This window comes from Hordeum vulgare, chromosome 4H, assembly GCF_904849725.1.
Source record: "Hordeum vulgare subsp. vulgare chromosome 4H, MorexV3_pseudomolecules_assembly, whole genome shotgun sequence".
In the NCBI taxonomy this organism is placed as follows: Eukaryota; Viridiplantae; Streptophyta; class Magnoliopsida; order Poales; family Poaceae; genus Hordeum; species Hordeum vulgare.
The window spans coordinates 534,517,147-534,589,235 of NC_058521.1; the positions used below are offsets into that span (position 1 = coordinate 534,517,147).

The 72,089-nt window shown below is 43.1% G+C and overlaps 2 protein-coding genes and 1 long non-coding RNA gene across 5 annotated transcripts; 1 reads left to right on the forward strand and 2 right to left on the reverse strand.

Annotated features, from left to right (window-relative positions):
* Positions 1-13,064: 13,064 nt before the first annotated feature.
* LOC123449317 (ninja-family protein MODD-like) lies at positions 13,065-23,188 on the forward strand. Of its 2 annotated transcripts, none has more exons than XM_045126498.1 (4): positions 13,065-13,276; positions 13,401-14,135; positions 21,249-21,452; positions 22,567-23,188. In XM_045126498.1, exons 2-4 carry the CDS (start codon positions 13,520-13,522, stop codon positions 22,941-22,943), a joined length of 1,197 nt encoding a protein of 398 aa, XP_044982433.1. In that variant the 5' UTR covers positions 13,065-13,276; positions 13,401-13,519; the 3' UTR covers positions 22,944-23,188. The 2 variants fall into 2 exon arrangements, with proteins under 2 accessions (XP_044982433.1, XP_044982434.1); XM_045126499.1 differs by having other exon boundaries at positions 13,066-13,276; positions 21,249-21,404.
* Positions 23,189-29,342: 6,154 nt separating this feature from the next.
* On the reverse strand, positions 29,343-30,159 carry LOC123450699 (serine/threonine-protein phosphatase 7 long form homolog). The gene is made up of 3 exons (XM_045127824.1): positions 29,814-30,159; positions 29,633-29,737; positions 29,343-29,547 (listed from the first exon to the last, which is right to left on the reverse strand). The coding sequence occupies exons 1-3, from the start codon at positions 30,140-30,142 to the stop codon at positions 29,343-29,345; spliced, it is 639 nt and encodes a 212-aa protein (XP_044983759.1). The 5' UTR covers positions 30,143-30,159.
* A 716-nt stretch (positions 30,160-30,875) lies between these two features.
* Positions 30,876-34,522, reverse strand: LOC123446810. 2 transcript variants are annotated; one of them, XR_006631441.1, is made up of 3 exons: positions 34,409-34,522; positions 34,000-34,066; positions 30,876-31,000 (listed from the first exon to the last, which is right to left on the reverse strand). It is a non-coding gene; the product is annotated as an uncharacterized LOC123446810 (long non-coding RNA). The 2 variants fall into 2 exon arrangements; XR_006631442.1 differs by lacking the exon at positions 30,876-31,000 and adding an exon at positions 33,746-33,788.
* Between the last annotated feature and the right edge of the window lie 37,567 nt (positions 34,523-72,089).

Here is a 72,089-nt window from a genome sequence, read left to right on the forward strand (position 1 = left end):
TATGTGCAACAATAAGAACATCATCGATCCTCCCGATGGGTTTCTTGACAGTAGAATCCGCAAGATGCAAATTAAGAGAACACTCTTCAATCTCATGAAAACCAAGAATATCACATAAAGACTTTGGAATTGCGGAACACTAGCACCCAAATCACACAAAGCATTGCACTCATAGTTTTTTATCCTGATTTTGATAGTAGGTTCCCACTCATCATGAAGTTTTCTAGGTATAGAGACTTCTAGTTCGAGCTTCTCTTCAAGAGATTTCATCATAGCATCTACGATATGCGCGGTAAAGGCTTTGCTTTGGCTATAAGCGTGTCGAGAGTTTGCAATGGATATCATCAAAGAAATGCATTCAAACAAGGAGCAATTATCATAATTGAATTCCTTGAAAGCCAACGTGGGAGTTTCATTACCACCCAAATTTTTGACTTCTTCTACTCCACTCTCCACACCTTTATCATCAAGATAGGTGGACTCCGAATCATTGGGGCGTTTTTCAACCAAAGTGGATTCATATCCAGACCCTCCATAAGTAGGTTTGACACGCGAAAACAAAGATTCAAGAGGAGACACACCAAGCACTTTAAGATCTTCGTGATTTGCATCACTAGAACGCACCCTTTGAAACCATTCATGTCTAGCGCGAATTTGGACGGTTCTTTCTTTGCTCTCATTCATGGAGATACGCATAGCTTTCAAAGTTTCATCCAATTTGACCTTGGGAGGAGCGCATCTAACTTTCAAAGCATCAATATCACAAGACATCCTATCGACGCACTTAGCCAAATCGTCTATTTTGAGTAGTTTTTCCTCTATGGACGCATTGAAAATCTTTTGAGAGTTGATGAACTCTTTGATATTACTATCTAAATCAGAGGGTAATTTGTTGTGATTTCCATAAGTGTTGCCGTAGGAATTGCCATAATTGTTAGAGGAGTTACTAGGAAAAGGCCTAGGAACATAGTTTCCTCTAAAAGCATTGTTGTTGCCAAAATTGTTCCTACCAACAAAATTCACGTCCAAACTAGCGTTGCTACTCTCAATCAAAGAAGATAGTGGCATGTCATTAGGATCTACGGTAGCGTTTCTACTAGCAACCAAATTCATCAACTCGGCCATCTTAGCACTAAGCGAGTTAATCTCTTCTATAGCGTGCACCTTTTTGCTAATAGGCGACCTTTCAGTGTGCCACTGAGAGTAGTTGGTCATGATATTGTCTAGGAGTTTTGTAGCGTCTCCTAACGTGATTTCCATGAACGTTCCACCTGAGGCGGAGTCCAAGATATTGCGAGAAGCGAAATTCAAGCCAGCGTAAAAGATTTGTATAATCATCCACAAACTCAAGCCATGAGCGAGACAATTTCTAATCATAAGCTTCATCCTCTCCCAAGATTGTGCAACGTGTTCATGATCAAGTTGCTTGAAATTCATGATATCGTTACGTAAGGAGATGATCTTAGCCGGCGGAAAATACTTGGATATGTAAGAATCTTTGCACTTGTCCCAAGAATCGATACTATTTTTAGGCAAAGAAGAAAACCAAGTTTTTGCACGATCTCGCAACGAGAAAGGAAAAAGTTTCAACTTAATCACGTCATTATCCACATCTCTTTTCTTTTGCATATCACAAATCTCAATGAAGGTATTGAGATGGGATGCGACATCTTCACTAGGAAGGCCAGAGAATTGCTCTTTCATAACAAGATTCAGCAAAGCTGCGTTGATTTCATACGATTCCGCACTAGTGGCGGGAGCAATCGGAGTACTAATAAAATCATTATTATTAGTGCTCGAGAAGTCGCAAAGTTTGGTGTTTTCAGACATGATGTCTTCAACAAACAAACAAGCACACAAGCAAGCAAGAAAACCGGCAAAGGCAAAAGAAAACGGCAAAGGAGAAAGGCAAATGAAAACGGCAAATGTGAAGTGGGGGAGAGGAAAACGAGAGGCAACTGGCAACAAAAGTAAATGCAAGAGAGGAGTTTGTGAGACCTACTTGGATAGATCTTGATTTCTCCTCCCCGACAACGGCGCCAGAAATAGGTGTGTTGACGGGAGATTACTCTTGTCTTGATCTCCTCGGCAAGCGATCCTCCTCCCCGGCAACGGCGCTAGAAATACATCTGCTACTCCAACAAAAGACCTTCCAACGGCGCCAGAAATAGGCACGTCGACGGGATAATACTTGGCTTGATCTTTCTGCTGCGGCTACGCCTTAAGGGACCTCCTAGGCAAGTATGCAAAGGATTTCCCCCGTGGCCTTGGAGCCTTGCGTTGGTGTTCCCTCGAAGCAGAAAGGGTGATGTAGCGTAGCGGTGGTAAGTACTTCCCTCAATTTGAGAACCAAGGTATCAATCCAGTGGAGGAGTATCTCAACATCCTGCAGAAACACAAAAGCTTGCTTCCAACGCTATGAAGGGGTTGTCAATCCCTTATAGATTGTTTGCCAAGTGAGAACTGAAAGCAACAAAGTAACAAAGCAAAGTAAAAGCGGAGGTGTAAACGATGGATGTGAATAGACCTGGGGGCCGTAGTGTTTACTAGTGGCTTCTCTCATGAAAGCAAGTAGACGGTGGGTGAACAAATTAGTGTCGAGCAATTGATAGAACCGCGCAAAGTCGTGGCGATATCTATGCAATGATTATATCTATAGGCATCACGTCCAAAACAAGTAGACTGATACTTTCTCCATCTACTACTATTACTCCACACGTCGACCGCTATCCAGCATGCATCTAGTGTATTAAGTCCATAAGAACAGAGTAATGCCTTAAGCAAGATGACATGATGTAGAGGGATAATCTCAAACCAATGATAAAAATCCCATCTTTTTCCCCTTGATGGCAACTACTTGATGTGTGCCTTGCTGCCCCTACTGTCACTGGGAAAGGTCACCACATGGTAGAACCCAAAACCAAGCACTTCTCCCATTGCAAGAATCATAGATCTAGTTGGCCAAACAAAACCCAAGACTCGGAGAGACTTATAAGAATATCAAATCATGCATATAAGAAATCAGCAAAGACTCAAATATATATCATAGATAATCTGATCACAAATCCACAATTGATTGGATCTCGTCAAACACACCGCCAAAGAAGATTACATCGGATAGATCTCCATGAAGATCATGGAGAACTTTGTATTGAAGATCCAAGAGAGAAAAGAAGCCATCTAGCTACTAACTACGGACCCGTAGGTCTGGAGTGAACTACTCACGAGTCATTGGAGGGGCGATGATGATGATGAAGAAGCCCTCCAACTCCAAAGTCCCCTCCGACAGGGCGCCGGGAAGGGTCTCCAGATGAGATCTCGTGGAAACGGAAGCTTGCGGTGGCGGAAAAGTATTTTCAAGGCTCCCCTGGGTTTTTCGGAATATTTGGGAATTTATAGGCCAAAGACCTAGGTCAGGGTGCGGCCAGGGAGGCCACAAGCCTGCCCACCGCCGCCTCCCCCTGGTTGCGGAGTGGGGGCTTGTGGGTTCCCTGGAGCCCACCTGGCCTGGCCCAAAAGCCCCCTGGTCTTCTTCCGTTCGGGAAAAAATCATTTCGGGATTTTTCTTCCGTTTGGACTCCGTTTCAAAATCAGATCTGAAAAGAGTCAAAATCACGGAAAAAAACAAGAACTGGCACTTGGCACTGAATTAATAAGTTAGTCCCGAAAAAGATATAAAAGGTACATAAAACAACCAAAGAAGACAAGATAACAGCGTGAAACCATCAAAAATTATAGATACGTTTGAGACGTATCAACCGCCTCGGTCAAAACCAATTCAACTAAAGTTGAAGAAACAGGCACCAACCAGTCATCTTTATGCAACGAGGTTGCATGTCAATGGATGAAACCAGTCTCTCGTAAGCGTATGAGTTATGTCGGTCCGGGCCGCTTCAATCCAACAATACCATTGAATCGAGAAAAGACTAAGGAGGGCAGCAAATCGAACATCACCGACCGCAAAACCTTTTGTGTTCTACTCGAGATAACATCTACGCATGAACCTAGCTCATGATGCCACTGTTGGGGAACGTTGCATGGGAAACAAAAAAATTCCTACACACACGAAAACCTATCATGGTGTTGTCCATCTACGAGAGGAGATTTGGATCTAGGTCCCTTGTAGATCGCACAACAGGAAGCGTTAAGAAACGCGGTTGATGTAGTGGAACGTCTTCACGTCCCTCGAACCGTCCCGCGATCCGTCCCATGATCCGTTCCGATCTAGCACCGAACGGACGACACCTCCATGTTCAACACACATATAGCTCAACGATGATCTCGGCCTTCTTGATCCAGCAAGCAAGACAGAGAAGTAGATGAGTTCTCCCGCAGCGTGACGGCGCTCCGGTGGTGGTGATGATCTACTCCTGCAAAGCTCCGCACGAGCTCCGCAGAAATACGATCTAGAGGTAAAACTATGTGGTATAGGTTTAAGTTGCACGTGGCAAAGTTGTGTCCCAAATCAGCCCTAAACCACCAATATATATAGGAGGGAGGGGGAGGGCTAGCCTTGAGGCCCAAGGCCTCATGGGTGCACCGGCCAAGGGAGGAGGAGGACTCCTCCAATTCGGTTTGGGAAGGAGGAGTCCTCCCCTTCCTTCCCACCTCCCTCTTTCCCTTTTTCTTTTATTTTCCTTTGGTATTTTCTTATGTGGCGCCATGGGCCCCTTGGGCTGACTCCACCAGCCCACCAAGGACTTGTGGCGCCACCCTAGTGCCTTGGACTCACTCCCGGATGGGTGGGCCCCTCCCAGTGAACTCCCGGAACCCATTCGTCACTCCTGGTACACTGCCAGAATTGCCCGAAACTTTCTGGTGACCAAATGAAACCATCCTATATATCAATCTTCATTTCCGGACCATTTCGGAAACCCTCGTGACGTCCGTGATCTCATCCGGGACTCCGAACAACATTCGGTAACCACACATATAACTCAACTATACTAAAACATCACCGAACCTTAAGTGTGCAGACCCTGCGGGTTCGAGAACTATGTAGACATGCCCTGAGGTACTCCTCGGTCAATATCCAATAGCGGGACCTGGATGCCCATATTGGATCCTACATATTCTCCGAAGATCTTATCGGTTGAACCTCAGTGTCAAGGATTCATATAATCCGTATGTCATTCCCTTTGTCCTTCGGTATGTTACTTGCCCGAGATTCGATCGTCGGTATCCGCATACCTATTTCAATCTCGTTACCGGCAAGTCTCTTTACTCATTCTGTAATACAAGATCCCGTGACTTACACTTAGTCACATTGCTTGCAAGGTTTGTGTGTGATGTTGTATTACCGAGTGGGCCTCGAGATACCTCTCCGTCGCACGGAGTGACAAATCCCAGTCTTGATCCATACTAACTCAATGGACACCTTTGGAGATACTTGTAGAGCACCTCTATAGTCACCGAGTTACGTTGCGACGTTTGATGCACACAAGGTATTCCTGCGGTCTCTGTGAGTTATATGATCTCATGGTCATAGGAATCAATACTTCACACGCAGAAGACAATAGCAATAAAATGACACGATCAATATGCTACGTTCATAGTTTGGGTCTAGTCCACCACATGATTCTCCTAATGATGTGATCCAGTTATCAATCAACAACATTGCACATAGTCAGAAAACCTTGACTATCCTTGATCAACTTGCTAGCTAACTAGAGGCTTGCTAGGGACATTGTTTTGTCTATGTATCCACACATGTATCTATGTTTTCATTCAATACAATTATAGCATGGATAATAAATGATTATATTTAAACAGGAAATATAATAATAACTATTTATCATTGTCTATAGGGCATATTTCCAACAACGATTAGCTTGAGTGAAGAATTTGTGGTTGAGGAAATTCAAAGAAAGTCTTCAGACAAATTCTTCAAACAACACAGATGAAAGTCTTCAACGTACAATTTTGAGGAAATGAAAGAGTTGAAGAAATAGAACCCATATCACGATGAAGGCAGTTGTTGATGACCCAGATCCAACTACTGTGAGAGTAGTACGTCTGGTTTGGAGCGGCTTGGTATTGAAACCAAAGGACACACAGTCCCGGGACACACGGTCCCTACCGTATTCTCCTGAGCTAAGGACACATAGTCCTCGCCCAACACTCATGGTAAGTCTTCAGGGTAGACTTCCAAACCCTCACAAACTCGGTCACCCGGCAATCCACAATTGACTGTTGGATGCTCTAGACCATGACGCCTAACCGTCTGGAGGATGCACAGTCCTCAAAGGTAAAAGGCTTCAGTTCCACACAGGAACAAATTCTTCAGTGATGCGCAATCATTTGGTTTTTGGTTTGAGGTTTGGTGTTTGGGGTATTTCCTCACTTGATGATTTACTCTCGAAGACTTCGAGGAATTTGGGTTCCTCTAAATGACAAGTGTCAATTTCTCTCGGAGCAGCCAACCAGCTACTGGTTGTGGGGGTGTCTATTTATAGCCTCGGAGTATCCCAACATGATTTGGCATAAATGCCATTAAATAATGTGACCGTTGGGTGGATAAGATCAGTGAGGTGGCGCGTGTCGCGGCAACGGTCGGAATTTTCAACTGTGAAAGTCCTCATGTCTCTCATATTCCTCACTTTGAGGCTTATGTAGGTTTCGGCTTGGGTTGAGCATCATGAGGAAATTCATTCCGTAGTATTACTTCGACCCCCTTTAACAGTACGGTGTTCCTATGACTCAAGAGTAAAGAAAATGAAATAGAAAGAGTAAATCTTCACGCTTCAAAGTCTTCATACAGTTTTTCTTCAGGAACCACCGAATTCCTCATCTTCAATATCTTCATGAGGAATATCAATTTCATCGCAATTTCTTCGCGATCAAATTCTTCAAGGTAAGACCAAAGTCTTGAGCCGAAGACATACATTTTTAGGGGTCGATATTCATCATATAACTCAAACTCCTCACTAACTTATAGAGCGTGTGTACACTTACAAACACATTAGTCTCTTAACCTATAAGTCTTCAAATCACCAAAATCACTAAGGGCACTAGATGCACTTACAATATCTCTTATTGTAGTGGAGCCCATTGACCTTGAAGTTCATCAGAGGAGCATGACCTTCAACAAGCTTGGCAAAGACATTCGAGCACTGTAGTACGTTGATGTCATTGTGAGTTCCTAACATACCAAAGAAGGAGTGCCAAATCCAAAGGTCTTGTGTGGCCACTGCCTCAAGTACCACACTGCAAGCTCCTTTGGCACCTTTGTACATCCCCTAGCAAGCAAATGGGCAGTTTTTTCCATGCCCAATGCGTGCAGTCGATGCTTCCAAGCATCCCAGGAAATCCTCTTGCTAGATTCTGTGCTAGGATCCGAGCAGTGTCTTCAGCATTGGGTGATCGCAAGTATTATGGTCCAAACGCTGCCACCACTGCCCTGCAAAACTTGTGCAGACACTCAATGGTGGTGGACTCGACCATGCGTCTATAGTCTTCCTGTATATCATCAGGAGCTCTGATGACCCACAAGTATAGGTGATCAATCGTAGTCCTTTCAATAAGTAAGAGTGTCGAACCCAACGAGGAGCAGAAGGCTGTGATAAACGGATTTCAGCAAGGTAATAACTGCAAGCACTGAAAGTAGCGGTAACAAGTGATTGTGTAGCGAGGTGAAACGTAGCAAGCAAAGAGTAACAAGTAACAAGTAGTAGCAACAGTGCAGCAAGTGGCCCAATCCCTTTTGTAGCAAGGGACAAGCCTGAACAAAGTCTTATAGGAGGAAAAACGCTCCCGAGGACCCACAGGAATTTCTGTCACGCTAGTTTCATCATGTTCATATGATTCGCGTTCGTTACTTTGATAGTTTGATATGTGGGTGGACCGGCGCATGGGTACTGCCCTTACTTGGACAAGCATCCCACTTATGATTAACCTCTCTGGCAAGCATCCGCAACTACAAAAGAAGAATTAAGTCAAAGTCTAACCATAGCATTAAACTAGTGGATCCAAATCAGCCCCTCACGAAGCAACGCATAGACTAGGGTTTAAGCTTCTGTCACTCCAGCAACCCATCACCTACTTACTACTTCCCAATGCCTTCCTCTAGGCCCAAATAGGGTGAAGTGCTATGTAGTCGACATTCACATAACACCACTAGTGGAAAAACAACATACATCATATCAAAATACCGAACGAATATCAAATTCACATGACTATTATTAACATGACTTATCCCATGTCCTCAGGAACAAAAGTAACTACTCACAAGACATTATCATAATCATGACCAGAGTTGTAATGAATAGCATCAAGGATCTGAACATAAACTCTTCCACCAAGTAATCTAACTAGCATCAACTACAAAGAGTAATCAACACTACTAGCAACCTTACAAGTACCAATCGGAGTTGCGAGACAAAGATTGGTTACAAGAGATGAACTAGGGATTGGAGAGGAGATGGTGCTGATGAAGATGTTGATGAAGATGCCTCCCCTCCGACGAGAGGAGTGTTGGTGATGACGATGGCGACGATTTCCCCGTCCCGGAGGGAAGTTTCCCCGACAGGATTGTCCTGCCGGAGCTCTAGATTGGATCTGCTCAAGTTCCGCCTCGTGGCGGCGGCGAAACCACGAAAAAGCTCCCGATTGATTTTTTTTCCAGACCAAAACCCTTCATATAGCAAAAGGGGGGAGTTAGTGGGCCGCCAGGCAGCCCACAAGCTTGCCCTCCGCCACCAGGGGGTGGTGGCGGAGTGGGGGCTTGTGGAGCCCTGGTGGCCCCCCTCCGGTAGTTCTTTCGCCCAATATTTTTTATATATTCCGTAAAAATTCACGTAACTTTTCAGGGCATTTGGGGATATGCAGAATAGTGGACTAGGATTTGCTCCTTTTCCAGTCCAGAATTCCAGCTGCCTGAATTCTCCCTCTTCAAATAAACCTTGCAAAATAAGAGAGAAAAGGCATAAATATGGTACCACAAGTAATATAACAGCCCAAAAAGCAATAAATATCAACATGAAAGCATGATGCAAAATGGACGTATCAACTCCCCCAAGCTTAGATCTCGCTTGTCCTCAAGCGAAAACCAAGTTTCATAAACATGTCCACATGTTGAGGGACGAAGGTGTCGATAAAACATAATACGGACATGAGGGCATCATGATCACACATAGAACAACAATATATCATAAAGATTCTTATGGGAAAGTAACAATTCCTTCACAAAGTAAAGCATGAAGCAAAAAACCTTACCGAGAAGTAACCAACAATAATCCATAGTCATTGAAGCAATTGCAATTTATCACAACATCAGAAAGAGTCAAATAAGAGCTTGTAAGGCAAACCCACATACTCAATCATCTCTTTTGTTTTCCACAATTGTTACAACTCATGTGGTACTCATGGTGTCAAAGTTTCAGCTGGACACAGAGGAAGATAGTGGCTTATAGTTTTGCCTCCCAACCATTTACCTCAAGGGTAAAGTCAACAACAATAAAGCATAAGTACTCAACTCCAAGTTGATATATGAATATAGATCTTTCCCAAGCATGTGACGGTAGCCAAGACAAAGGCAAAAAGGAATTGGTGAAGATCACCATGACTCTTACAAGGGCAAAAAGTAAAGGTACAAGAAAGGCCCTTCGCAGAGGGAAGCAGAGGTTGTCATGCGCTTTTGAGGTTTGAATGCGTGTCCTCTTAGTGCGGAGGAATGTCACTTTATATTGCCTCCTGTGACAAAGAACTTTATTATGCAGTCTGTCGCTTTTATGTCTTCCTCATCATAGGTTCGTACAAAGCTTATTTTCCACACACTAATAGATCATACATATTAGAGAGAAATTTTTATTTATTGCACCGATGACAACTTACTTGAAGGATCGTATTCTATCCATAGGTAGGTATGGTGGACTCTCATGGCAAAACTGGGTTGAAGGTTTATGGATGCACAAGTAGTATCTCTACTTGGTGCAGGAGTTTTGGCTAATATGAGGTGGAAGCAATCGTCACATGCTAAGGGATCTCTAATCATATAACATTGTTTGGAACCAAGCAAACACAATTCATTATGTTGTCTTCCTTGTCCAACATCTACTCCTAGGCATGTAATAGTTTGGTGAGTGCTCACAATTGTAAAAAGTGTCTAAGATGATATATTTATATGTGAACCTCTCTTTACTTATTACTTCTTATTAATTGCAACAACGACTGAGGTCTATGTTGATTTATTCTCAACAAGTTTCAATCTCTGTCACGAGACCAAAAATTATAAATATAATTCCGATCATGATGTACTAAATGCATAGGATAAAACTTTTGATGAAATTCCAATTTCAACCGATTGTAGTTCCATGATCCAGTATCATCACATAGCATATACCATGTCAACGCCTTATCCCTCAAAGATAAGGGAAATACCTTCTTCTTGACCTCATCCTCGGGCAAACCTGCAAGCTTAAATAAACCACAAACTTCATCTACATAGATTAGATGTAAGTCAGGATGTGATGTTCCATCTCCTGTAAAAGGATTAGCCAGCAGTTTCTCAAGCATACCCGAAGGAAATTCATAGCAAATATTTTCATTAGGTGCAGCAGGTTGAGGAGCAACTCTTTGTGCTTCCGTTCGAGGTGAAGATGCCCCGAACAAGCCCCTCAAAGGATTAGTTTCCATAGTGACAAGTGACAATAAATTTCAGCACACTATATAAATGTTTCCTTACCAATTTCCGCTTACCAAAGGCGCTTCACTCCTCGGCAACGGCGCCAGAAAAGAGTCTTGATGACCCACAAGTATAGGGGATCTATCGTAGTCCTTTCGATAAGTAAGAGTGCCGAACCCAACGAGGAGCAGAAGGATCTGACAAGTGGTTTTCAGCAAGGTAATATCTGCAAGCACTGAAATTATCGGTAACAAGTAGTTGTGTGGTGAGATGATTCGTAGCAAGTAGCAAGTAACAAAAGTAACAACGGTGCAGCAAAGTGGCCCAATCCCTTTTGTAGCAAGGGACAAGCCGGGACAAAGTCTTATAGGAGGTAAAACGCTCCCGAGGATACATGGGAATTTCTATCAAGCTAGTTTTCATCATGTTCATATGATTCGCGTTCGCTACTTTGATAGTTTGATATGTGGGTGGACCTGCGCTTGGGTACTGCCCTTACTTGGACAAGCATCCCACTTATGATTAACCTCTCTCGCAAGCATCCGCAACTACGAAAGAAGAATTAAGACAAAGTCTAACCATAGCATTAAACTAGTGGATCCAAATCAGCCCCTTACGAAGCAACACATAAACTAGGGTTTAAGCTTCTGTCACTCTAGCAACCCATCATCTACTTACTACTTCCCAATGCCTTCCTCTAGGCCCAAATAATGGTGAAGTGTTATGTAGTCCACGTTCACATAACACCACTAGAGGAAAAACAACATACAACACATCAAAATATCGAACGAATACCAAATTCACATGACTACTTATAGCATGACTTATCCCATGTCCTCAGGAACAAAAGTAACTACTCACAAAGCATAATCATATTCATGACCAGAGAGGTAATGAGTAGCATCAAATATCTGAACATATAATCTTCCACCAAGTAATCCAACTAGCATCAACTACAAAGAGTAATTAACACTACTAGCAACCTTACAAGTACCAATCGGAGTCGCGAGACGGAGATTGGTTACAAGAGATGAACTACGGTTTGGAGATGAGATGGTGCTGATGAAGATGTTGATGGTGATGAGTCCCCTCCGATGAGAGGAGTGTTGGTGATGACGATGGCGACGATTTCCCCCTTCGAGAGGGAAGTTTCCCCGACAGGATCGTCCTGCCGGAGCTCTAGATTGGTTCTGCTCAAGTTCCGCCTCGTGGCGGTGGCAAATCCTCTGAAAAGCCTCCTCTTGATTTTTTTTTTCAGACTGAAACCCTTCTTATAGCAAAAGAGGGGGGCCAGTGGGCCAACAGGGAGCTCACAAGCCCCCTAGGCGCGGCCAGGGGGAGGCCGCGCCTAGCAGGCTTGTGGCCTCCTGCTGGCGCCCCTCTGGCACTTCTTCGGCCCAGTATTTTTTATAAATCCCAATAAAAATCCTTGCTGATTTTCACGGCTTTTGGAGTTGCGCAGAATAGGTATCTCAAGCTTGCTCCTTTTTCAGGCCAGAATTCCAGTTGCCGCCATTCTCCCTGTTCATGTAAGCCTTGCAAAATAAGAAAGAAAAGGCATAAGTATTATACCTTGAAGTTTAATAACAGCCCAAAAAGCGATAAATATCAACATGAAAGCATGATGCAAAATGGATGTACGAAGATGGTTGGTGGGGAAAGCGCAAGCTGAAATGTCCCCCCACCAACCGCTTCCGCTTATATGCACGGCACCGCGGCGAGGGGGGAAACCCACGAATACGCGGGTTGGGGCCGAGATTTTGCCGCGCCCCCAAAAAATTTTTGCGGACCGGGACTGGATGCGGGGTCTGGTCGACCAGGTTTTTCCGCCCCGATCAACATTTTGACGGTTATTTTCTGGATCGGGACGGGATGCGGGGTCTGCTAGAGTTGCTCTAAAACCAACACGCAAGTAGTTTTCACCTTTTACTCCGTTATCTCTTACAGTCCAAAACTCAAAACTCTAAAATTTCCATCATAATCAAAGTCATTTGTCCAACTCATAGATAAACATTTGTTGGACAACTGGATGTAGATCCATGCTCTAAGCCACTGCCAGTAGTAGAATACTTTCTTCATCAGCATTAAACAGTAGCCGAAAACAAGCGTGAGACTTTTCGGAGGGGGAAAAAACAAGACAAAAACGGTCGCCTTTTAAGCGGCTAGACAGATAGATAGAGATAGATAGGCACACACGGCAAGCTGTTGCGTCGTCATCGCCCGCTGGTACCGCTGGTCGCACGCAGTTCGCCGGAGATCGGGCCAAAAAGCCCCTCCCTCTGCTCGGTCAGGACAAGCGAGAGGGGGAGAAACTGAAGCCCGGAGGCGCCGCTCCGTCTGGCTCCAGCGCGAGCGTTACCGCCCCGGGCTCGGCCCCGCCGCGAGCCGCGCCACGCGTCCCCCACTGGCATGACAAGTGTCCTGCCGGGCGGCGTCCCGTGCCCGCGCTTCCGAGAATGCCCTTCCGCTCTCACGCGGTCACGCCTCGAAAACCGCACGGGGGCCCTCGGGGAGGAGCAGATTGTTTCTGTTGCGAGAGAGCGTCTCCTTCGTCGACCGTCGTGCGAGAGGCCGCGTCGAGCAGAGCGGGACAACACACCACACCACCGGACAACATCCATGGCATCCACCTCCCTCTTCGGCTGCGCCATCATCGTAAGTCCTCTCGATCCTCCTCCTCCTCCTATGTGACCGTTTCTCTCTCTCTCTCTCGCTTCGTGTCGTGTGTCACGAGTTGCTCGCCTGAATTGTGCTTGGTTCCCGTCCCTCCCCGCGGCAGGTTCTTCTCTGACGAGCGCGTGAGAGCTTCCTCTGATCGACCAAGTGACGGACGAGCGAGTCCGTGCGGGAGCTTCCTCTAATCAACTAAGCGACTAGTTCGTGGGTTCGGCGGCGGCGATGGAGGCCTACTCCAAGGACATGCTGCGCGGCGTCGGCGCTGGAGACGACGGCGAGGAGAAGGTGCAGCGTTCGGCGTCGAGGACGGAGGAGGTGGACCTTAGCCTCGGGCTGTCGCTCGGGGGCCGGTTCGGGGCGGAGAGGAGGAGCGGCGATGGGCTCGCCGGGTCCTCGTCGGCCGTGTCCATCCAGGAAGTGGCGCCGGCGCCGCCCGCGCCTGTCATCAGGACGAACACGGCGCCAACTATGGTGTACGCGGGGGCGGGGAGCAGCACCGCCACCGCCTTCCTCAGGAACGGCGCTGTGGTCCAGCGCTCGGCGACGACGCCAACTATGGCGTACGCGGGGGCGGGGAGCAGCACCGCCACCGCCTTCCTCAGGAACGGCGCTGTGGTGCAGCCCTCGGCGACAGTACCGCAGGGCAGTGGCGTCCCTGTGAACGGCGTCGTCGTGGAGCCCTTAGCCTTGCTGCGTGCGACCGTGAGCGCTTTCCTTGGGAGCGCCGGCCAGGTCCGGCCCTCGGCGACCCCGGGGAGTTGTTTCCCTTTGACTTTGAGCAGCATCAAGGAGGAGCCCGTGGCAAACATGCCGTCACAAGGCTCGCCGGCCGGCCAAGGTGCGTCGATCTTCGTTTTCCTGCAATGCTATCTGTAATTCTGTATTTCCTCCTTTGCTACACAAATGCGGTAGAGTAATGGAGTATTTTTTGTGCTCAATTAATTTCATGCTCAGCAATGGTGGTCCTTTTTTAGAACAGACACGAGCCAGCTCATGGCTCTCGTGCGCTGGGCGTGCATCCATCTCGCTGGTATATTGTGCGGGTTACTTACGTCAGGTGTAACGTGCACACGATTGATTTCGTAGATGAATTGTTCGTAAGACAAGTTTGAGACACGTGAGGAGTTAAACTGATACACTGGGAATGCCTTAACTTGTCTATCTGCCACATGGCATGCCAGTGTGGCAGTGACCAAGGAGTGGGCAACGTCTGATGTTTTTTTTGCACATAACACCCTGAAATTTAATTAAATACTGCTGCCAGGCCCACTGTTAGTGAACAGTATAAATGAAATTGGACTTGACTATTTTTTAGATAAACCACCGAATTTTAGTTAAATACATCCGCCCTATGGGCCCCACCCGTTAGTGAGAAGTACAAATGAAGTTGTACTGGAAAAATTGCAGTGTTGAGGTTTTGAACCAGCGATCTGTTGGTCTAACGAGCAGCCGTCGATAACCACATCACGTGATGCTTCTGTTCTAAAATTGGCTACCGGATTTTATTTTATAATATATTCTACTCCGTATAAGAGAACAGCACACATTGAATATGGAAAAGGAACAAAAATATTTAAAGGGACTTCTCGGTGCTACCAACACGTGCATTATTAACCAATAGGCAAGACGCCACTTGATGCTTAATGAGATGATTTGCTTTTTAAACGATTTAGCATTGAGGGAGGTTTGGGGAATATGCTAGTGCATTTGAAAACAAATGTCCAACATGTTTTCGTAAAATGTTTCACATGTATTATAAAATTGTAAACGTGTTTTTGAAATATGTTTGTCATGCATTCAAATAATTGACAACGTGTATTAAAAAATATTGCATAAAATTAATCTAACATTTTTTATAAACACATTTAATATGTTTTAATACATTTATGGAGTTTAATATTATTACACAATAATTTTTTTATACACGCGGGATAGTTTTCAGAATACAAAGGTTTCATTTTTTTTGCAATTATATATTTTAAAAAATACAATGAAGGTACACAACAATTGTCCGTTCTTGTGGAAGATACACGAATTTACACAATAATTTTAATATATACTACAAACTGTTTTAAATCCAAATAAATTTTAGAAAAAAGATCATGTTTACCTATTCAAAGTACGCAAGTAAGGAATACGGGACTAGTTGAGGCACTCCCAGTGTATTAACTCATGTGTGAGCATACGTGCAACGCATATTAGGTAAGAGGAGCTGGGGTTTGCCATTTGCCAATTGCACCTGGCCGGTAGTACTCCGTATGGAGCAATGCGCCCCTGTTCTGAAGTATAGCTAGGCCGTTAGATGTTAGGTGTATTTGAAATGCTAAAGAGTTTAAGATGATGTGCCATCATCGGTGCTTCCCGCCAGGGAATTGTCTTACAGCTCGGTTTGCTTCCTTATATGACAACTTATACTCCCTCTGTTCCTAAATACTCCCTCCGTTCTTAAATATAAATCTTTTAAAAGATTTCATTAGATGACTACATACGAAGCAAAATGAATGAATCTATACTCTAAAGTATGTCTATATACATCCGTATGTAGTTTTCTAGTAGAATGTCTAGAAAGACTTATATTTAGGAACGGAGGGAGTATAAATCATTTTAGAGATTACATTATGGATTACATATAGATGTATATAGACATATTTTAGAGTATAGATTCACTCATTTTGTTTCGTATGTAGTTGGTAGTAATTTTTTTACAAAGACTTATATTTAGGAACAGAGGGAGTACACCATAATGGTGTTGTCCTGTTTATATGCCAATGTCTACTAAGACACTGTTATGATTTGCATATCATTTTAGGAAGATGGAAAGACAAGCTAAAATTAGGGTGTGAGCTAGTTGTTTGGGCGGGCACCAGTCTCAGCCTCACAAGCAGTTATTAGCTCACCATTTTTTATTGGCAAAGAGGCTAAATCCATGTATTGAATAAACCAACCCCGTAGAGGACCATCCGTAAGGAAGTCGAAAGTTATGCACATGTCTTTCAGGAAATTGGTATCGTGAGCAAAACTCAATATTCCCTCTAAGCCTCCAAAACACCACTAGAGGTGTGGAAACATTGTTGATGTAGTAGCTGAGAAGTAATTGGCCAGTGTCAGAAGACATCAAAGAAAACAGATCACCACCCTCGAGAACACAACGAAGAGGGTTGGACGACCACCCTAGATCGTATCGGATGGGTTAGGGGAGACCTCACCTCACTATCTCATGATGAAGCCGAAGCTGGTCGAAGTTCATCTATTGAAGGAGAAGCTAGAGGACCAAGACATGAAGTACGTGCTTCGATGGTTGGAGCAGGAGACAGAGGAGCAAGGCATGAAGCATGTCGTCTATTCCACTCGACGACGCCTTCGAAGACCATCTACAAAACACGACGAGATAACATATCCGCAACACACTGGAAGAGCAGTGACGAGAGACACCATGGAGATAGTCTCCAACAAGGTGGATCAGAAGTCAGGAAAAAATTATGCTCATCATTGTCCAGATAGCCACCACCACCGTCGTCGTCATCAAGGAACCAAACCCTAAATGTTGTGTAGCCGGGCACCTAGCTATCGAGAGGAACAAAACATAAACAACTCAATAGCATGTATGTGTGATGTAAGAATGATGCTTAGTCAAATGTGGTATTAGGTGCCTTTCGGCATAGAAGTTTGGGCACGACGGATACTACCGTCGGACTACACAAATGAAGTTGGATACCATTCGAGGTCTATGTCACCAATGAACAATTCGGGAAGTTGTTATGATGCTCTCCATGTCGATGTACCCATGCTACACATGTGTGCTTGCTAACCTAGTTTACCATTTTCTCAAACATGGTATCAGATTTCGATGCCCAATTCAACATGTTATTTCTTGAAACATCGAAATAACACCCGAGTTACTCGAATGTGACATGGATTTGGGTGTCGACACGACAACCAATGTTGGACATTTATGGAGGTACACAAGATTGGGGAACCAGCCGGGCCCTGTTGGGCAGAGTGGGCCCAATACTTTTCATTTGATTATGTCTTGTGGTACGCATAACGCTTACATCAACATTTATTCGAAGATGGTACATGATTCCAATGTCTTATTTGACATGTTGTTAGTGGACACGGCAAATAGAACCGAATTGACATGAACTTTTGATGTCATATTCGACAACCGAAGTTGGAAACCTATCAAGGTCTGTCGCTAATGAACAAAGTAGAAGTTAACACCCATCCTAGTGTTGATGCGTGTCGTACTAGCATACCTTGCGATACCATTGTGGTTAGAGTTGTCACTTGGTTGTATCTCCTGAATCACATGATGCCATGGATGTCGTGGATGATTTCAACGACTTACTCGACATGATAATATCGAACACAAGAAATAACGCTCAAATTCAAAACGAATTTGGGTGGTCATATTCAATGAAAATTTGAAACCCATTAAGGTATATCACCAAGGAACAAGTCTGAAAGTAGTCGGTGATGTTTGTCGTTCCGGCTGTTTTGGCATACCTTGTGATGCTGATGTGCTTGATAACTGGTGTAACATTTTATCCATCTGGAAAAGTAGCATGAATGCTTTCCATATACTTGGTCAAACATCTCTTCGGCGGTGGTACACGGTTCCGGTGTTGTATTCGGTTTTCATACATGGCAAATGACGTTCAAGTCCAATACAAATTTGTGTGTTCATATAAGGAATACGAATGTTCAAAACCCATCTAGGACTATCACTAGGGAACACGTCAAAATTCATTGACCATGCTAGTGCAGATGCTTGCCGTTTCGGCGTATCTTGCGACTCCAATGTGCTTGTTTGACTAGGGTGATGTTTTACCCATTTGGCTAAGTAGGATGAACGCTTGCCATATCTATGTATCTTGTGAAGCAGATCATACATGGGCAAACATTTATCCGGAGGTGGCAGGTATGGTGCCTTATTCTGGATAAAGCAAATAAAGTCAACATGAATTCGGGCGGTCCTATTTGCCACCGAAGTAACCCGTCGGGGTCTATCACTGAGGAACAAGTTGGAACAACATCGTCAATCCAAGTGCGGATGCTCGCCGCTCTAGCAAACCTTGCTATGGTGATGTGCTTGTTTACCTTACATGGAATCTACTCGTTCGGCAAAGTAGCACGAACACATGTCATTTCCATGTATGTTACGAAGCACATGATAGTTGCTCAAACATTTCTCTAAGGTGGTACATGGTTTCAGTGCCTTATTCCACAAGTAATTATTGGACATGGAAAATGACACTCAAGTATGACACAAATTTGGGTCGCCGCATTATGTAACGAAAGTTGGAAACCTCTTGAGGTCTATTGTTAAGGTATAAGTCGAACATTGTCAACAATCTGGCCCCAATGCTTTGCATTTCGGTGTACCTTGTATCACCTATGTGCTTGCTTACCTAGTATAAAATTTTGCTCATTTGGCAAAGCAGTATCAACACTTTGCCATTTTGTTGTTTCTCATGAAGTACATTATACCCAGTCAAGTATTTATTTGGATGTGGTACATGATTTCAGCAACCTATTTGACATGATATTCTTGGACATGATGAATAACATCTAAATCCGAGATGTAGCACATGATACCTAGTCAAACGTTTATCCAAACGTGGTACATGATTTTTTTGCCTTATACAACATGATTGTTGGACATGGCAAGTAACATTGAATTCAAATCCAACACAAATTCAGCAATCAAGGTTGGAAACCCATTGAGGTATGTCGGTTAGGAACAAGTCGAATGTCGTCGACCATCCTAGTTCTGACGGTTACCATTTTGGTGTATCTTAGTGATGTCGATGAGTTGTTTACCCACTCGATATTTACTCAAACACGATACTAGGTTCAACAATTGAAGTCGGACAACCGTAGAGTTCTAAATCGACGACGAACAAGTTCGGCATTGTTGGGCAGGCTAGCTCTGATGCGTGTTATTTCAGTAGACCTCGCGATGCCCATATGCTCGCTTAACTAGTCCAATACTTTTTAAAGGGAATATATTAATATCGCAAAGACAATTATATCGAGTCTCTGCACCAACAAGGTATCATAAAGACACCAGAATGCACAAGGTCAAAGGAGAAAATAAAAAAGAAAGGAAAAAAGTTCCACATTGTAATCTAACACTTACAAGACATGGTAGAGGATCTCGGTGCCTTATCCACCATGATATTGTTGGATATATATGTCAAAAACACCCTAGTCGGGTTTAGAGTGTCAAACTCAACAAACTAATTTGGACACCCTAGAGGTACATTGTCGACGAACAAGTTAAATGATGTCCGCCTCATGGTCCCGACGCTCAACATTCCGTTGTACACATATGTGCTCAACATGGACTCAAACATAGTATTGGATATTTGTTGCCTAATATGGTATGTATTTTTAAACAAAAAAGAACACTAAAATCCAACATGGATTCGGGGACGTTGACTAGGAAACCAAAGTTTGGCAAGAATGTCCGAGCAACGCCGAAAATGTTTGTTTTACCGTAGTGTCGTGATTGTTTGGCGCACCGAGGATGCCAAATCAAGCACGCTTTACGTTGTGAAGCCTATGTGCTCGCTTAGCTAGCCCAGTATTTTCTTGGATGAGGCAAATAGCATTCAAATCCACATGTATTCGAAGTGTTAGAATTGACAATCAAACTAGATATCCGAGCAACATAAAAATGCCCAGCACACCGGTACAATGATTGTTTTGTGCGCCAAAGGAAACCATTTCAAGCATGGATTTCGGTAGCCCCTTTACCACCACCACTTGTCGTTGGTGGGAGACAAAATCGCACACGACTTCAAGAGTGCAAGTGAGCAAAGCAACCCTGCCCCTTCTCCGCGACTAGATCCCCCCAAAACATGCTTCCATATGGTGCACATTTTGTCGTTTTGTTTCTTTACCTTTAATATTTACGTCAACATGATTCATATTTGGCTCAACTAACCATTTTTGTGTGAAGAATAATTACCTAAAGAGTGTACTAGAGTGGATCTTAGTATTATACCAAACAAACATGTGGTTATTTCCTAAAAAATTGGTTCCATTGATGAAAGTGGGGTCTTATTCTTTCATATATACCAAGTTATTTTGTAGTAGAAAAAGTTTCCGGTACCGTTACTACTGGTGCATTTTCCTCATTGAAGCATGCCAATGTAGTGTACTGGAGCAGTAGGGCTATACCTGGGCATAAGTCGGGCCGGGCCAAAAAAGCCCGACGCTAGAAACCCATGGCCGAGCCCGGCCGTCGGGCCTAAATTTTGGGCCCAAGCCCGGCCTGAACCAGAAAAAGCCGGACTAGGCCCGGCCCAACCGCGACGTAAATTCTATATTCGTGAAGCCCGAGCCTCGCTCGAGCCGACCTGCGGGCTCAAATTCCAGGCCCGAGCCCGATCCGATGGCAAGTTTAGGCCCGACCAGGCTCAGAATTTTTGGGCCGGGTCGGGTTGGGCCGTCCGGGCCGGGCTGCCCATGGCCAGGTATGAGTAGGGCCATCTCCTTGTTTATTTATTTTGAGATGTCAATTTACACGTTGGTGTAAATATTGAATCAAATGACCATACTATCAACTGTTTTCTTTCTTTCTTTCTTTCTTTCTTTCTTTCTTTCTTTCTTTCTTTCTTTCTGGTAAAGGAAGAGAGCACATAGATCGTGGAATGTTAACAATCAAATCCAATTTAACTCATTGTCTTGCCATATACTTCCTCTGTTCTTAAATATAAGTTTTCTAAAAGATTTCACTACATACGAATGTATATAGATATACTTTAGGGTGTAAATCTATTCATTTTGTTCCGTATGTAATCTCTAAATCTCTATAAATTAAGGCTTATATTTAAGAACGGAGGGAGCATAAAGTACTATTATTAGCTTAAGCGAGCATGCATTACTTGGAGGAGACGAGGATGGCATGACGATATCTTTCATTGTGCATGGAATATTGCAGGTATCCTCACGAACGGAGGGATCAGGAATCATGGTTCACTCCCTGCTGGCATAGAGGGTTGGTTGAGGATGAGGAAGTCCAAAAATCTGAAAAGGCTCGAGACGAAGAGGAGGATCCAGGGGTTGAAGCCTTCCATGATTCCTGATGCATCACAAGGTAGCTTCTTGCCACGGATGCCGAAAAGGCAAAATGCAGATTTGAAAGGTTAAATACTTTGCTATATTATTGCATTATTATGTTAGAATACATAACAGATTTTTCGTGTCGCAACTCGCAAACATGATACTTTGATCAGACAATGCCGCACTCCTACTTTCATGCTTAGCTCCTTGTGTTGCTCCTTCTTAAAAAATTCGGCAGTTTAATCATGTATCTTTACCTAATAATAATAATAATAATAATAATAAAGAGGCTATCGCTTCTGTCGGAAAACCCACCGAGGTGATTTTATAAAAAAACCCTTACTGTTTATGACATTAAACTCGTAGTATATATATTAAATATTTTTTAAATACTCATATCTTTTAAACCGTAACTCCAAATTTAACATATTATACATGGAATTTGATTAGAAAAATATGTAGAATTTAAATATGATATTATTTTATCTGTTAAACGTTTAATAAAAATACTATCTAGGGTGCAATCTTAATAAATAAGTCATTATTCGTCTTTCTTTCATACCGGTACTCATCCGGGTTGGGGATGAACACGTCAACAAAATCAGGATTAGAGATGAAACTGAAGGTCACTTGACTGATTCTTTGTACGTATTAAATCTACATGCAAGCCGTGTTAAAATAGAAGACCTATGAAATTTTGAACTGCATTTTTGTAGGATAAGACCATCTTTATTTGTATCGTAACTATAAATTCTCAAATTATAGACATTTTTTATAAATTAAGAGCGTGTGTCGTGTGGTATTTCTTTCTCCCGTTGCAACGCATGGGCCCTTTTGCTAGTATAAGTTATCTGGATATCTTTAAGGTACTCTTTGGTTTTGTCGTCTGAACTACCAAAACAACCAATATATATACACTCACCAAATTAAGCTGTGGCTTGTTTGGATTCATCCTACCCTTTGGATCAAAACCATGCCGTTACAGTGTTTGTCCTATTGAACGTGTAATTGAACAGGAATTGCAGAGATAGCAATAACTCACTATATATGCTACTAATCCTCGTTGTTTTACAACTACTGATAGTTTCGGACTGTTCTATACATGCTGTTGTTCAGAGGCGGTTGGTTCTTATTCTACTATATATCAGATTTGCTTCTGCTGACCCCTACGGTATTGTTGGCGTCTGATCTTACAGGAACTCCTGGCGCTGAAGGCCGGAGCCTATCAGCAGCTGTTATGTCCTGGCCAGTGGGTACAAACGGCGTCGTGGCAACCGCTTCTTCTTCAGCATCAGCGGTGGTAGCGGCAGCCCTTGGTTCTGGGGGAGAGCGGCAACATGCTCCAGACATGCCCGCGATGATGGTGCAGGAGATGCCATTGGTGTGGACCATCGGGCTCCCCAATGGCAGGAGGGCTGTAGGCTGGCTGTACGAGTACAGCAAAGTTGACGAGGTGAGGATCAAGTGTGTGTGCCATGGTAGCTTCTTCAATCCGGCGCAGTTTGTGGAGCATGCTGGAGGCGGCCAAGTCGCCAACCCGCTGAGGAGCATCCTCGTCAAGCCCCCGTATTGAATTTAGACCGGCGCGGCCCATCGCCCATGCATGCATGCAGATCGCCCAGCTGTTAAGCTTTATTACCTTCAAACTAGAAACCTCATCGTGAGACTGCATCTTATGTTTTACAGACATTACATTACAGTACTTATTATAATATCCTGAACTGAAGACGTGGTGGGAGATTTGCTCCTGCAGACAACTAAATAGCAACATAAAGACAGATTGAACATTGCTTGTTGCTCTGGTCATTGTTTCCTGTACTGTTTACCTGTGCTGTTTCATATATCTTCCAGTCTGCAGCTTACCTCGTTAGAACTTAGAAGACACAAATCACACAACTGATGGAACATCTTAGTTAGAAGACACATGCTAGCCTCTTAATGTTAAGCGTTTGTAGTTGTTAGCATCCATGTGGCGATATGCATATTTTGCCTCTTAATGCTCGCGTTTGCTAATTAGTAGCTGAAAAAAAAGATTGGCGTCAGCCAATTCTCAATTCTGAAGAGGCTGAAAGTGGGGTGGGTTGAGGAGCGCCGATCCTGGCAAGGCCATGCCATGGACGAGAAGGAGGCGGATATAGCCAGCGTGAGCGAGTCCGAAACTTGACGCGTGCGGGTCGAGGGGTGCGGGGTCGCCGGACAATCTGTTTGCCGGCGAGGTTTAGAGGGATGGCCGGGGGCGACGGAATCACGCGGTGGGGTGAGGCTAGGGAAGGGTGGTGCAGAGAGGCGGCCGCGGGTGGCGGTGGAAGGCTCAGGCTGCGCGGGTGGCGGTGATAGGCTCAGGCTGCGCGGCCGGCGGTACATGGGGGAGGGAGAGGAATGTTGGCTGTAGGAAGAAGATGGATGGTAGACAGTTGGATTTTATCGGACGGATGAGATTTAGATCGCGAAATTTACTGACGACAATTTCTTTTCAGGACAGGCTCTGCCCTTAGGGCTCGTTTTGGGATTCACGAGGTTTCGAGAGGAAAATCACGGAAGGACCAGAAACCCCACAGAACCTCGGGCGCCCATTTGGTAAGAAGGGTTTGCTTAACCGAATCTCCTCCGTTCCCCTTCAATCTTTTTTTATCCATGTGTTTCAGGATCCTCCTTCACGGACTGGTAAAAGCAAATCCCCGAGGATTTGAGAGGATTGGGTCGAAGGAAGGGATTCACCAAATCCCCTCCTCTCCAAACCTCCCCAATCCACTTCTACCAAATAAGATTTTGAGGATTGGTTAATCCCTCTAACAAGGGGATTGAAGCGGATTGGAGGGGATTAAGTGGATTTTGAGGATTTAATCCCTTTCTATCCCCTCCAAACCCATTTAAATTTCGAGAAACCAAACAAGGCCTTAAATGTTTCATTGGGTTTTGCTTTGAGGTTATTTGATTGAAAGAGCTTGGCCTCTCCTTATGCCGGAGTTTTGATAAGAAATGAGAAGCATCGTACCTGTTGGAGCTATCACAGAGCCCGAGCATCTAAATTGGTATCACCATGGGCGAAGATGGAAAAAGTAGGTTCAGGCGAGTCATAGGTGTGATTCACACTAATTATCTATCATACTGGACAAATGAGAAGTATGTGAGAAGACAAGGGAATGGGCAAAATGATGGCCTCTTGTCTCAGATATGCAAACACCTGGGTTACCCGAATTTGTTGCCACAAGGTAACATCCTGAACACCTGGGTTACCACTTACCAGAATTATTGCCACAAGGTAACATCCTGAACGCCTGGGTTACCACTTACCAGAATTATCGCCACAAGGTAACATCCTGAACACCTGGGTTACCACTTACCAGAATTATTGCCACAAGGTAACATCTTGAACACCCAGGTTACAAGCATTTATTGCCACAAGGTAACATCCTGAATATGTGCAGCAAAAAGTTTCACCTATGTCATGTAAACCACGTTATCTCTGTTCATTATGCCTCATTTACCTCATGAATCAGGACCAAGCACAGATGATGCATACTCATAATCTCTGTCCATCCATGCCCCCATGTACATCATTCAGATATAAGATCAACAAAGTTGTGGATTTTCTTTTATCTGCTGGCCTCAATGCAGCGAACATAGCCATGCATGATTGCTTTTCTTTTTATCGGGAGCCATGATTACTTTATACTTCCTCTGTCCTAAAATAACTGTCTCAACTTTGTACTAGAGATAGTACAAAGTTGTACTAAGCTTAAGACACTTATTTTGGGACGGAGGGAGTATAATGTTGAACTTACAGTCTGAGAATTATACGGATAAAAACATCCAATTAGTTAATTGTATAGAGTCGTTGACTAAACATGAACAAAAAGTGCCCTGGAAATTTGGAAGAGGAAAATAGAATTTCTGCACCACCAAGATAATCCAACTCTCTTTAACATAACCTTTCTTATCCTACAGCCCTGATCCAGTAATTATTCTTACTGTAATCACATCAAATATCTTGTATTGTTTCCCTTTTTTTTTGGCAAAATCTGGTATGCCGGATAGTTACCATTTACACTGGAACTTTTGACCAAGTGCGCCATATGTGGTTTCCGAATAATATGAACATTGATCTTAACTGGCAATGACTAGGTAAGAGTATGTGGTGATACTCCACCTTTCAGTTATAAGCTAGGATAAGTAAGAAATTGGCATACTTTCAGGGTGCATCTTCCTTGTTCAACTTCTCCAAACATTTATATGGCATGTCTCTCAATGTCTTGCTTGTTGAACTTTGTCTGGATTTTCTTGATTCCATTGTCTCCTACTCCATTAAAAATTGTTGAATTTGAGTACCCTGTAACACCTAGAATTCAGAGATATGCTAACCTGTTCAGCTGAATCATACTACAATGCTAACTTTGGCTTACCTGAAAACAGATAATCAGAGTATCAGGTGCCACTCAAGATTGAATTTTTGTCCAAAAAGACCCCCCGTCGAACGAGATTGCCAAAAGAGACCAGCTGCGAATGGAAACGAGGGAAAGGACCCCCACCCCGGGTGGCGGCAGGCGCGCCAGGCGGCACGTGGCACCTGCCGCCACCGCACGAGGCGGCCGTGGGGCCTACCGCCACCGCCCGAGGCGGCTGGGGCCTGCCGCCACCACCTGAGGCGGCCGGCTGGTCGCCCCGTTCCCGCCACGCCTGCCCGTAACAGACAGCGTTGGGTGGGCCCTGCCGCCACCTCCCAAGGCGGCCGGCCGCTCTGTGCTGCTCTTCCCGCTCGAGGCATGCGGTATTGGATGTATTTCGCTGACTACGAGGCTGCGCTTCCCGCTCGAAATTTTGCCGCTCTAAGTTGCATGCGGTATTGGATGTAGTCCATCCGTTCCAAAATATAAGACCTTTTAGGTATTTCATTCGGAGACTACATACGGAACAAAATGAGTTAATTTATACTCTAAAGTATATCTATGTACATCCGTATGTAGTTTATTGTACAATTTCTAAAATGCCTTATATTTAGCAACGGAGGGAGTTTATTTTTTACGGAGGGAGATTTCCTAAATATAAGTTTTTTAAGAAGTTTGTACTAGAAGACTACATATGATGTATATGGACTTATTTTAGAATGTAGATTCTGTCATTTTGCTTTGTATATAGTCATGTGCGTCTAAGTTTCCCGCTGCAGTTTCCCGGCTAAATTCCCACGCGTTATTTTCCCGCCTAAGTTTCCCGCCAAATTTTCCTGCTGCAGTTTCTCGTTTTCGCGCCCTTTTTTCCCGCGTAGACATCCGGCAGGGCCTATAAAAGGAGGCAGGGAGTGAAACTCTCTTCACCATCAGCGAGACTTCAAAGCACCTGCACCTCCATAGTCAGTATGAGTTTGCCTTGTTCGGATCAGAGCATTAGGCCTAGGAAAATGCAGAGTGGAAGCTTGCCTCGGGGGGTGGAAGCAGTTCGATGTTGGTGCGGAGATGTCTGCAAGGTGAAGGAGGTGACGGATTTTTCAGATTGGTTGGGCATGAAGTTTTTCATGTGCGCCAATTATGAATCTGATCCACCCGAATCTATTTCTGCGTACGTCAGGCCTCCGGTATGTTCAAGGCATCCAGATTATTGTTATTTGATATTATTGTTTACTTGAATCTGATCCATCCTTTAGTCTCCTCCTCCTCTCTGCATGCACTATCGTTGGATTGACACGGAAATGCCGGACTGGGCGGTGACCGAGATTCGTGAAAGAGGTCGTCGTGCATGGGCTAACTTGGACTTGGAAGAGCGTCGTGAGAAGGCTGAAGCAGAGGAGAAAGCAGAGCAGAAGAAAGAGTGGGAAGATTACTGTGTGGAGCAGAGGGCTTTTCTTGATGAGATGATAAGGAAAAATCAAGAAGAGAAACTTCGGCTGGAGGAGGTTTACAGACAGCGGGAACAGGCCCGTGAAGCTGAGAGGGAGAGAAAGAGAGAAAGGGCTCGTGCCGCCAAGGCAGCAGAAGAAGCTGGTGATGGAAAAGGAAAATATCCACGTTGGACTCAGTAGATTTATTTTATTGTATGTTAAGTTGTCTTAGTTGTATCTTAATTTCTGTAAGATGTATCTTAATTTCGGCAAATTATATCTTATTTTCAGTAATGTTTATCTTAGTTTCCGCAATGGGTATCTTAATTTCAGCTACGTGTATGTTCATTTTATCCCGCCATTTATTTACCGCCTCGCTTTTCCGCCATTTTATCCCGCGTATAGCTTTGCCGCCATTTTGTTCCCGCCTCGCTTTCCCGCCCTCGCTTTCCCGCCTCGCTTTCCCTCCTCGTTTTCCCGCCATTAGTTAGTCATCTCGCTCTGCTGCACCTATAAAACCCCCTCCAGACCAGGGTGGGTAAGGAGTGTGCTGAAAATGTCTCATTATCCTTTCGATCGTAGTTTTCATAGTGGTATGTCCGAGTGTCTTCTGCGCTTAGCTAGCAATTTCAAGATAGATAATAGAATAGTTTCATGGGACGAACTCATCAGTAGTGACACGCTACTGAATGAGGTTGCCCACGCATTAGCTAGGAATGGGTGGCCTGCAAGGACATATGAGGAGATTCGGAAAGAACTTCTGCGGTTGAATGAAAGATGGAAGAAGAAAGGCCAACACATACGCGGTGGAGGTGGAGTAAAACATCCCTTTTTATGGATTGACGATAGTGAGGACGAAGACGATATCTTCATGCCGAGTACCAAGAGCGCGTCATCGACGAAGGCCAAGAGCGCATCATCGACGAAGGCCAAGAGTAGCGCTTCGTCAAAGGGCGAGAGTTCTGCATCGTCAAAGGATGACGACGACTTTATGTAGTTTTTTTTATGAACTCTACATCTTAATGTATCTTATTTTATGTATGTTATTTTATGAATCTTATTTTATGTATCTTATTTTATGGAAGCAACTTCAAATATATCGAGAACTTTTATTTCATGAAACTACATAGATGTCTTGTACGTACATCTGAAAGTTTGAAACTGGCATAGAGAGATGCAATTGTTCGCACACATACATAGACGAATCACCCTATGCGACGACGACCAGCTGGCCTTGCCCGACGACCGGAGGGTGACAATCGATCAGGGGGTCTGTGTTCACGAAGACCACGACCGTACTATCCCTCATGTTCCTGTGTCTGCGACTCATGCATAGGTGGTGGAGTCTGAAATCCATATTGAGATGATGATTCTAAATTGTAGGTGAATGGCTGTGACTCAGAATTGATATAAGATGGACCAATAACGTCCTGCCCGAAAAAATCATTTATCATTCCTGGGAGCGTGCATTGAGTATCATGGGTTTCTGTGAGTATTTCTTTCTGTACGCCACGCTGGGTATGTTCATCTTCCCATGATGGATCATTAATTTCCTGCTCCACGAAAAATTGTTTTTAAAATAAACTGTGTGTAGCAAAAAGATGTGTAAATAGAAGTTATGTAATTGCTTATTATAATTGTACATACCTGACCGCTGTTGTAGCTTTGTGCTCCCTCGCTTGTCTCAGCCCAACGATTCTCCTCGGGCATCCTAATCCCTCGCGTGGGCAGATATGGCTGAGATCCTTGAGTGTGTGCGCCATATGCTGTATATGCATCCTGCACCACGAAATGAGTCTGTTCGGGCGTCGAACCTAAATCTGGAGCATTTACCTGTGATGTCTGCCCATGTATTGGTAGAGACGAGTCATGTCGTGGAAGTGTCGGCGTAGTATTAGGACCCTCTCCCCACCGCATGGACGACGACGGCGCCGCACTCGGTCTAGCTGACCTCGGTTCCGGAATGTTGTACGCTGCAGTGACAACGTCGTTCTCTGTACCGCATCTCGTAAACCTTGTGCTGACGAATTCGCTAATTTTTTTAAAGAAGGACCTGCCTTTAGGATCAATTCCCTGGGCTCGCATTCCTTCCCTCGCCATCGCTTGTACTTGGGTGCAAATATCAATCTGAAAAAAATCGTTGTTCGTTGGTTAAATTGTTCATGAAATGATGGACCTGAATAGCAAGATGTTGATTATTACCGCGGGGTCACGATAGTAAGCTGATGATGTGTCCATCCGTCTCTGCAACTGTTCCATATGCGTTGGATGTGTTGGCATTGTAGGTGGTTCACTCGTCAGTCTAGTACGCGTGCTCATGCGATACCAATTATAGTACGCTTCTGTCGTAGTTGCATCGTACGTTCTGCATAAATAAATTAACATTACTAAATTGACATCACATTCTGTATTTTATAAGCACATAATTAAATTAACATTAGTAAAATTACCGTTGCTGAGGCACTATATTTTGTAGAGCTTCATTATTCCACTGATTTATCCATTCAATGTTTTCTGCATTCCAGTCCACACCAGATCTGCCCATATTGCTCATCCTGTAATTATAGATAACAAAAAAAAATCAAGAATAGCTGATGGAATATCTATTTAGCTAGGTCACATCTTACTTACTTATGAGTTTCTTCGTCGATACATCTTGGAACCGGTGGTGGAATATCTTGATATAGACCGAACTGTCTCATGACACGGTCAGGATTATACGGTTCCACAAACCATAGATAGAGTAAATTGCAGCGAGTCATCCAAAAGGCACTATCTCTCACGCATTCCACTGGCATGTGTTGCGAACCAAATACCATATCAATGTGCGCCTCAGTCCACGGGTTCCATGTTATTAGTGAGTCGTTAAGAAGCTCAAACTGATCATGGTATATGGGGTAACAATTTTTTGCAATTTTAGTAGACCATTTTTTTCGACCCAGCATCCACCGAGTGGACATAGTTACAACACCCTCACCATAGTTGTATGGGGTTGCGGGTTCTACTATCTGCGGTCGTCCTACAGGTAAGTATTCCCAGGACCACAACTGTAGAAACTCGTAGGAGACACAAAGTAATGGAGCTTTAGATGTGAATGTCGTTTTTTGAGTGGCATCACACAACCCTCGGTATGTGTGAGAAAGCAAAGCAGAACCAAAGCTATATGGTGGATTTTGGGGTAAAGGTTCGTCTACTATCTTTGCGGTAAAATAGATGAGACCAGGCAAAACTACCTCCCCGTGAGAATTAGGAAACATCACACCGAAGAGCCACAACAAATATGCAAACAAGTGTCTCTTCGTTGTCTCAGGATCAGCATGGGTAGATAAAATTTCGAAGTTAATACGAAGCCAGCTGTGTGAGACACCTCGAGGCGGACCAGAACGATCTGATATGGGCATTTCGAGCCTCAGACGGGCAGAGACATCTGCTGGCCAATTAGGAGAAACTCGTGGATGTACCACTGGCACACCTCTAATTGGTAAAGCTGTGATCATTGACACATCTTTTAGAGTAGGTGCAAGCTCTCCACATCGAAAGTGAAATGTGTGGGTCTCCGGTCTCCATCTATCAACGAGGGATGTCAAAAGGGATGGGTCGGCAGTAAAACTACCTCGACGAGCTGCGATGTTCGCAAAATGTAGGAGTCCATAAGCCTCAAGGTGTTCAAGGAACCGATTATCTATTGACCAGGGCGTCTTTACAGTTCGAAGCCGGAAGGTCTGAGGAGGATTTTCATGATTTGGATTTATGAAAAGCTGGCAACGGTGGTGGTTGTCGTGATAACCATTCAAAAGCTGGGGCATTTCAGCCATAACCTGCAATCACGATGAAATTAAATTACATATTCCGAATATTACATCACGATTAAATTAAAATACATATTCCGAATATTACATCACGATTAAATTAAAATACATATTTTGAATATTACATCACGATTAAATTAAAATACATATTCCGAATATTACATCACGATGAAATTATGAATACATAGCATGATTACATATCACGCAGTGTTGTTGTTACGATACGGACACTCCCTACGCGGGTGACCAACACACCTACATACGCGGCATCGCCTTGGTTCTCCCAACTGGCTGTGGTCCATGTCATTGCGATGACCCCTAGACTGACGCCGTCCCTTGCTGGTTCGCATCAATGCGGGATCTGGAACCCATGTGGTGCCTTCTGGCCATAATTGCTTGTAGTTCGTATCAATGCCCCATGCCCAAAACTCACCGTTCCAAGTGTTGTACAAATTGTGCATGTTAAAGTATGGTGATACGTATGGCTCGACACTAATTTGTTGATCTGCAGCTGCCCGCAATACGTGACTGCAAGGATATCCCAGAAGCTTGGGCTTGTTGAAAGTGCACTCACACGAGGTTGCGCCAAGCGTCACAGCTTGTTTTTTTTCTCCCCTGTGGTGACCCTTCACAAACTTTGCTTGCACACTAACTTCCCATTTATTCCTAAGTGCATCTACCTGCCTTCACCCATGTCTTTGCGACTTCTTTGCTTTGTCATCAAGATGTCTTTGCATCTTCTCATACCAGGTCTTGTTCAAATCAACTAGCGCCTTGGCAACGGTGACTCTATCTGCAAAGTATGACACAGTCCGGTTCCAAGTTTCATCAATTAGTGTTGTGATAGGTAGTGCCCTCACCCCTTTAAGAACACCATTGTACACCTCGGACATGTTGCTTGTCATTATACCGTATCTAGTGCCAGTGTCATGAGACTGCGCCCACTTGTACAAATTGGGACAATTCTCATTAATCCACTGGCTCAAATTTATTGCTGTTCGACGACCCCTCCGGTCTTCTCTCGCCGGGAGGGATGCGCGCTTGATCTGACCATTGATACCTGCCCAGATAGCATTCATTTTTGCTGTAGTTTTCTGCATGCACATCCTCTTGAATAGCTTGAACCAATCTTTGTTTTTGAATTTCGAATAAAAATTAGCTGCCAAATGCCTCATGCACCACCTTGTCTCCAGATCGGGCCACCCCCAATCTGGATCTTGTGAAGCCTTAATTATCTCAAGCGCGCTTAATAGTCCGGTGTTGCGATCAAAGATGATGCAAACCCCTTCCCGATCTTTGATGACACCCATCTTCAGGCAACACAGGAACCATAGCCAACTATGTTTGTTTTCGCTCTCCACTAGTGCATAGGCAATAGGAAGAAGTTGATTGTTTGCATCAGCTGCCATCGCCACTAAGAGTGTGCCCTTGTACTTTCCAGTGAGAAATGTACCATCAATTGATACAACCGGACGACAATGCTTGAATGCTTGTATAGTCTGGGCGAATGCCCAGAATAAGCGGTCCAGGATTTGCTCGTCCGGGTTCAATGGATTTGGACGTTCTTTCCGGAAAACTTGAGTCCCCCTGTTAGCAACTGAAATCTGATGCAACATTCTAGGGGCAAAAGAGTACGCCTCCTCATAGGTTTCATACAACCTCTGAAATATCTTTTCCTTTGCATGACGAGCCTTGCTATAGCTGACAGGAAAACCAATCAGATCAGATGCAGTTGCACGCAAAGCCCTAATACTAATATTAAGACTTTGCTGCACAATGGTTTGCATCACCTGTGAGACATATTCTGCAGTCACATTGCGGTGCTCTGAAAGAGTGCCGGTTTGCTCACAACCATGTTGCTCTATTTTTGTGACATGCCATGGCTGACATACCCCAGGCTTTTGGTGAGCAATAACTCTTCCGCGGCAACCCGCTTCGCGATGGATGCATATGAGCTTCAACTCCTTTTTATCAGACTGCTTCACTCTATGTTGCCTGTGTATAGAAATTGCATAGCTATGTATTGCTTGTTTAGCAGATTTCTTATCTGGGAAAATCTGTCCAACGGCCAAACTCCCCGCGTCTAGGCCAGCAACAGAGTGAAATTCATTGGTGATGCTCATAACCTGTAAAAACTCTGGGTTGATTGCTGCAGCGATCGCCTTCTGAGGAGGAACAACTTCATCATCATCTGATTCCGAAGACGCAGAAGAATGACCATCATCGTCATCATCTAGCGCCTCCGGCAATCCCTCGACATGTTCGCTCATGTCAACGACCGCAGACCAATATCCCATGTCATACACTTGTTGGCCACCTGTTGGTTCCGTTGGGCCGGCGTCGGGGGCTATAGTTATGGCCACTTGTTGGCCACCCCTTGGTTCCGATGGGCCGGCGTCGGGGGTTACAGTTATGGCCAACTCGGCCTCACCGGCACCGCTACTGCACTCGGCGACATCACTGGCAGAAATGAACTCCACATAAACCATGGGTTGTCCATACATGGAGTTATTGGGATTGCTTGCAAAACCCATGTACGACGCCCATGCTCTTTCACCAGTAACCCGTCGCAGAACCCAACGATTTCCTCCCTCAACCACGAAAGCCTCCAGGGTCATTTTTTTTCCATTCATCGCTGAACCAAACACCGATCGGATGCACCTTCTAACTGCCGCATACTCTACATTAACCATGTCTTTCACTACAACCGTAGTCATCCCGCACCTAGACACATCCACACCAGAAGGACCCTCACGTACGATGTGCCCATAAAACACTAACAAATTTTCCATAGTACCTAACGAGCAGCCATATTTACATCGTTAGTCCATTAAAAATCATATTTTTATATTTACATTGTAATAACAACATCCATTACTTATCTTTTTTACATATAACAATTTAACAACACCCATTACATCTAAGCATAATAATTTATATTGTATCATTTATCGTGACACTACATCTATAAAATAAATAGAAGATGAATTACAATATGTCATTCATACCTCTGGTTTAAATAAGGATATCCTTCCGAATATAATATATCACCAGAATAATATCAGCGAATTCCACCTATTTTCATATGAACAAAAATATTACACACATAATAATTTCCGTGCTAGCAAAAGTCTAAAAATACATACTGCATGCATATATATATATATCACGAGTCATATTTCTATGGGTTGACAAATTATCAAATAAACAAATATATTACACACGCGTCTTGCATGTAATAATACTAATGGAGCTAACATATTATTACATGTTTTTTACAAAAATGCTAGTTACATAGGCATTTTTCCGGCTCCTTTCTAAATACCAGTTGCATGCAAACACGAACAAATCATCGGTAATATATGAACATAGTCGACCTATTATCACATGAACACAAATATGAACAAAGTCTCATACCTTGATCTTCAACTTAGTAGTTCATATCGCATGACAAAATAGTTCCACAAAAGTGATAATACGCTCCCTAAGACAAAAGAAAACACATACTTAGAAACTAATCAAACAAAATAAAAACATCATGCATGCAAACACGACCAACACAAATGGAAAGCTCTTACCTTGATCTATCTTTTCTTCAACTACAACGTCTTTAAAATAGTTCGACAAAAGTGATAATACGCTCCCTAAGACAAAAGAAAACACATACTTAGAAACTAATCAAACAAAATAAATACATCATGCATGCAAACACGACCAACAGATATGGAAAGCTCTTACCTTGATCTATCTTTTCTTCAACTACAACGTCTTCAAAATCTAACTTTAAAGCGTCCTAAATCGTCACTTAAACATTCATACGGAGTAGCTCTTGAGAGAAAGAGAAGAGAGTGAGAAAGAGAAAGAGAAGAGAGTGACACGGGAGGCAACGGCAGGAGAAGAGAGTGAGAGAGGAGGCAGCGACGCGGTTCGCTTATAAAGAAGAAGTTTCGCACTGTTTCGTCGGTGGGAGGGGGGAAAATTCCCACTGTTTCGTCGGTGGGAGCGGGAAATATCTGTCTCAGCCTGGGAATCAGCGCGTACGGAAATCAGCACAATCAGCAACAGTGTCGGCCGGTCTGCCGCGCGGAAACAGTGTCGGCCGCCTCCTCCCGAGGCGGCAGGGCCCGCCTGGCCGCCTGCTCCCGAGGCGGCAGGGCCCACCGCTTTGTCGCCGTTACGTTGCAGCCGGGCGGGAACGGGATTTGAAGTCGGCCGCCTGGCCTCGTGGCGGCAGCCCTGCCGGCCGCCTGCGCCCGTGGCGGCAGGCCCCAGCCGCCTCGTGCGGTGGCGGCAGGTGCCACGTGCCGCCTGGCGTGCCTGCCGCCACCCGGGGTGGGGGTCCTTTCCCTCCTTTCCATTCGCAGCTGGTCTCTTTTGGCAATCTCGTTCGACAGGGGGTCCTTTTGGACAAAATTTCCTCAAGATTTACCCAAATCTGCTGTATCAATGTCCATGGTGTAAATCCAAAATTTATTTAGGTAGGCAAGCTTAAGTTGAAGCAGCTCCGGAATGGAAAGGTGGCCTTCACAAAAGGGGCATACTACTTGGAAGATGGTGTGGACTGTGGAGTAAGGGTTTTAGGGAGCTTCTTGACCTTCTGTCCGTGTATCGTAGCAGGTTTGGTGGTCTTGAAGTAGTGGAGAAGTTTCAGACGAAGTGCAAGAATATGCAGAGCGCATAAGTTTGTATGTGAACGTTCACCCTGGATGTGATCATGCAGATCCCTGTTCCATGAGTGAGTTATCGTATTTACCGAAATACTTTCTTGCATCTTTTTTTCTATTTATTCTTAATTTTATTCGAAATATCGGAATATATGTATAATACAGTATGTCCTTGTAAAGATAACGAAGGTCGTATATGCTTAGAGCCTGCTGATCTTATCACAACCTGAACACAAGCTACTTGATCAGGCATGGGAAGGATCTACAACGCAACTTAGCGGTACGGACGCGGGCTCTGGAGATTGGGGGGGGGCGATTTTGAAATCCCCCTCGATCTGCACGGCGGTTTAGCCGGAGGATGGCCGGAGGATGGCCGGAGCTGTTGGCAAGATCGCCCGGTGTGCTGGTCCTGCGGCCAACGCCACCGCTGCATCGCGCCGACCTGGCTACCAAGTCCGGCGCCCTTCCGCTGGGCAGATGTGGCTGACGACGCCACTGAGTAGGATGGGCGTGTGGAGGTCGCGGTCTCCTTGGCGCCCTCGGCATTCGGCGAGTTCCTTGCCATGGCCTCGTCGCTACGCGCTCGTGACGGCCGGAGGGGTGGTGCGCACAGCGCCGGCGGTCGCCTCGGCCGCGCCTTCGCGGGAGGCTCGCTTGGCCGTCCTAGTGGTGCAACCGAGTTCAGTTCGGTACTGTCGAAAAGCAGTTACCACATTCCTGGTATTTAATTGTTAAAATTCGGAATTTTTGAGTCTTGTATTCCAGTGTCATGTACTCCCCCCGTTCCTAAATATAAGTCTTTTAAAAGTTTTCATTAAAAAACTATCGGGACCCCGATCCTAAGTCATAGGAATTCAGCCTGTAACACATCGCATCTCTTTGTGGTCTCATGCACGGTTATCCCCACAGGTGCAGCCTTACCTTAGTCGGGACCATTTGCGCCTTTTGACTCGCGTATGCAATTGTGTCGCTAGCAATCCAGTGACAGAGAACCCGGATCGACATGTCTAGTCATGAACCAAAGCGGCAGTTCCGCATAGGGACATGCATACATGACCCAGCAAAGCAGGTGTCGGTCACCAGCGAATGTAGACGAGTCGTAGCAAGTTATAGGGACTCCATTACATCGCGTGACATTTCTCCAAAGGGGACCGACACAACAGCTAAGAAGGACACATGCCGGTCAACCAATGTGTCCGGAGCGGTAGCGAACTACCATGGCTCGTTGGATCACAAAGGGCCATTTCCGTGTAAGGAATGCTGCTAAAGTCTACGACTAGGTAATCGAACCCCATACATATCAAATACATCACACATACGCATGGCATACCGATATGTATAGATACATCGATGGCATCACAACATAACCATAAACATACAAACTTTATTTAGAAGGCTCGGAAGAGCCACACACATAATATTACAAAGTAGGGGTCTCACGACCCTTCATCACAAGTGATACACACAATTCTTACAAGCCAGCGGAAGAGTAAAGCTGTCTGACTACAGACAGATGGAAAGATAAAGACACATGGCCTGACTATCTATAGACCCACCCTAGGGCCAGATCGTAGCTGGGATACCAGCTACTCGTCGTCGTCGATGTCTAGATAGAACCCTCCATTAGGGTCATTAACAACCTGTGTAACAAATTATTAAGCAAACGTGAGTACAGAGGTATACAGAGGTACTCAGCAAGACTTTAGGATAACTATCTACTCATGCAATGTATCAATAAGGAGTTGTGGGGTTTCATGCGGAAAGCCAGCATTTGACTCGTGGCTAGACAGCTTGCATTTTTAAATAATTTTGACAACTTGATTTCTCGCACACGAGTCCACTAACACCACAACAATACTCGATCGTGGAATCATTCCGTCTCCATACGGAAATGCCGTCCACGACACTCACGCTTATCTTGACAATTTTATGAGTAGCCATTAAAGTTATCTATGAACAACATATGCTTTCAAGTAGTCCATATCCGCGGACGCGGCTATTCGAATAGATCATAACCCTGCAGGGGTGTACTTGTTCACACACGCTCTCGCCACTTATCGCCATGTGCACGTCATGCACCTCGGCAACCTACAAGCGGAAGCCGAGTGAGGGAGTCGGCCACGACCGTTAACCATGCTAATACTTAGTCCAGGTCTATCGCCTATCTGAGGGTAACCCGCACGGAAGTCCGGCCGAGGTTTCCGCCACGGCCCCAAACGATGTGCGCAGGGTTCCCAAGCCCACCATCCGGGTGCCACTTGGTACACCGTGCCACTGCCTACCGCATCACAGCCCACCTCTCAGGTTAGCGCTATGCACGGCCTCCAGCATGACTATAAACACCAGAAACTACTTGCAACTCCTGGACCGAGTACTAAGCGAGTAATAAGTCGAGAAGGTCAATTAAGTATCCCAACGTGTGGTAGTATCTAGTCTTGGATTACATACACGGAACTCAGTTCCTAAGGACGGTTCCAATGAAACAACCCGCCATGTACTCCTACATAGCCTTTCACCGGTACCTTTACCAAATCAGGTTGAACACACAACCTTTACTTACTGAACACATTTTCACAATTCTGTTCATCACGCAGATGACAGACCATACACAACTCTAAGCATAGCATGCATAGCAGGATAAGGCACATCATGGCTCAAGCATCTACCAGGTATGCTAGGTTGCAAGGTTCAGCTATTTACTGTGTTTAAGACAGGTCATGCAAAGGAAGTGGGTTCAACTAATGTGGCAAAAGCATTTGAAGCATTTGATCCTAATGCAATAAGTGAGTGCAGGAGCGAGAACATGGGATTTATCGGGATGATGAAAATGGTTGCTTGCCTTATTGCTCAACAGAGGGACAATATCCGTCAGTCGTATATTCGGTGGAATCCGGAGGAGCGGAGCCTACCGATAGAAATGACATCAATCAATAACAAGCATATGCAACAAAATGATGCATGAGCATGGCATGAAGATGCAAGATGGTATGCTAATATAGCTACCATTTATTAAGTTGAAGTTGATTTGATTCAGGATTCAAATTATTACTTCGAACGAGGTATTTACAAATACCCTTTTAATTGATTCGACCTGATGCTCAGATCATCTTGTTTTAGCATGCATGGAAATGGTATGATGGGTTGCTGGTTGTTATTGAACATTGTTTGATCATAGTATTTGAAGTGGAATTCAAATGATTATCAAATTCCAAGTCCAAAGCATTTATTAAATTTAACCTATTCATCATTTTACATGTTTGGTCCAGTTAACATTTTCAAACATGTTTGAAAATGTCATATTCAAATTCCTTGGATTTTTCTGATAATTTTACATATATTATTTGTCCAATTTGGAGTTATATTCAAACTTTTATGAATTTCCAAAGTTTTGAACTTATTCTGGAATTAATTTTAAACAGAAAAATACTTTATTACATCAGCAGGTCCAACTGGCCGTTGAAAGTCAAACCTGACCAGTGGGACCCACTGGTGAGTGACTCTGGCCAGTTTTAGATTAAGTTTAAACTTAATTAGCTAATTAACAGAACAGGACCCACATGTCAGTGTTTGATTAGTTTAATTAATTTTATTTTTATTAACTCTAATCATCCAGAGGCTGGCCCCACGTGTCAGTGGCTCAGGCCAGTTGAGATCCACCGGTGGCGAGGTGGTTCTCGCCGGCGGTGAGCCTCTGGCGACCACCGAGACGACGGAGGGGCTCGGAAACGGCGCACATGCAGCCAAACTCCGCGCTGAGTGCACTAGAAGAACGCCACGACTCGCGCAGGTCCATTTTTGCACTCAGGCGAGGATGATCTGGCCGGAGAAGGCACCGACGATGAGCTTGGCGGCGGCCGAAACTCAGGCATCGTCGGGCTAGTCGAATCCGAAGGAGAAAAGCACGGGATTGAGCACCTATGGCATCTACTCAACAGCCTAAAGCTACCGGTGGCCTCAGAAGGACGAGCCTTTCACCAGAGAGATACCGGCGACGAGCTCCCACGTCGGATCTCGTCGGGCTCCATTGAAAACAGAGCTAGAGGAAGGGATCGATGAGGAAAAGTGAGGGGAAAGCTGCGCAAGCTCACGGGGAGTGCAGGGGTAGCGCTAGTTTGCTCGGGGGTGGCCTGTAGAGAGAGAACGCCGGCGACGAGCGTCGGTGACCCGAGGAAGAGGATGGTGGCTCCTGGTCGACTCACGGCTTCCTGGCGTCGGGCTCATAGCTGGAGAACTTCAGGAGGATGTGGCGGAGCTATTGCGCGGCTCAGGAGGGAATGCCCTTGGCTGGAACGACGGCGAGCTCGAGCTCGAGCTCGCCTCTAATGGCGGCAGTGGGGAAACGAAGCAAGGGGGGGGATGAGGAGGGATTGGGCTCGGGCATGTCTGCGGGGAGGTTATCCTCGCCTTGCCAGCGCATCGAGGCGTCCAGGCAGGCAGGGAGCTGCGTGGAGGCGCCGGACGTCGCGGCGGCCAGCTCCTACTGCCCACTGGCGAGGAGGAAGACGAGAGAGGAGCTGCTGGGCTAGGCTGAGGTGAGCGACACGTAAGCTTTTCTTCATTTTTTTCTGTTTTGTTTTGTGGTTTGCTAACTAATTTGATCTGCTATTAATTTTAGCTCCAAAATAGTTTATAAAAATATTTTGAACACACCAGAATATTAGTTGGAATATTTCCAACCGTTCCTGAAGTTTTCAACTTTTTTGAAAACTTAAAACTTTTTGAATTTAAATTTAAACTTGAATTCAGTGGTTTTTTGCATTTAAACAAAATTCCGAATCTGTTTTAAAAATAGTTTTCTTCCCTGATTATTTTTTTTCATGAATTATCAGAAAAGTTGAACTTTTCTTGAGGCCATTTTGGGTTCATTGATTTTAACTAGATTTGAATTTTCCTTGAATTAGAAGTGGCTAGGGTTTTTGGGGTTTTTGTTTCACCACTTGCTTGTAATTGTTTCAAGTTCTTGAATGCAATGAATGTAAACATGAGCACAATGCTAAACCTATTTAGGGATCCAGGGATGTGACAGAAATTGCATATGAATGTATATAGACATATATTAGAGTGTAGATTCACTCATTTTGCTCCGTATGTAGCCTTCTAGTGGAATCTCTAAAAAGACTTATATTTAGGAACGGAGGGAGTAGTTACTCGAACAGTCTAGGTCAACTGAATCGGACTTACCAAGTTACTTCCTTGTCCCAAAATAAGTGTCTCAATTTTGTAGTTGCTCTAATATAAAGTTGTATTAAGCTTTAGACACTTATTTTAGGACGGAGGGAGTATTATATATTGATCTCATCGAAACGCCGAAAATACGACATTTTGGAGTAGTCTGTGTAATCGAGTTTTTAATTTAGTTCCATCGAATTGAGCTAAAATATTGTTATTGTTGGATTTTAGATGTAAATTTCACAGAAGTATCACAATTCGGTCATTACATACAGATTACTATTAAAATTGATAATTTTTATATGTCAGTACCAAGTTTGGGACAAGCCGTTACGAAAAGATCTAAACCACGTATGGATACATATTAACGGTGCATCTGTCTAGTGGGGCACTCTTGTTAGATGCCGACGTGGTAAGTTTTTTTACAGAAAACCCTTTTATTGTACACGTAATCATATAAATGCCATTTATTTTACAGTGAAAAAAAGCTATGAGAGACTTTTTTTTTCGTTCGTGATTTTTCAACATTAAAGAGGACTCTTTTGAAAGTTTTCATCGAACTTTAAGAAAAACATGGCCTCGGTAGGAATCGAAACCACAAACTTAGGCACGATGTCGTAGTGACCGAGCCATCGAGGCGCTTGCGTCACAGAACACGCATCCGCTCTTTTAGCTGATATATGATGGGCCGGTAATTGGGCCCAGCAAGACATGCTTTCTTTTTTCGTTTCACGTTTTATTAGGGTCGGTTCGTTGCCAAGGCTCTTTTTACAAACGATGAACATTTTATTATATAATAAACTTTTTGTAATATAGGATGGACATATTTTAAATGCAAATTGATAATTTTTGTAATGTATGTAGAAAAAAATTAAGATATGAAAAAATGCACGGTGAACTTTTTGTAATTTTTGGTGAACATTTTTTTAATACATGATTTCTTTTGACAATGTTTATTCCAAACAATGTTCAAAAAAATGTAAATATGATGAATAAAAAAGTATAGTTGATTACACAATGGTATCTACAATAACAAGTATTTTTCTTAAGATATGATGAACATTTTTACATATTAGTGTATAAAATTATTTTTCATTTCAAGAAACACCTTGGGTTTTTTAATAAAAGTTAAACAGTTTTAATGTACTCCTAAAACTAATTATGATTACACAAATATTTTTAATACATTTCATCAACTTCTTAAGTAACCGTGGGTTTAGAAAAAATATAATCAATATACAAGTAACTCAAAAGAAAAAAAATGTTTGTTGGGCATATACTTTTATTTTTTTGCTTATCTGAATAATATAATGGAGATACACAATATTTGTTTCGATTCCCGCAGCCTCGCAACATATAATATGCTTAATTTTTAATAGTTGCGTATTTTAGTAGTTACATATAATTTTTTTATTGTAACCCAACGCGGGCAGCCTCGCCGGTCTAGTATGCCTAAGCTAGTATAAAGCATACCCTCCGAGTACTCTAACGTGAGGGCCTTCGTGACGTGATAGCTACGACGTGGCGCCTCTCTACGGGAGGTCGCGGGTTTGATTCCCGCTGACGCCCATTTTTTTGTTTCTTTAATTTAATTGTTCAATTCGACGGAATGGAAACTTTCAAATGATTTTAGAAGAGTCCAATTTCGTGTTAAAAAATTACAAACAAACAAAATCATAGGGTTGTTTTCTTGCAAAATAAAGGGCATTCATATGATTAAGTATATATCAAGGGGGTTTTCTGAAAAAACTTGCCACGCCGACACCTCACAAGTTGGCTCCATTAGTGAGATATAGCGTCAATACGTGTTTATACGCGGTTTAGATCTTTTTGTAATGGCTTGCCTCAGACTTGGTACTCACATGTAAAAATTATCAATCTTGATACCAATCTGTTTGTAATGCCCGAATTCTGGTACTTGTGTGCAATTAATTCGACTTTTGAAGATGGTTATATATTCCCTCCACCTCCCTCTCATTCATAAAGAGAGCACTTACAACAAGCAAACACTTCCACAATTCATTTTCTCATAGAAAACCACCTACTCATGTGTTGAGACCAAGATCTTCCACTCCAACTATATGAAGCTTACTTTCTAGCCTCCCAAGTTGCTTTCCACCCAACAAATCTCTTCTACCAAGCCAAATTATGTGAGAGAGTGATTGAGTGTTGAAGAGACTATCTTTTAAAGCACTCGAGCAAGGAGTTCATTATTCAGAGTGGTGTTTTCTATATTGGTTTAGTGTCGATTCGGAGCCTTCAAATCGTGTGGAGTTGAACCAAGAACTTACTTAAGGGCAATGAGATCGCCTACTTCGTGAAGACCTACCCCGAGTGAGACTAGTCCTTTGTGGACGTAAGCCATGGTGGAATAGACAAGGTTGCTTCTTCGTGGACCCCTTGTTGGTGAAGCCCTTCTTAGACTCGCACAGTTGTTACCCTCTGCTACTTGTAAACTGTGTTCAATTTTTATCCCCGAGGAGGAGAGGATGATGCAGCACAGTAGAGTAAGTATTTCCCTCAATTAAGAAACCAAGGTTATCAATCCAGCAGGAGAACAAAGCAACACTAGCACCTGCAGACACAACACAAACCTTCGCACCCAATGCAGATGAGAGGTTGTCAATCTCTCGTCGGTTAAGAAACGAGATTAAATTATATATGATAGATTGATAAATAAATAAAATATAAAAAGTGCAACAAGTATTTTTGGTATTTTTGTATAAGTAAACGAGATTGATCTAATAATAAAAGTAGACCCGGGGGTCGTAGGATTCACTAGTGGCATCTCTCTCAAGAAAATAGCACACGGTGCATAAACAAATTACTGTTGGTCAGTTGATAGAAAAGCAAATAATTATGATGTTATCCAAGGCAATGATCATGATATATGCATCACATCCAAATCAAGTAGACCGACTCCTCTTTTGTCACTAGGACTGAACATCACAAGATTGAACCCATTACCGAGCACCTCTTCCCATTGCAAGAAGAACTAATCTAGTTGGCCGAACCAAACCAAAAATCCGGAGAAGAAATACAAGGCTATACTAAATCATGAATAAAAGAGATCAACAAAGAACTCAAAATCAAACAAGGATGGATCTGATCATAAATGCACAATTCATCGAATCCCAACAAACACACCGCACAAAGTCATTACATCGAATGGATCTCCATGAAGATCATGAAGACCGTTGTACTGAGATACAAAGATATATATATATATATATATATATATATATATATATATATATATATATATATATATATATATATATATATATATATATATATATAGAGAGAGAGAGAGAGAGAGAGAGAGAGAGAGAGAGAGAGAGAGATCTAGCTACTATCTATGAACCCGTAGGTCTGTGGCGAACTACTTAGGCATCATCATAGAGGCGGCAAGGTTGATGTAAAGCCCCTCCGTGATGATTTCCCCCTCCGACTGAGTACCGAAAAAGGCCTCCAAATGGGATATGGCGAGAACAGAGGCTTGCGGCGGCGGAAAAAGTATTTTGTGGACTTCCTTGAGGGTTTGGAATATTGTTGAATTTATAGTGGAGGAGGTAGGGAAAATGGAGCGTGGAGGGGCCCACACAACATCAGGGCGCGCCTCCCCTAGGACGCGCCCTGGTGTTGTGTGGGACCCTCTGGCAATATCTTCCTTGGCCTCCAAGTTCCAGGTGATCCTTATCTTCAATAAAAAATCCTTAGAAAGTATCGGGACGATTTTATCTTACCTGATATTGATTTCATCCGAAACAAAAACAGGGCACAAAACAGGAACTGGCACTTGGCACTAAGTTAATAGGTTAGTCCCCCAAAATGATATAAAAAGGTATAAAATGATAATAAAAATATCCAAGAATAATAATATTATAGCATGGAACAAGCAAAAAATAATAGACAAGTTGGACACGTATCAAGCATCCACAAGCTTAACTCGTGCTCGTCCTTGAGTAGGAAAGTGATAAAACATATTTTTGATTGTGGAATGCTACCCAACATACTTCAAGTTATTTTCATAGCATAGACATGAGGACTTAGATGATTCAAAGCAATAGTTTATATTTTACATGAAGAGATAGATACTCAAGTGATGCTAACAAGCAACCATGCCTTTCAAAATAACAATGCGAAAGTAAATTATCCCTGGCCCATTATGCTCAATCATTGATCCATTCATGATGCACACTCGAATATCAATCATACTCCATGCACACACATGACCACATGACCCCTAGTTGGTGCTTTTAAAGAGAAGGATGAGAATCAACTTAAAAAATTAAATAGAAAGGCCCTTCGCAGAGGGAAGCATTGATTTACACAGGTGTCACACCTCAAGTTTTAAAAGAGATGGAAAATTTATTTTGGGTGGCATGTTTTTCTCGTCAATGAGAACTACTTAAGGTTCCCAACACTTCTCACATTGGATACATCATAGGTGGTTCCCAAACAGAAAGTAAATATTTTTTGTATCTCTATTGCCTCATCATCGTTTTAGTGTCATCGAGACTTTGGTCTTTCTACTGTCACATCCAAGAGAATAAAAAAATTGTTTCCACCATTACTTTTCACAATCCATGGCTAACGGAATTCATGGGTGTCTTGCATACCATCACATTCCATTTATTTTTGGGACTCGACATCCATTTTACCGCTAGACTCTCGTGCAATGACAAGTGAATAAACACTCATCGTGAGAATGACATATCCAACACAAAAATATTGGCCACCCCTCACCGCTTCATGAGCGATACAGGCATACAAAAGAGAAAATATTTTTGATATTTTTTAGAGATGACACATGCAAATTTACTTGGAACGGCACTGAAATACCGCATATAGGTAGGTATGGTGGACACAAGTGGCAAAACAAGGTTTAAGGATAATGGATGCACAAGCGGTATTCCCACTTAGTACAAATGAAGGCTCACAAAAAGATTGAGAAGCGCCCAACTAGAGAATCATAATGATGTACATGCAAACATAAAACATAACCAACATCGAAGAATACACCACAAGTAGGATATAACTTCATTGCAGAACTATTGACTTTTCGTGCTATCATAGGGAATCATACACCTTAACATCAATATTCATACTAGACCATAATTGACTCACTAACATAACTCACATATCATCATCTACATATCTCAAAACTATTACAATAAATCAAGTTTTTCATGTCCCATCAAAATTTTGAATGCTAATTTTCACTATTCTACTTGAATATTCATCACAAAGGGACCAATCATCATATCTTGTACCAATTACCAAGACTATTTTCACACTCTCTAAAGATATAAGTGAAGCAAGAGAGTGAATTTCTTCAAAATTTTCTAACATTCTCAAAACGATATAAGTGAAGCAAGAGAACAAGTTTATTAAAAACATATAACATTCTCAAAAAGATATAAGTAAAGCATGAGAACAAGTTTCTTCAAAACATTCGCACCACCATGCTCAAAAAGATATAAGTGAAGCACTAGAGCTGCCGCCTAGCTTAACAAATTTAAGTGAAGCGCCATAACCAATTCTAACAAATTATGATGACGTGAGGCCATCTCAAGAACATGTGTTCAGAGGTTATGATTGTGAAAAATTAATAAGAAAAGACTCCTATCATACAAGACGCTCCAAGCAAAACACATATCATGTGATGAATAAAATTATAGCCTCAGGTGTGTTACTGATAGTCGTTAGAAGAAAGAGGGATGCCTTCCGGGGCATCCCCATGCTTAGATGCTTGAGTCTCCTTAGATACTACCTTGGGGTGTCTTGGGCATCCCCAAGCTTTGGCTGTTGCATTTCTTCATTCCTTCATCCATCGACGTCACACCCAAAACTTGAAAACTTCAATCACACAAAACTCAACAAAACCTTCGTGAGATCCGTTAGTATAAACAAACAAATTACTACTATAAGTACTATTGCAAACCCATTCAAATTTTATAATTACATTATAAGTACTATATTATAACTTTCCCATGGCTTGCACCCCCCAATACAATCCATAGATTCATCAAAATAAGCAAACAATGCAACGAAAACAGAATCTGTCAAAAACAGAACAGTCTGTAGCAATCTGTCAAAAATCCATAATGCTGAAATTCTGAAAAATATAAAAAATAGGACAACGTGGAAAATTTGTATATGAATCACATGTAAAAAATCCAGACACCTTCGACGCTGTGACGAATTTCTAAAATTCCTGGACTAGGCGTCAATGTTTCTATTTTTCACAGAATTGTATTCACAAGCATCCATATCACCCCAAAGGTCTTACTTAGCACAAACACTAATAAAAATTTATAAAACCAACTCAAATCAGAAGAAAACAAAGTAAAATAGAAAGAACATAAAAAAGAAAAAAAATATTTTATTCGTTGGGTTGCCTCCCAACAAGCGGTATTGTTTTATGCCCCTAGCTAGACATGATGATGTCAATTATGCTCGCATAAAGGTAAAGAATTGAAACATAAAGAGAGCATCATGAATCACATGGAAAGCATATTTAAGTCTAATCCACTTCCTATGCATAGGGTTTTTATGAGCAAACAAATTATGGGAACAAGAATCATTTAGCATAGGAAGTCAAAACAAGTATAACTTCAAAATTTCTAACACATAGACAAGAAACTTGATATTATTGCAATATGTAAAAGCATATGTTCCTCTCTCATAGTATTTTCAGTAGCATCATGAATAAATTCAACAATATAACTATCACATAAAGCATTATTTCCATCATCCACATGCATAAAGGTATTTTAATCTTCCAAGGTAGTGGGATTAACATTAACTAAAGTCATGACCTCACCAAACCCACTTTTATCAAAAAATTCATAAGATTGAGCACTCTCGAAATATGTAGGATTCTTTTTACCTAAAGTTCACACTCATCCAAACCCACTTTCAATACTATTGCAAACCTTATTATCAATAACATGTTCATCACGAGGATAAAATAAATTTTCAAGATCATAAGAAGCATCACCCCAATCATGATCATTACGGGAAGTGAGCCTAGCTCACTTGGCTAGTGGAGTGGATGTACAACCCAGCCACCCAAGTTCAAGTCCCCACGAGTGTGAATTTGGGTTCTTATTATTTCAAAAAAATCACGATCATTACAATGAGTAGTGGACATGACAAAATTATCATCCCCAAGCTTGTAGTTTTGCATATCATTAACATAATTGACATTAACATAATTTATAGTAACATCATTGCAATCATGCTTTTTAATCAAGGAGCTATCATGAATCACTTCATAAATTTCTTCTTCCAACACTTCATCCAAATAATAGGATCTAATCTAGTTGGCCAAACCAAACCAAAACTTCAGAGAAAAATACAAGGCTATACTAAATCATGCTTAAAAGAGATCAACAAAGAATTCAAATAAAACAAGGATAGATCTGATCATCAACTCACAATTTATCGGATCCCACCAAACACACCGCACAGTCATTACATTGAATGGATCTCCATGAGGATCATGGAGACCGCTGTATTGAGATACAAAGAGAGAGAGAGAGAGAGAGAGAGAGAGAAAGAGAGAGAGAGAGAGAGCCATCTAGCTACTACCTACGGACCCATAGGTCTGTGATGAACTACTCACGCATCATCGGAGAGGTGGCAAGGTTGATGTAGAACCCCTTCGTGATGAGTTCCCCCTCCGACGGAGTACCAAAAAAGGCCTCCAGATGGGATCTGGCGAGAACACAGGCTTGCGGTAGCGGAAAAGTATTTTGTGGACTCCCTTGAGGGTTTTGGAATATTGCTGAATTTATAGTAGAGGAGGTAGGGCAAATGGAGCGTGGAGGGGGCCACACAACATTAGGGCACCCCACCTGACCCCCACCCCCGTGGGGCGCGCCCTGATGTTGTGTGAGGCCCTCCGGCAAGATCTTCATTGGCCTTCAGTTCCAGGTGATCCTTATCTTCAATAAAAAATCCTCAAAAAGTTTTGGACGATTTGATCTTATCTGATATTGATTTCCTGCGAAACAAAAATAGGGCAGAAATAAGGAACTAGCACTTGGCACTAAGTTAATAGGTTAGTCCCCAAAAATGATACAAAAAGGTATAAAACGATAAACAAAACATCCAAGAATAATAATATAATAGCATGGAACAAGCAAAATAATAGATACATTGGAGACGTATCACCCTCCGTAGGTTGAAGTCTCCATCAATGTGGACGTATGATAGCACCACCTATCGAAAGCACGCCAAAAATCTTTGTGTCTTCATTGTGTTTCATATTCCTACTCTACCATCCTTGTGTGTTTCTTGCAAATGCATGCTATTTACTTTTTTGCTTCTCAATCTCTAGATATGCATGTGTGGAAACTTTGGATGCTACTTAACTTGTGCAAAATCTGCCTAATTTCCAAGAGAACTAAAAACTACTCATATATCTTGTTAAGTGCCTATCCCCCCTCCTCTAGATGCCACTTATCTATCCTGAAATTGGTATCATAGCCTTGGTCTCCATTGCTTTGGTCTTATCGTCATTGAAGGAAGATGGATTTGTCTACTTTGGAGAGTTTTAGTTGTAGAGTACCTATTCTCATTGCTCAAAAAAGAGTGCCTATTCTCAATGGGGAGTACTATAGTCACTAGAAATACAAAATGCTTGAGATATTTGATGAATTTCATTTAAGCAAGTATGTTGATAGTCCCTATGTGCCTCCCATTGGTCCCATACATCCTACTCACTAGGAATAAATTAACATGCTTCGTAATCTTAGAATCGTCAATCTTATCATTAGAGGATTACCTAAAATTGTGCTCAATAGCATGGAAAACTTTGAGTGTGCCTACACTTCCTGGAAGTATTTCGAGAAGAGATATCCAAATAACTCGTTGAAAAATCTTGATGTTATTCTCCATAAAACAATTACATTCACAAAATGAAGCCTAGTGATCCTAATTTTGATGATTGTCTATTTGAGCTTCGTCACCTCGTGTGTGTTAAAGGAAATGTCATAACTATCATTAACATTATTATTGAAGTCATGCACATTCATAATCTTGAACATTGTCATGGTCATAAATCTAACGAATCTCTTGATATTTATGACAAGGACATTCCTTTTGACAATGACAATGAGGAACATGGCTACTATGATGAAGCTGAGGAATTCAACACTGAAATTGAGAAAACTATGAAGAACCTAAGTATCATGGCAAGCTTCAAAGACTACATGTCCGTAGGGAAGGAATGGATTCTCGATAGTGGATGCATCGATCACATGACCAGAGATAGAGACATGTTTCATGATATCACACCTAATAATTTGACCAGTGAGATACGTAACTTTTGGATATAACTCCAAGAGTAAGGTACTTAGCCTTGGTAAGGTGGCCATATCGCATGATGGCTCTATACAAAAATGTCGTACTCGTTGAATCTCTTGGTTACAATATTTTTCCGTATCTAGACTTGTTGATTTGGTTTGAATGCGCTATTTACTAAAGTGGATTGCCAAGTGTTCCGTCGAGACAATCATAACATGGTCTTTACCGGTTTTCGTAGAGGTAATTGATGACCCACAAGTATAGGGGATCAATCGTGGTTCTTTCGATAAGTAAGAGTGTCGAACCCAATGAGGAGTAGAAGGAAATGACAAGCTGTTTTCAGCAAGGTAATTTCTGCAAGCACTAAAATACCGGTAACAAGTTGTTTGATATCAAGATAATTGTAACAAGTAACGAGTAGCAATAGTAACAATAGGTGCAGCAAGGTAGCCTAATCCTTTTGTGGCAAAGGACACACGGGGACAATTTCTTATAATAGGCCAAGCGTTCTTGAGGGCACACAGGAATTTCATCTAGTCACTTTCGTCATGTCGGATTAATTCTCATTCGGTACTTTGATAGTTTGATATGTGTGTGGACCGGTGCTTGCGTGCTGCTCTTACTTGAACAAGCCTCCAACATATGATTAACCCTCCCGCAGGCATTTGCAACTACGAGAAAAGTATTAAGAATAAATTATAACCATACCATTAAACATAGGGATCCAAATCTGCCCCTTACGGAATAACGCATAAACTGGGGGTTTAAGTTTCTGTCACTCTCGCAACCGACCATCTAATTACTACTCCACAATGCAATCCCTTAGGCCCAAAGATGGTGAAGTGTTATGTAGTCGACGTTCTCATAACACCACTAAGGGAATCACAACATTCATATCATCAAAATATCGAACGAATATCAACTTCATATGACTTCTCCTGTGGCCTCAAGACCAAAAGTAACTACTCACAAGTGATAAACATGTTCATGATCAGAGAGGTATTAAATAGCATATTGGATATGAACATATGATCTTCCACCGAATAAACCATAAAGCAACAACTACAAGATGTAATCAACACTACTAGTCACACCTCGCGTACCAATCTGATGTTCTGGTACAAGATTGAGCACAAGAGATGAACTAGGGTGTAGCGACCCGACTCAACGAGTCAAGCCTCTGGTGTTTCCGTACCATCCCAAGATCATGCTGGTACACACACAGTATATAATGTATATATTCAAGAGTGCAATCACAGAGCTTTATTAATCGAAATCTCATAAAGAGTACTTTATTACAATAAAGGAGTACAATAAAGTGGCTGAAGGCCATCTCATGAGATTATCTAACGAAGACTAAGAGGAAGCATCAGGTAGACGAGTCCATCCGACTCCAAGGGCATGTCGCTGAGCGTAGAGTCGTAGCCTCACTCCTGGTCGGAAAAGTACTCTGCAACATGATACGTTGCAGCCGTGTAGGTCAGCATATTGAATATGCCGGCAAGTCATCAAAGAGAGGGGTAAAATAATAATCAACTATCTCTACATGCATATTTGGCCGGTGGAGCTAAGTTTTGCATAAAGCCAGTTTTCTCCTACAACAAAAGGGGTCGAGAGCAAAATATTACTACATGTTTGTTGTTAACGAGATGGTTCCGCCAACCAGTTCTCGTACCCAAATAGTTGTTAACACCCACATCATTATTAAGTTGTGTCGAGAGTTCAGGGGAAATTCAATGCCTTTGGCTCAAGTTGTCCATGACCGTGGACACGGCTAATCGATTAGGTTTGAGTACTCTGCAGAGTTTTGCACACGTTCCCCACAAGATTTGATCGCCTCCGTGTATGTCCTCGCACTTCAGGGCGTTTGAAGACCGGATGATCAAAACATGGTCTTTCAACGGGTCCCTCTGAATCCCTATCGGTGCCCATCCATTCCTACCGTTCGTCTACATCTGCTAGCACTGCCTGTCCAGAGTCGCCGCGTTGTCCTACCAAGCCAGAGCCCATAATGACTTGTGGCTGTGCAGGTAAGCCTTGAGTCTTGAAGTCTCCGTCCGTCTCTTCGAGCCTGGGTGAAGCTTTCCGCAGGATGACATGGCCTCTCCAGCATCCCGGGCATCCACTGGGTTCTCCAGGGAGCGGATCAACCGTCCTTCACCCAGTGTTGCATTGCGTCCGAGGTCTTGAAAATCTTGTCTTAGTCCGGTCTTGATTATTATATCAATCTCGCATCACTCGTGGTATACACTCAACCGATAACCCGTCTACTCAAGCATAGCAATAAGAAATTGTCGTCCCGGGGCCAAGTGTCGGGGTGTTGTGTTCCTACCACATGATACTACTCTTACACTAAAGTTTCCAAGTACCTAGGCAGCATGCAAATTGGGCAAAGAAGGTGATCTACCATGCATTGAAAACATAGGTAAAATAACATGATCAAAGATGACTTGTCTTGATGATAGTTGTCCTGCTCGAGCGTCTCTAAGTAACACGCTTCGCACTCCGGATGATCTACCGATACAAACACAAATCACACCATAAGCAATTCAATCATGCCACAAGTAAAAATAACATCACATGCAAATGGTTTGCAAAAGACTACGCAAAAGAATTTATCGCGCGCCGGTATGGCAGAAACTTGTTTCTGTTGAAAACACAAGTAAAAATACTTTAAAAATTCTGAAACTTCTACCACGGTAATATTTTTTCACTAGAAAACAGTAGCAGAAAGAATCAACTCAATATCATTTTTCAAACTCCTGGAATAGGCAAAACAGTGTTTAAACTAAATCTGCTCTAACTTATATTTACAAATTCAAACATAGACAAATTATATATTTTTAAAAACTACAGGAAATTTGTGAGCTACTGGAAAAAGAATCAATGTCATTGGACTTAGGAATAAAAAGTTGTGGCCAAAACAAAATTGAAAGTTTCTGTTTTTGTAATCTGGACAGAAAGTTACAAAACTGCTAGTGCTAAAAGAGAGGCACACGTGGCAAGTTTCTACTGGCTGTAGTGGCGTTTGTTGAATGGCTTCGGGCAAACGGCCTATGGCTAAGCAAGTCAGCTGGTTAAAACTTAAGTGGCAAGAAAAACCTACTGGTTTTCTGAGATAAACCAAAGGGTTACTAGTGTTCTAATCCTAGCCATTGCATGGAGATCTAAAGGCTAAAAACGAATGCATGCAAACTAGAGAGAGAGAGAGAGGCTACCTGCTGCTGCTGCTGCTTGCACCGGCGAGATGAGAGTTGGCCGGCGGGGGAGGAGGGAGTAGCTCCGGCGGTGGACACGTCGGGCGGCGGCGGTGAGGTTCCTCCTCCGCGGGGGGGGGGGGGGGGGGGGAGGCGACAGTGGAGATGGAGAGCTCGGGGGGGCTTCCCAGGGGTGAGCCGAAGTGCAGCAGCTTCGGGCTGCTGCTGCTGCTGCCCGTGGCGGCGGCGGCTCATGGAGGCGTGGCGGGGTGACGTGGCGGCGGTGGCTAGGGTTGGGGAGGGGTAGCCGAGGGGAGGGGGGTTTATATAGGCCTAGGGGAGGGTGGTATAAGGGAGGAGAGGGAGCTACGGGGAAAGAGATCGCGAGAGAGAAGGGGTGCTCGGTTTCGGTCTCTGTAGAGAAGGAAAGAGAGGAGAGGAGGAAGCTTCGGTCGCGGGGCTTGGGCAGGAGAGGGAGTAGGAGAGATAAGGGAGGAGAGAATAAGGGAGGAGATCGCTGGGAGAGAAGAGAGGGAGGAGCGGCTCGGTTTCTGCTGGAGAAAAATAGGAAAGGGAGGGAGGAAGGAGAAGAAGGAGACGTGGGGGAGAGAGAGTTCGGGTGGGGGCCGCAGGTCATAGAGGAGGGGGTAGAGGAGGGGGTTTAATCCCAGGATGGTGGGGCTTCGGCCCATTGGCTACCAGGCGCCCAGGGCGATGGTTCTAAGGAAAAAAATGTTTTCCTAATATAAAACCTTTCCAAAACAGAAATAAATAAAAGCTAAAAAGGAAAAATAAATAAAATATTTATATATGATATTATATATTAAAAAAAATAGAAAAAAGATCTCTACCCGAATAACATTTTATTAAAGCCAAAATAAAAACTTAAAAAAAATGTTTTTTTTCCAGAAATTCCCAATTTACTTTATTTCTTTTTGCCATTATTTTTGCAAAAGAATTTTGGGTTTTCTTGGCTCCAACATTTCAAAAACTCCCGTACCTTGGAGTGTCATTTTTCCTCCGCTCTCTCTCTTGCGTGCAAGAGAGTTTTCTCCGGGCATTTCTCGCGCGAGAAAAAAAATGAAAATGCAATTCGAAAAGACGAAAGAAAATTCACGAGCTAAATTTATTTCACTCAATATGCATAGATGCTTAGCTACAATGTAAACATTCCCAATTAGGAAAATTGGGATGTTACAAACCTACCCACCTTAAGAGGAATCTCGCCCTCGAGATTCGGGTTGCCTAGAGAATAGGTGCGGGTGGTCTCGACGAAGATCCTCTTCTCGTTCCCAGGTGGCTTCTTCCTCGGTCTGGTGGCTCCACAACACCTTGCAGAACTTGATGATCTTGCTGCGGGTAACTCTGTTGGCAGCAAGATCCTCGAGAATCCTGACGGGTTTCTCCTCATACGTCAGATCACTGTCAAGCTGTATGGCCTCTAGGGGCACTGTATCTCTCAACGGAACATCGGCCATCTCAGCGTGGCATTTCTTCAACTGGGAAACATGGAAGACATCATGAACTCCGGACAATCCTTCCGGCAGTTCCAGTTTGTATGCAACTTCGCCTCTACGTTCAAGAATTTTGTAGGGGCCAATGAAACGTGGTGCTAATTTTCCTTTCACACCGAATCTCTTGATTCCTCGAAGTGGAGAGACCCGAAGGTATGCTCGGTCTCCCACTTCGTACGTTACTTCCTTGCGTTTGCTGTCGGCATAACTCTTCTGCCTGGACTGAGCTATCTTGAGTCGGTCAAGAATAAGTTTGACCTTCTCTTCAGAATCTCGGATAAGGTCGGGACCAAAAAGTTGTCGGTCTCCAACTCCATCCCACATCAACGGTGTTCTGCACCTCCTTCCGTATAGAGCTTCGAAAGGGGCCATCTTCAGACTGGTCTGGTAGCTGTTGTTGTACGAGAACTCGGCATACGGTAAATTGTCATCCCAACTAGACCCATAGTCTAGTGCGCAAGCTCTCAACATGTCTTCCAGAATTTGATTAACTCTCTCGGTCTGTCCATCTGTCTGCGGGTGAAATGCTGTGCTGAACTCCAATCTCGTTCCCAAGGTTTCATGCAGTTGGTGCCAAAATTTCGATGTGAACTGAGTCCCTCTATCGGACACAATGCTCTTCGTTACTCCGTGCAGACATATGATCCTCGTCATATATATCTTGGCCAGCTTGGCACTCGTGTAGGTAGTCTTCACCGGAATGAAATGAGCTACCTTGGTCAAACGATCGACCACAACCCAAATAGAATCATAGCCAGAACGGGTCCGAGGTAATCCTGTGATGAAGTCCATTCCAAGATTTCCCCATTTCCATTCGGGTATCGGCAGAGGTTGGAGCAAACCTGCTGGCTTCTGATGCTCGGCTTTTACTCGCTGACAAACATCGTATATTGCTACGAACTCGGCAATGTCTTTCTTCAATCCTGCCCACCAGAAACTTTCTTTCAGATCCAGATACATCTTGGTGTTACCGGGGTGTATCGAGTACGGGGAATCATGAGCCTCCTGAAGTATCAACTTCCTGAGTTCGGGATCATTGGGCACATAGATGCGATCCTCAAACCATAAAGTTCCGTGTTCATCCTCACGAAAACCTTTAGCTTTCCCGTCTTCCATTTTCCGCTTAATCTCAGCTATCTCCTTGTCTGATTTCTGTGCTTCGCGGATCTTTTCCGTCAAAGTAGATTGAATTTCCAGGGTGGCAACAAATCCTCTTGGAACTATTTCCAATTTGAGCTCTCGGAGGTCATCGACTAACTCCTGGGGTAATCCTCCCGCTGTGAGCGTGTTCACATAACTCTTGCGGCTCAACACATCGACCACAACATTTGCCTTGCCTCGGTGATAGTGCAATCTCATGTCATAATCCTTGATCAACTCTAGCCATCGCCTTTGTCTGTGGTTCAACTCCTTCTGCGTGAAGATATATTTCAGGCTCTTGTGATTAGTGTAAACATCACAACTATTTCCAATCAGGAAATGTCTCCAGGTCTTGAGAGCGTGCACTACGGCTGCTAGTTCCAAGTCATGTGTGGCATAATTCAACTCATGAGGTCTGAGCTGTCTGGATGCATAGGCTACAACTTTGCCTTCTTGCATGAGCACTCCTCCGAGTCCTTGACGAGAAGCGTCACAGTAAACCTGGAAATCCTTCCGAATGTTTGGCAATATCAGCACTGGAGCTGTAACAAGACGTTTCTTCAGCTCTTGAAAACTGGTTTCACAATCCTCAGTCCAAGTATACTTGGATTCCTTCTTCAATAACTCTGTCATGGGCTTGGCAATCTTTGAGAAATTCTCAATGAACCTCCGGTAATATCCGGCAAGTCCGAGGAAACTGCGGATCTCCTTGACTGAAGTGGGTGCTACCCATTCGGTGACTGCTGTGACCTTGGCAGGGTCCACTGCTATTCCTACTCCTGAGATGACGTGTCCGAGAAATCCGACTTCCTTCAACCAAAACTCACATTTGCTAAACTTTGCATATAGCTTATGCTCTCGAAGGTTCTCCAGAACTAGACGCAGATGTTCCTTGTGTTCCTCTTCGTTCTTGGAGAATATCAGTATGTCATCGATGAACACCACGACAAATTTGTCCAAGTATTCCATAAATACCTTGTTCATCAGATTCATAAAATATGCCGGAGCATTAGTCAGTCCAAATGACATGACCGTGTACTCATACAAGCCGTACCGAGTGGTAAAGGCTGTCTTGGGTATATCCTGTTCACGAATCTTCAACTGATGATACCCGGATCGAAGATCAATCTTTGAGAATACGCGAGCTCCTACTAACTGATCAAATAGATCATTGATCATCGGCAAGGGGTACTTGTTCTTGATGGTCACATCGTTCAATGCACGATAATCGACAACCATTCTCAGTGACTTGTCCTTCTTTTCAACCAAGAGCACTGGGGCTCCCCAAGGTGAAGAACTTGGGCGAATATACCCTTTGTCCAATAACTCCTTAACTTGCTTCTTGATTTCTATGAAGTCATTTGCGGGCATCCGATAAGGTCTCTTGGATATCGGGGCTGTTCCGGGTAATAGCTCAATCAAGAACTCAATCTCTCTATCGGGTGGCATGCCCGGCAATTCCTCCGGAAATACATCTGGATACTCCTGTACAATCGGTACTTCCTCGTGGACTACTCCCGCGAGAGAGTTTACTCGCTTACTCTGTGTCGGGCGCTGAGACACGTACTTAATCCGCTTCTGCTCGGGGGTGGTGAGCGAAATAGACTTAAGGGCACAATCGATATTCCCTTCATACTTGGCCAACCAATCCATGCCTAGGATTACATCCAATCCCTGGGACTCTAATACGATGAGGTCGGTGGGAAAATTATGGTTCCCGATGTTGAGACTCAAAGCATGGCATCCTATCCCAGCTGTCATCATGCCTCCTGGGGAACTGACCTTAATAGGTTGGCTGAGGGTTCTAGTTGGCAAACTATACTTTTCCACAACTACCCTTGATAAGAATGAATGCGTTGCACCAGAATCAAAAAGTACCAATACTGGATGTGAATTTAGCAAAAACTTACCAACCACAGTATCGGGGTGATCATAGACCTCTTCCACATCAAGGTGGTTCACCTGAGCTCGAGGAAAAGGATTGGGCTTCTTAGCTGCAGATTTGCCGTTGCCGTTGCCGTTTCCATTTCCCTGCTTGTTCTGGGGACAATCAGTGGCATAGTGTCCCGTCTTCTGACACTTGAAGCAAGTGATGTGAGTCAGATCCTTCTGAGCTGGAGCTGAATGCTGCTGAGTGCCAGTACCGCCATTCTTGAAGTTGTTGTTGTTGCGGTGGTTCCCATTTCCTCCATGGTTGTGGCCTCCATGGTTGTGCACAGGGTGGTTATGCTGAACGTGTCCTCCAAACTTACCGGATCCAGTCCCGGTATTCCCTGGATAAGGGGTGTAGCGAGGCTTCTGCTGAGTGCCGGAGTTGAACTTTCCAACCCCATACTTTCGCTTGCGGTTCTCCATCTGCTGATGTTTCCCCTCCAAGATGAGGGCCTTATCAACCAGCTCCTGGTAGTTGTTGAAGGTGGCTACTGTCAACTGAATGCTCAGCTCATCATTCAGTCCTTCCAAGAACTTTTCCTGCTTGGCCGCATCATCGGCCACATCTCCAGGTGCATAACGGGCGAGCATGCTGAATTCATCGACGTACTGGGCCACAGTGCGATTCCCCTGGCGTAAGTTGCGAAACTCACGCTTCTCTATACTCATTGCACCAGCTGAGACATGCGCGGTGCGGAAGGCTTGCTTGAATTGCTCCCAAGTGACTCCAGCAATGGGATAAGTGGTGGTGTAGTTCTCCCACCAAGCAGCTGCAGGGCCTTCAAGTTGGTGCGCGGCAAAACGCACCTTCTCAGCTTCAGAACAACCAGCGGTGATGAGTTCACGCTCCATCTTGCAAAGCCAATCATCTGCCACAATGGGCTCAATGCTGCTGGAGAAAGTTGGAGGGTTCAACCTCAAGAAACGGGTGAGATTGTCAGCCTGGGGTGGGGGACGGTTGTTGTTGTTGTTCTGGTTCTGGATGATCAGCTGCATCAAGGCATTTTGTTGCTGGATCAACTGAGTGAGTTCCGGCGGAAAGTTCGACTCAGGGGCGCGTCATGGAGGCATCTGATGTTTGTAGAGGGGTGAGATTAGGATAGAACAATGGTCTAGAGGGAATTACACTACCCATATGAATGCAACACACAAGTATCACACCACACATTTCATTCAATATCATCACAAAGGTTCACACGGGGATACAAAATTCGATAATCCTAAACATCGGCCTAAAACGTAAAACGATATAGTAAATTTGGTGGTCTAGTCTAAGTGTCCTCCTCAGAATAGCATGGTGTCGGGTCCTTCGGTGGAGCTTTCTTCATAGTCCTCGTCGTTGCTGATCACGGGGGCTACGTCTCCTTCGGGATGAAGGTTCTCGCCCATGTCCAGTTCCTCCTCCAGGTATGCAACTCGAGTCTTCAGCTTCTCGATCCGCTCCAGAAAGTCCTTCACTTCCAGCTCATGCTCATAGTGGGCTTCCCGGGCTGCATCTTCAAGTTCAAGCTCGCGGAGTGACAGTTGCTTGATCTTCCTGGCGTCCTTGATTGCGTGATACTCCAGAGTTCCATTGTGCTTCTCCAAGGTCTGGGCATAAGACAAGAGAGCGTCATTGGTCTTGCTTGAGATGATGTCTCCGTCTTCGTTCCTCTGGGATACGGCAGATAAGTCTGGAGAAATAGGACAGCCTTTGTATTCATCCTTTCTACGTCCGAGGGCACAATGGATCGCCATGTCCCTTCCGAGAATCCAGTTGGGTGCGATGAACTTGAAATCCATCGGCTCAGTGCGCGGCTGGAATGTCCTTCCGGGAATATGCACCTCGATCCTATAGCGTGAATCCTCCGGGTAAGATGAAGTTGGCTTCCCTGTGATAGTCGGCAGAGCAATCCTCAAATCCTTGGTGATCTGCACCAGCTCTTTTCCGAACGGCATAGTGGTGTCGGGCTGGCAAAACTCCGTGAACTTAACAGGGATGAAGGTGGCCATCTAACATTGGAAAATCGGAGAGAAGTCAGAAATGATAAGAAGGGGAAATAGAAGATATAAGAGAAAATAGTTTTCTTCCTAAGGCTTTTCCATTCCTAGAGGTTACGTCCTAAGGTCAGCGTGTGCTCTGAATACCATTTCTGTAGCGACCCGACTCAACGAGTCAAGCCTCTGGTGTTTCCGTACCATCCCAAGATCATGCTGGTACACACATAGTACATAATGTATATATTCAAGAGTGCAATCACACAGCTTTATTAATCGAAATCTCATAAATAGTACTTTATTACAATAAAGGAGTACAATAAAGTGGCTGAAGGCCATCTCATGAGATTATCTAACGAAGACTAAGCGGAAGCATCGGTCTCTGTAGAGAAGGAAAGAGAGGAGAGGAGGAAGCTTCGGTCGCGGGGCTTGGGCAGGAGAGGGGGAGGCAAGGCAGGAGAGGGAGTAGGAGAGATAAGGGAGGAGAGAATAAGGGAGGAGATCGCTAGGAGAGAGGAGAGGGAGGAGCGGCTCGGTTTCTGCTGGAGAAAAATAGGAAAGGGAGGGAGGAAGGAGAAGAAGGAGACGTGCGGGAGAGAGAGTTCGGGTGGGGGCCGCAGGTCATAGAGGAGGGGGTAGAGGAGGGGGTTTAATCCCAGGATGGTGGGGCTTCGGCCCATTGGCTACCAAGCGCCCAGGGCGATGGTTCTAAGAAAAAATAAATGTTTTCCTAATATAAAACCTTTCCAAAACAGAAATAAATAAAAGCTAAAAAGGAAAAATAAATAAAATATTTATATATGATATTATATATAAAAAAAAACAGAAAAAAGATCTCTACCCGAATAACATTTTATTAAAGCCAAAATAAAAACTTAAAAAAATGTTTTTTTTTCAGAAATTCCCAATTTACTTTATTTCTTTTTGCCATTATTTTTTCAAAAGAATTTTGGGTTTTCTTGGCTCCAACATTTCAAAAATTCCCGTACCTTGGAGTGTCATTTTTCCTCCGCTCTCTGTCTTGCGTGCAAGAGAGTTTTCTCCGGGCATTTCTCGCGCGAGAAAAAAAATGAAAATGCAATTCGAAAAGACGGAAGAAAATTCACGAGCTAAATTTATTTCACTCAATATGCATAGATTCTTAGCTACAATGTAAACATTCCCAATTAGGAAAATTGGGATGTTACATAGGGTTTTGAGAGGAGATGGTGTTGTTGAAGATGTTGGTGAAGATTGGCCTCCCCAAGATGAGAGTGTTGTTGGTGATGACGATGGCCTTGATTTCCCCCTCCGGGAGGGAAGTTCCTTCGGCGGAATCGCTCCGCCGGAGGGAAAAAGTGCTCCTGCCCAAGTTCTGCATCGAGACGACGCTTAGTATCGAAAGTCCTCTCCTGATTTTTTTCCAAGTTAAAGAGAATATATACGAGAAGATGGTCGCCATAAGTGGGCTGGCTAGCCCACTACCCACCATACCACTCTAGGGGAGGTTGGCGTGCCTTAGTGCCTAGTGGCCACCTGGCAGCTTCCCTCTGGTGCTTCTTTCCTCCAATATTTATTATTTATTCCATAAAAAATCCTCGTAAAGTTTCAGCCCATTTGGAGATGTGCAGAATAGGTATCTGTGACATAGCTTTTTCACGTCCACAATTCCATCTGCCGACATTCTCCCTCTTGGGTGTAAACCTTGCATATTATGAGAGAAACGACATTAGAATTACTCCATAAAGTGGTATAATGCATAAAACACTATAAATAATAGTAGTAAAACATGATGCAAAAAGCACGTATCAACTCGCTTGTCCTCAAGCAAAAACTGATAACTTGATTTGAGAGAGAGGTGTCGATAAAAACAAAATATGGACATAGTAGCATCATGCTCATTATTATAATAGAAAATAAAACTTTATAAGATACTTCATCACAACAGTTTCATCATAAAAACTTCTTATAAACAAGTAACAATTCATCACAACATCAAAGTATGAAGCATAACTCTATTGAAAGCTAACAAACTATGTTTTGAGTCAACTTTGCAACACATTTTCACGAAGGTTCACATATCGGAGCCTTTAAGAAAGTCTACATACTCAACCATCATTTAGCCTTCTATGATTGCTAACACTCATCGCATACATATGAGCAAAAGGTTTCAACCAGACACATAGAAATATAGGGGCTTAAAGTGTCGCCTCCCAACAGATTCACCTCAAGGGTGATGTCAACAATAGTAACTCATGGCCACCCACATTCAACTAGATATATATGTCTAGATCTTTCCCCACCACATGATGATTGCCAAAGAGAAAACAAAAAGGAGTAGAGAAGAATACTTTGACTCTTGCATAAAAGTAAAAGATAGGCCCTTCGCAGAGGGAAGGAGATGTTGTCATGCGCTTTTTGGTTGTATGCCAAATCCCTTAGTGCAAAGGAACATTATGTTATATTGCCCCTTATGATGCCATCCTTTATTATGCAATTTATTGCTTTTATTATTTCCATCACAAGTTCGTACAACGCTTAATTTCCCTTACACTAAATGACTGAACACGTTTAGAAGCAATTTTTGTTGCCTTGTGCACCGATAACAACTTACTTGAAAGATCTTACTCATTCCGTAGGTAGGTATGGTGGACTCTTAAAACATGGATTTGGGTTTAAGGTTTTGGATGCACAAGTAGCATCTCTACTTAGTGCGGAGTTTTGGCTAGCAAAGATATTGGAAAAGCACCACATGTTAGAGGATCTATAACAATATAACTTCTATGTGAATATGAACAAACATAAATCATTACGTTGTCTTCTTTGTCCAACGTCAACAGTTTTGGCATATTATAATTAACGGGGGCTCACAATCATAAAAGATGTCAAGCATGGTGTATTTGCATGTAATTCTTCTCTTCCCTTATTAATTATTTGATGTGTTGCATCACCGACCAATGCTATGCTTGTCAACCTTCAACAAAATTTACCACTTATACTTTTCCTTATGTGATGTCACTACTTACTATAACATTAGCATATGATATTTTTCATTATTTTCCTTTATTTTGATTGCAGCGAGAAAGTAAAGAAGGAAAAACTCAAACTAAACTTTATTATATAACTCGCGCTCAATTACATAAATAGATAGATAGATCACGAAACTAGCACTCAAAAAGATTGATTGAACTAAACTTTTTTTGACTAAATCACAAAATAACCAAAGATCGAACTAAGATGGATAAAGATAATAAGAGTTATGGTGATACGATACTGAGGCACCTCCCCCAAGGTTGGTACAAGCCAACGGGAGTGCACATACCCGTGTACTCAAGTCTCCTTCTTTAGTGATGAAGATGAAGGTGGTGGTGGTCTATTTTTCTTCTCCAACTTACGTCTAAGGCTGAAATTATCCTCCCTTGGACCCTCATTCTCCAACTCCAGCTTTAATATATTTTCACATAATGCCACTTTTCTCTCTTGTAGAAAATGGGAAGGGATAAATTGGACCCCTTAGGTTTGTACTTGTTAGGGAGGCTTGACTCCTTGAACTCCACGTGCATATCTCCGGGTGGAGGTAGTGAATCTTCCTCTTCCTTGGAGCTATCTCTTTTTGCTTCCTTCATATCCTCGTCTTCCTCCTCCTTCATAGTCCAGCCAAAGTGATCCACCTCCCCATAGACCTTAGGGTTTGCGATGAAATCATCGACGTATCTCTCTCCCTCTGAATCTTGAGACGACATAATTTTAGATATGCCAGGAAAAACAACACGAAACAAGAGCAGAGGATTTCTATGTGGTACTCGGGTCAAATGATCGGGAGATATATATAAATAATTTTTTACAAGGAAATACTTGATCTACAAGAAAACGGAGCCAAGAAGGTGTGAGAGGGGCCCACTACCCATGAGGCCGTGCCATGGGGCTGATGCGCCCTGGTGCTAGTGGGCACCTCGGTTTCCTCCCCATGTGTTTATCAATTTCAAAAAAATTATAATATTCTAAAACAAACAGAAAATATTTTTGCGGATTTTTAGGAGTACATTTACTTACCGTATCACATGCCTCTTCCTTTTAAGCGTTTTGGAGTGCTCTGGAAGGACTCCTTTATGTGTTCCTCTGGTGTCATGGTTTGAATAATATTTGTTTCAACATTAACATGTGTACGTGAAATATAATGCTTTATTCTCTCTCCATTGACCACCTTCGGGTTAGTGCCTTCGGGATTATTGATCTTAATGTCCCCATACCGATAAACTTCTTGATGATATATGGTCCTTCCCATTTGGAGAGAAATTTTCTTGCAAAAAATCTAAGACGAGAAATGTACAATAGAACATATTCACCACATTTGAATTCTCGCTTTTGGATTCTTTTGTCATCCCATCTTGTAACCTTTTCTTTGAATAGTTTGTCATTTTCGTAAGCTTGGGTTTCTCCATTCATGTAATGAGATAATATCAAATAACCTATTTTCACCAGCAAGTTTGAAATCATAGTTGAGTTCTTTAATGGCCCAATAAGCTTTATGTTCTAACTCTAGAGGTAAATGGCATGTTTTTTCATAAACTATTTTATAAGGAGACATACCCATAGGGTTTTTATAAGCTATTCTATAGGCCCATAATGCATCATCTAATTTCTTAGACCAATTCTTTCGGGACCTATTGACAGTCTTTTGCAATATTAATATTATTTCTATATTGGTTAATTCTACTTGACCACTAGATTGAGGGTGATATGGAGATGCAGTTCTATGGTTAACATCATATCTAGCAAGAAACTTATGAAAAACACCATGAATAAAATGTGAACCGCCATTAGACATTAAGTATCTAGGGACTCCAAAACGTGGGAAAATAATTTCCTTAAGCATTTTAATAGAGATGTTATGATCAACAATATTGGTTGGAATAGCTTCTATCCACTTAGTGACATAGTCAACACCAACCAAAATATGTATATACCCATTAGAGGAAGGAAAAGGCCTCATATAATCAAATCCCCAAACATCAAATGGTTCAATAACAAGTGAATAATTCGAAGGCATTTCTTGACGTCTACTAATATTACCAATTCTTAGACATTCATCTCAAGAGAGGACAAACTTACGAGCATCTTTGAAAAGATTAGGCCAATAAGATCCATACTGCAATACCTTGTGTGCAGTTCTATCTCTCGCATGGTGTCCTCCATAAGCCTCGGAGTGACACTTCCAAAGGATTTGTTCCTATTCATGCTCAGGTATATAATGTCTAATAATACCATCTACTCCCTCTTTATAAAGATGTGGGTCATCCCGAAATTAATGTCTTAAATCAAAGAAGAAGAAATTCTTTTATTGATAGGTGAAACTAGGTGGTATGTATTTAGCAACAATATTGTAGTTAGCATAATCAGCAAACCACGGTGTGTTATGAGAAACATTGACCACAACTAGTTGTCCATGAGGGAAACTATCATCAATAGGTAGTGGGTCATCAAGAACATTTTCTAACCTAGACAAGTTATTAGCTACGGGGTTCTCGGCTCCTTTCTATCGATGATATGCAAATCAAATTCTTGTAGCAAAAGAACCCACCTAATAAGTATAGGCTTAGCCTTTTCTTTTCTATAAGATATTTAATAGCAGCATGATCAGTGTGAACAATTACTTTATAATCAACAATGCAAGATCTGAATTTATCACAAGCAAATACAACTTCTAAAAATTCTTTTTCACTGGTAGCATAATTTCTCTAGGCACTGTATAGAGTTTTACAAGCATAATTGATAACATTTAATTTCTTATCAACTCTTTGTCCTAGAACAACACCAACAACATAATCACTAGCATCACACATAATTTCAAGGGATTTTTGTATTTATGCCCTTAGTTGTGTCCGCCTCGACTGATTTGCCCCTAATTTATGAAAACACGCAGTCTTGCCCAACTCAACTCCCTCTTCTTGCGGTTTTGCCCTTCCGGCACGTCTCCGTCCAGTCAGCACCGTTTGACCGCAAACGACGCGGTACTTTGGACATTTTTTGCCCCTGTCGGTGCTATACATAATACCCCTTCGTCATCAATGTTCTAGCACAAGGAAACAGAGCAGAACGAGGAAGTCCGCGAGGAAAAAGGAGTGGGAGGCAAGGCGTGGGGCGGTAGAGCAAGGAGCGATGGCGCATGGCGAGCTCGGGCTCTTCTATCTTCTCGCTGGTGGTCGCAGAGGTAAGTAAAACTCCGACAACTCTTCTTCCTCCCCCCAATGCATTCTAGGGTTTGTGATAACTGGGGAATTTATGATTCAGGTTGATGGGGTCGGGATTGTGGAGCATGTCTCTGAGTTCTATCTTCCAGATGAAAGTTATTGCGGATTGGAGCATTTATCAAAGCATCGATGCCCTGGTCATGGCCTTTTTCCTGCCCGGCGTGTTGCATGGGGAGGAGCTAGCACTGGCCGCCGTTTTTTAGGGTGTCCTATGGATGTAAGATCTTGTGAATTATACCATGTTTTAGATGGTGTTTATGCTCTAATGTTTTGATAATGTGATGTGCAGTTACCACATGAGTGTCGCTGGGTGGTTTGGGTTGATACTCCTCCTCCATTGCATGCTGCCCTTGCTTTTGAAGACCTGCACGCAGAGCTAGAAGAAAGCTGGATCAGAAGCCACAACATGCAGAAGCAAAATATGGAGCTTTCAAAATATGGTGTTGTTGTGTTTTTAGTGTTGTAGTTTGTAGCAGTTGTTGAAGAAAGTGTGTGAGAGAAAGATGACCTGAATATTGTCTGTGATGCACTATTGTATGAATTTTAAGATCATTATTCTCTGCTCATGCTTGTGACATTGTACCAAATACAGTTGTTGAACAAAGTGTGTGTGAGAGAGCAACCAAGTATACCAATTAGAGCACATATTGTACCAAATAGAGCAACCTGATACAACACATATTGTACCAAATAGAGCAACCAAATTCAACAAACTGACATTGTACCAAATTCAACAAACTGACATTGTACCAAATACATCACTTCATAGTGCATTGCCAAATATAACATAGTACCAAATACATCACTTTATTGTACCAACACACACTAACAAGATAATAGCACTAGAACTTAAGTTTTTTTGCTCCTGATGTTCTTGGCTGGGTTTGGAGCTTGCATTGCCTTTCTTCTAGTGTTCTTGGCTGGGTTTGGAGCTTCAATAGTTGTTGCTGCTCTTTTTGGAGAGAAACCTTTGCTTTGAAGCTCCTGTTCCACAACTTTATTCTGCTTGACACACTTGGGAAAAGCTCCTCTTGCTGCTGGCCTTTTATAATTTTTCCTAGGGCTAAAACAAGTGGAAGCATATCACAGCTTGAAAGATTTTGTAAGATCAAAACATGTAAGAATTTGTAACATATGCACAAAGCCAAGATTTAATACCTGATTGCACAACTAGCTTCTGTAGATGCATCATGTGAGGGCTCCTTTGGTGGTGGCATCTGCTGCTGAACATCACGTGTTGTCTCATCCTTCTCCTCCTCTTGTATTTGTGCTTCTACTGGTTCATTGGCTGTAGGATGATCATCTGCATTGTCTGCCCCCCAGTGTTCATCTTCACCAAAGGCTGGACCAACAAATTGTTTGCAGCCCTTAGCTTTGTGTCCACATCTACCACACCTTTTGCACTTTAGTTTCCTCTAGATATTCATTTACTTTGGGCTTGCTTTTCAACTGGTTCAAGTGATAGTTGTGTTTCTTTATGCTACAAGTTAGTGAGCATGGCCACAAATTATCATCATAAAACTTCCCCTTGAATTTCTTGCTGAAATTCTGGGCCAAGTGCCTCATGCACTCTCTGTGCTCCACTCGAGGGTAAACTTCCTCAACAACACTTTCCAATCCCCTGCAAGCATCAGTATGTATCACTAAACCTTCTGGATGACCTATTACTTTCTTCAGGTTTCTAAAAAACCAAGTCCAATCTCAATTGACTCCACTTCCAGAACACCATATGCAACAGGAAACAACCAGTTGTGGCCATCTAGGGCACATGCTGCCACAAGCTGCCCTCTGAACCTACCAGTCAATCCAGTAGAATCTACAACTAGGTATGGCATGCACCCCTCCAGAAAACCCTTTTGACATGCTTTGAAGCACACAAACACCCTTCTAAAGCACTCCTTGTACAACTTCTTGTTGTTTATATTGTACTCAACTTTGTGCTTGTCAATTTCCACAATACTTCCTGGTGATGCCCTCTCCACTTCAGCTTTCAAGCTATATAACAGCTGAAAGCTATCACCATACTTTCCATACAATTTGTAAAGTGCAATCTCCTTACCATGGTAGCATCTGTCATATGGCACCTCTACACCAAATTTCTCTAACAACCTGGTCTGAATTTCCTTAGGACCAATTCCTGGATTTGCTCTGATCCATGACATAGAAGCATCTGCTATCCATCTTCTTTTTGCAGCTCTCAATCTCTGAGATCTATTCACACTAGGACATGTATGCTGATATGGGTTCACTTTAATCTGAAACAAACCAAAAAAACAATGAGATTAGTACTGAAAAAGAAATACCTGAAAATAAACTAAAACAAAAAGGGAAAAATACCTCAAACAGTGTGCGCTTCCTCATTAAAGAGGCATGCAGTCTCCACTTGCATCTCTCATAAGCACATTTGACAGTAAACCTAGTTGGATCACTTTTCAGAGTGAGGAACTCAGTTTCAGACTTGATTGAGAAGCTTGAAACTGCACTAGGAAAGACCACACCTTCAGCAATACTTGGACTTCCCTATCATACATCTTCACAGGTTTGTCCTCTTCTGCATCTTCAAAAACTCCCATCTCAACATCCTCTTGTTTCTCATCTTCATCTGCATCTGAAAATTCTGCTGGAATGTCCTCTTTATCTGCTGCATCTTCTTCATCATTGTTGTGTTGGACATATCCAGGATATAGAACCTCGTCCTCCACACCATGTGCATCAGGCAATGCCTCCTCCACAATAGGATCAAGTGGCTTATTTTGGTGTTCTTGGCTTTCATTGACACTTGCAGTTGAATTAGCACTTGGTGTTCTAGGAGCACTTGGTGTTCTACTGCTAGCCCTAGTTCTAGATGCAGATGGCCTGGGACTAGATGGTTTAACACATCTCTGACCTCTAGTTCTTTGTATAACTGTGATTTCCAAATTGCATGACATTGTTGCTGCATTTCTTGCAAACATCACACCTAACTCTGCATCACACTGCACAGGGACCCAACAAAGTTTGGAACTATCCCAGTATCCGATCTCCACTGCATCAAACAATCCCCATGGATACCTGGCACAAATGGCAGCCCTAAAATTATTATATGAACTAGTGCAATCCACAACTAAAGGAAATGAGAATCCACAATCTTTTCCTTTTGTACCACCAGAAACTAGAATAGTGGTCTCCATTCTAACTGAAAGAAAGAAAGATGTAGCTAGATCCATCCTATCATATAACACACAATCTCCAGTGAGAAAAGGCACAAACTCTAGCCTAAACCCTAAATCCAAGCAAATCAGGTCCGATACTAATCCTGAGGGAATTTGCCGACCATCTCCGCCCCAGCTTGTCGTTGTTGGTGCAGATCCTGCACCGCTCCTCGACGCTGGTGCAGATCCGCCACAAGGGCTGCCCTTGTCGCTGTTGGTGCCTTCTCCGCTCTCTCCACTCTCCCCCATTACCTTGTGCAAAGGATCTTGCCGTCGCAATTTAGGGTTCATGAGAGGGAAAGAGAGAGAGCACGGTGAATGAGAGAGCGTGAGCAGAGTATGAGCGTGAGTGAGCACGGGGGCAAGACAGAGTGGGGAATGAGAGAGCACGGGGGCAAATGGTGTCCAAAGTAACGCATCGTTTGCGGTCAAACGACGCTGACTGGATGGAACCGTGCCGGAAGGGCAAAACCGCAAGAAGAGGGAGGTGAGCTGGGCAAGATCGCGTGTTTTCGTAAATTAGGGTGAAATCAGTCGATGGGGACATAACTAAGGTCACAAATACAATTGTCCCTAATTTCAAAAGGAAAGTTCCAATCAGGTGGTTGAATAATAGGTGCAAAAGTTAAAGCATTCTTAAGTGATTCAAAGGCTTCTACACAATCATCATCAAAAACGAAAGGAACATCCTTTTGTAATAAATTGGTAAGAGGTCTAGAAATTTTAGAGAAGTCTTTAATAAACCTCCTATAGAAACCAACATGAAACTAGCATGACCAAGGAAACTACAGATACCTTTAATATCCTTAGATCATGGCATCTTCTCAATTGCATCAACTTTAGCCTTATCCACCTCAATACCTCATTCGAAATTTTATGACCCAAGACAATACCTTCATTTACCATAAAGTGGCACTTCTCCCAATTAAAGACATGGTTAGTTTGCTCACATCTCTACAAAACTTGATCAAGGTTGCTTAAGAAAGCATCAAAAGAAGTTCCATAAACGGAAAAATCATCCCTGAAAACCTCGACAATCTTTTCACAAAAATCAGAGAATATAACAATCATACATCTTTGAAAGGTAGAAGGTGCATTGCATAATCCAAAAGGCATACATCTATAAGCATATGTTCCGAAAGGTAAAGTAAAGGTGGTTTTCTCTTGATCAAGTTGTCACACATGTATTTGAGAGAAACCATAATAACCATATAGAAAGCAAAATTATGTGTGCTTCAATAACTATTCTAGCATTTGGTCTATCAAAGGTAAAGGATAATGATCTTTTCTAGTAGATTTGTTTAGTTATCTAAAATCAATCACCATTCTATAGACAGTTACAATTCTTTGTGGAATGAGTTCATTTTTATCATTAGGGACAACAGTAAGTACCTCCTTTCTTAGGAACACAATGAACGTGACTTACCCATCTACTATCAGCTATTGGCTAAATTATACGTGCTTCCAGAAGCTTTAATATTTCATTTCTTACCACTTCTTACATTTTGGGATTCAGTATCCATTGGTGATCAACAACGGATTTAGCATCTGGTTCCATATTAATCTTGTGCTGACAGAGAGTGGGACTAATTCCCTTAATATCATCAAGAGTATAACCAATAGCAGCTTGCTACCTCTTGAGCTTGCGTTGGTTTTTCCCTTGAAGAGGAAAGGATGATGCAGCACAGCAGCAGTAAGTATTTCCCTCAGTTTGAGAACCAAGGTATTAATCCAGTAGGAGTATCAAGAATGATGCACCAATGTACCTGCGCAAAAACAAACAAACTTGCACCCAACGCTATAAAGGGGTTGTCAATCCCTTCACGATTATTTGCAAGGTGAGATCTGAAGGTGAAAAGTGCAACAAAGTAATTTGGTGGAACTGGAAATAGGATGTGAAGTAGACCCGGGGGCCATAGTGTTCACTAGAGGCTTCTCTCATGATAGCAAGTATTACGGTGAGTGAACGAATTACAGTCGAGCAATTGATAGAATCGCGCAAAGTCATGATGATATCTAAGGCAATGATCATACATATAGGCATCACGTCCGAGACAAGTAGACCGATACTGTGTTCATTTACTACTATTACTCCACACATCGACCGCTATCCAGCATGCATCTAGTGTATTGAGTTCATAACAAACAGAGTAACACCTTAAGCAAGATGACATGATTTAGAGGGATAAATTCATGCAATAGATATAAACACCATCTTTTTACCCTTGATGGCAACAACATGATGCGTGCCTCGCTGCCCCTTCTGTCACTGGGTGAGGACACCGCACGGTATGAACCCAAAACCAAGCACTTCTCCCATTGCAAGAATTATAGATCAAGTTGGCCAAACGAAACCCACAACTCGAAGAGAATTACAAGGATACGAAATCATGCATGTAAGAGATCAGAGGAGACTCAAATAATATTCATAGATAATCTGATCATAAATCCACAATTGATCGGATCTCGACAAAAACACCGCAAAAGAAAGTTACATCGGATAGATCTCCGTGAAGATCATGGAGAACTTTGTATTGAAGATCCAAGAGAGAGAAGAAGCCATCTAGCTACTAGCTATGGACCTGAAGGTCTGTGGTGAACTACTCATGCATCATCGGAGAGGCAATGGTGTTGATGAAGAAGCCCTCCGTGTCCTAATCCCCCTCCGGCAGGGCACCAGAACGGTCCCCAGATGGGATCTTGCGGAGACAGAAGCTTGCGGCGGCGGAAAAGTATTTTCGTGGCCCCCTCTGGTGGTTCTGGATT

Bases quoted from the DNA above. Each gene is read 5' to 3' on its own strand.
- LOC123449317 (XM_045126498.1), top strand. From the start codon at position 13,520: ATGGAGGCCTACTCCAAGGACATGCTGCGCGGCGTCGGCGCTGGAGAC. The intron at 14,136-21,248 runs GTGCGTCGATCT...GGAATATTGCAG, and splicing joins AGGCTCGCCGGCCGGCCAAG to GTATCCTCACGAACGGAGGG. The intron at 21,453-22,566 runs GTTAAATACTTT...CTGATCTTACAG, and splicing joins GCAAAATGCAGATTTGAAAG to GAACTCCTGGCGCTGAAGGC.
- LOC123450699 (XM_045127824.1), bottom strand. From the start codon at position 30,142: ATGTCCACTCGGTGGATGCTGGGTCGAAAAAAATGGTCTACTAAAATT. The intron at 29,738-29,813 runs GTAAGTAAGATG...CTATAATTACAG, and splicing joins ATCGACGAAGAAACTCATAA to GATGAGCAATATGGGCAGAT. The intron at 29,548-29,632 runs GTAATTTTACTA...TTATTTATGCAG, and splicing joins AATATAGTGCCTCAGCAACG to AACGTACGATGCAACTACGA.